At 42.4% G+C, this 72089-nt stretch overlaps 1 protein-coding gene across 1 annotated transcript; it reads right to left on the minus strand.

Annotated features, from left to right (window-relative positions):
* Positions 1–6349: 6349 nt before the first annotated feature.
* thop1 (thimet oligopeptidase 1) lies at positions 6350–33812 on the minus strand. Its single transcript, XM_023805195.2, has 13 exons — positions 33713–33812; positions 29886–30092; positions 22142–22290; positions 21712–21819; positions 21520–21622; positions 20530–20690; positions 17643–17778; positions 17166–17532; positions 16593–16794; positions 14124–14310; positions 13845–13973; positions 13604–13740; positions 6350–6678 (listed from the first exon to the last, which is right to left on the minus strand). The coding sequence occupies exons 1-13, from the start codon at positions 33723–33725 to the stop codon at positions 6517–6519; spliced, it is 2061 nt and encodes a 686-aa protein (XP_023660963.1). The 5' UTR covers positions 33726–33812; the 3' UTR covers positions 6350–6516.
* Between the last annotated feature and the right edge of the window lie 38277 nt (positions 33813–72089).

The raw sequence follows: 72089 nt of genomic DNA on the forward strand, positions 1-72089 counted from the left end.
TCCGATCCTCGGCTGCAGAAGCTAGGTCTTGGGACATGGAATGTCACCTCTCTGATGGGGAAGGAGCCTGAGCTGGTGCGCGAGGTTGAGAAATTCCGGCTAGACATAGTCGGGCTCACCTCGACGCACGGCTTGGGCTCTGGAACCAGTCTCCTTGAAGGTGGTTGGACCCTATTCCACTCTGGAGTTGCCTGCGGGGAGAGGCGCCGAGCGGGGGTGGCCATACTTATTGCCCCCTGGCTGGGCGCCTGTACATTGGGGTTTACCGCGGTGGACAAGAGGGTAGCCTCCCTTCGCCTTCGGGTGGGGGGACGGGTTCTGACTGTTGTTTGCGCTTATGCGCCGAGCGGCAGTTCAGAGTACCCACCCTTTTTAGAGTCTCTGGAAGGGGTGTTGGAGAGCATTCCTTCCGGGGACTCTCTTGTTCTACTGGGGGACTTCAATGCTCACGTGGGCAATGACAGTGAGACCTGGAGTGGCGTGATTGGGAGGAACGGCCCCCCCGATCTGAACCCTAGTGGTGTTCTGTTGTTGGACTTCTGTGCTCGCCACGGATTGTCTATAATGAACACCATGTTCAGGCATAAGGGTGTTCATATGTGCACTTGGCACCAGGACACCCTAGGTCGCAGTTCGATGATCGACTTTGTAGTCGTGTCGTCGGACTTGCGGCCGCATGTCTTGGACACTCGGGTGAAGAGAGGGGCGGAGCTGTCAACTGATCACTACCTGGTGGTGGGTTGGCTTCGCTGGTGGGGGAGGAAGCCGGCCAGGCCTGGCAGGCCCAAACGTATAGTGAGGGTCTGCTGGGAACGTCTGGCTGAATCCCCTGTCAGGAGGAGTTTCAACTCCTACCTCCGGCAGAACTTTTCCCATGTCCCGGGGGAGGCGGGGGACATTGAGTCCAAATGGGCCATGTTCCGCGCCTCCATTGTGGAGGCGGCTGACCGGAGCTGTGGCCGTAAGGTAGTTGGTGCCTGTCGTGGCGGCAATCCGCGAACCCGCTGGTGGACACCAGTGGTGAGGGATGCCGTCAAGCTGAAGAAGGAGTCCTATCGGGCCTATTTAGCCTGTGGGACTCCAGAGGCAGCTTACGGGTACCGGCAGGCCAAGCGGGATGCGGCTTCGGCGGTCGCCGAGGCAAAAACTCGGGTTTGGGAGGAGTTTGGCGAGGCCATGGAAAACGACTTCTGGACGGCTTCGAGGCGTTTCTGGTCCACCATCCGGCGGCTCTGGGTGGGAAAGCGGTGCAACATCAACACTGTTTATGGTGGGGATGGGGTGCTGCTGACCTCAACCCGGGACGTTTTGGGTCGGTGGAGGGAGTACTTCGAAGACCTCCTCAATCCCACCAACACGCCTTCCGATGTGGAAGCAGAGTATGGGGACTTGGGTGTGGACTCCCCTATCTCGGGGGCGGAGGTCGCTGAGGTGGTTAAAAAGCTCCTCGGTGGTCGAGCCCCAGGGGTGGATGAGATCCGCCCAGAGTTCCTGAAGGCTCTGGATGCTGTGGGGCTGTCTTGGTTAACACGCATCTGCAGCATCGCGTGGACATCGGGGGCAGTGCCTCTGGACTGGCAGACCGGGGTGGTGGTCCCCCTCTTCAAGAAAGGGGACCAGAGGGTGTGCTCCAACTATAGGGGGATCACACTCCTCAGCCTCCCTGGTAAGGTCTATTCGGGGGTTCTGGAGAGGAGGGTCCGCCGGATTGTCGAACCGCGGATTCAGGAGGAGCAGTGTGGTTTTCGCCCCGGCCGTGGAACAGTGGACCAGCTCTATACTCTCCGCAGGGTTCTGGAGGGTTCATGGGAGTTTGCCCAACCAGTCTACATGTGTTTTGTGGACTTGGAAAAGGCATTCGACCGTGTCCCTCGGGGAGTCCTGTGGGGGGTGCTCCGGGAGTATGGGGTACCGGGCTTCCTTTTAAGGGCTGTTCGGTCCCTGTATGACCGGTGCCAGAGTCTGGTCCGCATGAGCGGCAATAAGTCGGACTTGTTTCCGGTGAGGGTTGGACTCCGTCAGGGCTGTCCTTTGTCACCGATTCTGTTCATAACTTTTATGGACAGAATTTCTAGGCGCAGCCAGGGCGTTGAGGGTGTCCGGTTTGGTGACCTCAGGATTAGGTCTCTGCTTTTTGCAGCCGAGTGTGAAGCGGCTGGGATGAGAATCAGCACCTCCAAATCCGAGACCATGGTCCTCAGCCGGAAAAGGGTAGAATGCTCTCTCCGGGTCGGGGATGGGATCCTTCCGCAAGTGGAGGAGTTTAAGTATCTCGGGGTCTTGTTCACGAGTGGGGGGACGATGGAGCGGGAGGTCGACAGGCGGATCGGTGCGGCGTCCGCAGTGATGTGGGCGCTGCATCGGTCTGTCATGGTGAAGAAGGAGCTGAGCCAAAAAGCGAAGCTCTCGATTTACCAGTCAATCTACGTTCCTACCCTCACCTACAATATGGTCACGAGCTATGGGTAGTGACCGAAAGAACGAGATCGCGAGTGCAAGCGGCCGAAATGAGTTTCCTCCGCAGGGTGGCTGGGCTCTCCCTTAGAGATAGGGTGAGGAGCTCGGTCATTCGGGAGGGACTCAGAGTAGAGCCGCTGCTCCTCCGCATTGAGAGGAGTCAGATGAGGTGGCTCGGGCATCTGATTAGGATGCCTCCTGGACACCTCCCTGGTGAGGTATTCCGGGCATGTCCCACTGGGAGGAGGCCCCGGGGAAGACCCAGGACACGCTGGAGGGACTATGTCTCTCGGCTGGCCTGGGAACGCCTCGGGATTCCCCCAGAGGAGCTGGATGAAGTGGCCGGGGAGAGGGAAGTCTGGGATTCCCTGCTGAGACTGCTGCCTCCGCGACCCGACCTCGGATAAGCGGGAGAAAATGGATGGATGGATGGATATTATTATTTACAGGGAGCAGCTATCAAGCTAGTTAGCATATTAAAGAGTTGGTGATAATAGACAACAGTCAGAATTAGGCTGAAAAGACTGTTAGGCCTACTATAAAATGGAAAATCCATGGTCACTTTCAAATTTAACATATTTATTTTCTTTTATGAGCAACAATTGTTAGGCTACTTACAATGTGGAGTTCATTTAAATTTATGACTTTGCTACCAAGAAGCCTCGGTGTCTAGACTTAGGCATCTAAATCAAGAGACAAAAGTGTTGAGTTGAGAAAAAAAACAAGTACTGTAAATGTTTTACCATTGTTCATGTTTGGATTTGTTGATACTGTTTGTAAGTATCTATGTTAAATATTTGAACATTTGTTGTGCCTTTTAATAAGTGAGTGTACTTCAGGTGAAAGAAAACACCTTTTTCATAGGTACCTTTACTATGTCAGTACTAGTGTAAATGTTTTACCATCTGAAGTATAAACAATGTGTATCTGTTATAAGTCCATACTGATACAGTGATGCATGCAAGATGTTTCAACACATTAAGAACTTAGAATGGACTCTATACCAAGTAACAATATGTATTTGCTTATGATGTTATCACCTAAACAGATGATCACATGCAGCATACCTTTTCGCAAAAAGGGGGGGGGGGGCAAATTCTAATCTTTCATGGGGCCCAAGATTTCTGGCGGCGCCCCTGTGTATGGGACGGCATTATCCGCTTAAACTGTCACCCAGATATATAAAATTTCCTTACATTGTGGTTGAACAGGCAAACATTAAAGCGCAATTTGCAGCGATGTCCGGTTTTCCCAATGTAATCGGAGCCATCGACTGCGCGCACATTGCTATATAGGCACCTTCAGAGAACGAATTTGCTTATGCTTATGTAAATAGAAAGCACTTTCACTCTATTAATGTACAAATTATGTGCGATTCGATCATGCGTCTCATTGATGCGTCCCCCTCACATTTAATAATTATTCGTTTGGATCCCCCCACATTTTAACATAAAACATTAGTTTTATGCCGGCACTGGGGGTACTTCCTGTACCATTGTCTGTAAGAATAAACAAACAGAATAAACGAAAGTAACACCGTATCTGCGGCCAACATGTTATTCATAAACATGCAAGTAATTCAAACAAGTATGGTACGAGAAAAACTCACCCGCGCTGACATCGGCGTCCCCCTCACCCGATAAAAGTGTCCGCGATCATTGCAGCATCTCGTTGCTCAAAGAGTGTGAGACCGGGAATTCTGCTACCTCCGCCTGTGGTGTTAAGACTCTTACGGTGACAGTGTTAATTTTGACAGCAGATTTCAATTTAGTTTTAGTCATAGTCTTTTGACTAAAATGCAATTTTAGTTTTAGTCATATTTTAGTCATCTGTTTTGTTTTAGTTTTAGTCTAGTTTTAGTCGACTAAAAAGCATAAGATTTTAGTCGACTAAATCTACTGTAGATTTAGTTGACTAAAATATATTGGGTTTAATTTAAATGTAATTTAGTTAAACCGTGGTAATATACAAAATATTCTAACTTAAAATTAAATAAAGCCAAGTTTCATTAAATATGTGGAATATCGTCTTTCCATAAAAACCAAAAATTAGATATGCATCGTTTAGAACTTGCATATGACATTCTTCATTCTGTAAAGCAAAAGTGCAACTCCAAATTATTTAAAAGAAAAACTGTATTTGGCAGTAATGCCATTGCAAATACTGCATGACCTGAAAAAATTACCTTGCAGATGTCGCTTTAGATTTGTTGTATTTTTACCAGCGATTTCCGCTCCACACGGTTTACACAAGGTCTTGTTTGTCTTGACATCAAACGTGAAATTATTCCATATATCTTCTCTTCTTTTTCTCCCAGCCATTGCCATGTCATTTTAGTTTAAGTCAGACACCCACCAATGTATGCAAGATGTACTGTCGCATCTCGCGTCGCAAGGTGAATCAGTATCTTAATTTTCCAAATGTGCGTGTGCGTCTCACCGCGCCACGCACCAAGATTAATTCTGATTGGATCATTTCCAAAAACGTCCCTCACTCACATTTTCGTCTCGTTTTTATTAGTTAACGAAAATGTCAATATATTTTTATTATAGTTTTCGTCATCATCACTTAATTTTTATTTAGTTATCGTCTTGTTTTCGTCAGTGAAAATTTGTCGTTGACGAAAATTATAACGAAAATATTTCGTCAACGAAATTATCACTGTACGGTGAGCGGCTCGTTTTTTCACGTCGATTTTAATGTCCGACCACTTCTTTTTAATTTCGGCCACAGTGTGTTTCGCACTTGCTGAAATACTTTTTTCCCACGTGGTTTATCCATTGTTGTGTAAGAAAAACTAAGAACAAAGCTGGTATTTATACAGATTTACAGATGCAAATATACATAATTATGGGCGGGTCGGGGGGCGGCTGTGGGCTCGTTCACGTAAGTAAAATTTCACGCTCATTGGGATTTATCAAGGGAATGTGCATAGATCTGTGCTTACAGTTTTATGCATCTGGATTTTTTCTTGCTTACGCACATTCCTAGTTTTGTCCGTTTTAGTGTGAATTCCACGCACGTCATTATACATGAGTACCCAGGTCACCAGAATGTCCTGAATATTTAATTTAAAATTTCAGGTTGAAAAAGATGGGACATTTTTTTTTGTTGTGTGATTTCTCACACAGCCCCCTTTGGGGAACACCACATAGCCAGTGGCCCCAGCTAATTTGAGTTTGAGAGACCACTGATCTAGTACCTTGCCACCAGCACCATCAGCATTTCATACGGATAGCTTCAAAACCTTTACCAAAATAAGGATAAAACATGGCAATATCAGATATGTATATGGATAACTATACAAATCTACAAAAAATACCTTTGCTAACTTCTGTTAGGTTACAATTTCTGAGTCCTCTTTAGGATAGATATGTTGTGTGTCAAATCAGTGGCAAAGCCATGATTTTCTGGAAGTACCTACCTTTTATTTGCTTTGCACTTCAGGGATTCTGTAGTTTTCTGACCCATAGTTTCCTGCTCTCATCAAATTCTAACATTGTGAATGCCTTTTTTCCCCCATTTCAGGCCCATACCCATAATTTTACTAGCCGTTTATGTGCCTCTGCAGACAGCAAACAGACATAAACCCTCGGTACCTGTATCCAGTGGCAGTGTTCACACCACCCAAACATCACTCCTGCGTGGGGCCCTGGAGGTATGAGAGCCCCAAACTTTCCGAGTGGGACCCCAGAAACAAGAAACCTGCCCTTGATTGCATCCTGTCTGATTTGCTAACATCCAGGCAAAATTACCATTCATTATTATGGAATGCAAGTAATGTAAAATTTTGCTAATTGACTACTTTCTGCATGAAAAGTAGAAAATTCATTAGTTATCCAGGAAAATGTACTTGCAAAAAACACACAAAAAAAAATCATTAAAAAAAAAATCAGGTACAAGTTTTTATTGATGTCAACAGAACTCTGTATCAATACAACTGATCATTTAAAAATCTTCAATTAAAAACCAACCACTGCATTACCTGGAGAGAGTAAACCTGGAGAATATCTACTAACTTTCCAGAACGAGCTCTGAGGACATAAGTGGGGATGAGGTTCAACACGCACAAGGGGTACCACCTTCCAGTTCAACAGTTAGCCCTTTGCTTAACAGGAAGGCTTCTTGCTTTGGCTCACGGCCTAGAAAGTTCTTCAACATCTCCTCGGCATCCAGTGAACCACCGGGCTTCAGGATGCAGTTTCTGTAATCTAAGCCCACCTGAAGAGAGAGAGAAACATGTTACAAGAGAACGAATGTGCTTGGTTTGTACAAGGACGTGCAGCACACTTCAAACAATAAGGTCAAGGCAAGATTTTTGTGTTAGTCTGCAAGATATTTGTTCAGGGATGTTAAAGGAGGGAGGCAGTATGTGGCTCAGCAGGTTAGACCTCTGTGTCCATCATCGCAAATCTGCTTTTTCAAGCCCTGACATTAGTAGAATAATCACATCTCTGTTGAGCCCTTGAGCAAGACCATTAACCTCCGAAAAGCTCAAGGCGGTCTGGACAAATGACCTGACCCATGCTTGGACACCCAAACTTTGCTCTTGACTGTATATACACACACCACTGAGGCAAAGCATTATGACCACCCCCATGTGAAGCAAATAATGTTGACTAGGGCTGTGTGATATGACAATATATATCAGATGATGAAATAAAAACGTCTATCGTTTCATATAATATACACTGTATAAGGCAAGATTTGGATGACAATTCAGCAAGGTTACTGCAACCACATGAGATGTGGCACTTGTATGGAAGTTTTTATTGGACGTTATTTGTAACCCAAAGCAGACAATCCACAAATATGTGCCATGATCCACAAATTTAATTATCCACAAATATGCAATTTTTTTTTTAAATTTGTGTTGTGTAACATCACATCCATAAAAAGAGAAAGCGAGTGTGTTTTGCATATTAGTGGATTACGTCCTGTATTTTTTGATCGTTATATTTGTTATATTACTTCCCTCCTATTGATTTGTGGATTGTCCAGTTCGAACTCCTAAGAAGTCTGGGTGGGAAGATATTTTTTGAAATAGCTTTTGTAATAGTTTTGCGATCCCACTACACTTGCCCACTTGTGATTTGCTGCAATGTGAAGGCATAAGCAAGCCTAAATAATACAGATTACGTCCTGTAAAGTGTTAAACTATTGAATATGAAGTGCATACATACAAACATAAATATACCAAACATTGAAAGATATTACAGCAGTAAAACTGCATATGAAGCTAACTGAAATTAAGGTTTAAACTTGAATCCACTTCCTGGACACTGAAGTAAAGTTTTCATGAATAAAACAGTAACCAGTTACTGTAAAATATCACCATATTGCCCACCATTACTCAAAATGCAAGCAACACCCCTTGGTTTTCCAGATTTCTTTATGGGCAAATTTTTATTAATATTTCAATGTTTGTATGTGCCCTTCAATAGCCGAGTTGCCTTTTTTACAATCACTGATAGTGAATGACATTGCGGCCTTAGAAAAGGTGCAGCGTGGGGCCACAAGAGTGATTCCTGGTCTTAGAGGAATGTCATACGAGGAAAGGTTAGTTGAGCTAAATCTGTTCAGCCTCAAGCAAAGGAGACTGATGGGGGACATGATCCAGGTCTATAAGATTCTAACAGGTTTGGATGCTGTTCAACCGAATAGTTACTTTAGCATTAGTTCAAATACAAGAACTCGTGGCCATAGGTGGAAATTAGCGGGAGAACATTTCAAACTGGATTTAAGGAAGCACTTCTTTACACAGCATGTAGTCAGAGTATGGAATAGTCTTCCTGATAATGTAGTGCAAGCTGAATCCTTGGGTTCCTTTAAATCAGAGCTAGATAAGATTTTAACAACTCTGAGCTATTAGTTAAGTTCTCCCCAAGCGAGCTCAATGGGCCGAATGGCTTCCTCTCGTTTGTATAGTTCTTATGTTCTTATGAAAGGACAGTGCAATTTATTAATATGTTTAAAAACACTTTAAAACTACATAGTGTGCATTGTCTCATATAGTTTAATGCTTAAAGCTCACACAGATAGTCAAACCTCGGATTGCGAGTAACTTGGTTTGCGAGTGTTTTGCAAGACTAGCAAAAATTTTAAATAAATTTTAACTTGAAAACGAGTGAGGTCTTGCAATACGAGAATTATATATACTCTGTCTGCCTAGCGTCACGTAATCACAACTGAGCCGATGGTTCTTCTCTCTCGCTGCGGGATTGTGGGTAATCGTTTTCCATGCTTGGTCTCCGTTGGCGTGTCTCATTCATATAGTCAAAATTTAGTAGAAAAGCACCACCCGAATAAGGGCGTAGCAGTGCAAGCGACGAGTCTGTTTAATGACAAAGCAATGTGCACATTTCCGCGAAATCGAAAAGGAGGTATAAGCGGCTATCATTGGATAGGTTCCTTGTTAAAGTCGCACAAAAAGAAAAAGATTCCAGTGAGCCAACAGATAGCAGTGATAGTCATCCTACAAAATAACCCTCCTCTTCTCGTCTCTCTCGTCTCCCTCACACCATCCACGATTCTTTGGTAAAGTGCAAATTAATTTGTTTTATGTATTTTTACTTTATATTTTGTATTAATCATTTTTATATGAATATTTTTGGGTTATGGAACGAATCATCTGAGTTTCCATTATCTCTAATGGGAAAATTTGCTTTGATATATGAATGCTTTGGATTATGAGCACGTTTCTGGAAGGAATTATGCTCACATTCCGAGGTTGTACTGTAAATCTGTATCGTTTAGGTTTATACTTAGTCCATTAATTCTCTCTTTTGTACTTGAAACGGACACAGTAAAGTTATTTTATCAGCTCCTATCAGATTCCAATACACAACTGCCGATACCGAAACAAATACCTATACGAGCTCTTTTTACTTCAATATGTTAATATATAATACAGACGCTCCTCTACTTACGAACGAGTTATGTTCCGAACAGCCGTTCATAACTTGAAATGTTCATACGTCGTTATTCAACATCATTTTAAGCGTATACGTAAAATAACTAGGATTACACACGCTACGCTGCTGAGCGGCGGGAGTAGTGTGTAACTCCCCTCAATTATGAACACAAGCTGATATCTGTTCACGGGCATTTATTCACATATCCATCCGATCGAGCATGCCATGACAACTAGATAAAATAAAGCACATAAATCATAAACTGAATATTGACAGTATAACTTAAAACACTTTCTCAGCCGCATAACAAGTGCTGTGCTTAACTAAGCAAAACGAAAATGTTACAAAACTGACCAGACCCCAACCCAAACCCAAGATTAGTTCTGCTATAGGAATACTACAAAGGTCCTTACAAACATATGCCTTTAATTATAATTATGTAAATGAATAAATTCTTCATTTAAATCAAATAATGCTGGGATTTGAGTCATGTTAATTCTTACATGAAAATTAATTAATTAATTCAACTTAAAACAGCATAACTGACCCTAATGGTAGTTACATAGTAGCCAGAAGTCATACTAGGCGGAATTGGTGCGCAGAGAAAAAATTTGCTTTTGCAGACAGGAAACCGGAGCCCAACGAACACAAATTGGACTTACAGTCCTCTTCATTCGTATGTCTGAAAGATCATAAGTAGAGGAGCGTCTATATATTTATACTTCATATATAAATAAACTAGTAAATACAGATGGAAAAATGTAAGCCAAAAAAATCCTTAATTAGGCTACTAGAAACATACATAATGTAGTGTTCCACCTCGTTTGCACATAAGCATTTTTGAGCCATTTTACAGTTCAACCTGAATATATTCCAAGCTAGAATACGCAAGTGGTGAATGTTTAAAATACCCCACCAATGGGTTTCCAGATTTCTTTATGGGCAAATTCTAATTAATATTTCAATGTTAATTGACAGCAGCCCCTCGTATATCACAAACTGTAGATTGTGTGCAAAGCTGCCCATGTTAGTGACTCCCAAATCATACATTGCTTTTTTCATATTACTCGCGTTGTCTTACACAATTGCATGCACTTTGTTTAGTGGGATTTCCACTAAATGCTACTCCCACCTCTCAAAACTTTTTCACGAAGCTTGCAAATCGCTGTGCTACTAGTTGTTAAAAGCGTAAAATACTTCCAGACTGTTATCTGCAGTATGAGGAGCCTAAGAACATCAAAGAGTATGCATATGACGTACAGCAGGCAGTCACTGTGCTCACATCCACTGAGTAGCAAAAAACTGAGTGGCAGCGTTCGCATTCAGCTTGAAAACAACATCTAAAATGGGAAAGACCTGTGCTTCAACTAATTGTACAGATTTAACACAAAATAGAAGACTGTCGGATTTAAGATACCTCAGTTTAAATGGTCTTTATCTTCGTTCACTTACAATTAGCCCGAACTACCATAAATCCGACAAATAATCCAACTAATCATGAAATCCAATTCTAGCCCGGATAATTGCCATTGTTAGTAATTGAAACACATTACACGCGGTGCTTTACGTATAGAACTCCGTAGCAACACGTCCACAGATAAGTTGGACGGTATAGTGTGTGCGACTGATTTAATGAGCCACAAATGAGAAGTAGTACTTAAGCAGTATAAAACTACAACTTTCCCTTCTGTTGATAAATGGCGCAGCCATCTTGGATTCTGAACTCAGGATCCTCTGTGCTGCTCCGAGATATTTCTCGGATCTCCGAGAAACGGGACCGTGCATGCCGTCACTTCCAGCTTCAAAACTCGGAATACGAGTTCCCAGGGCAAATGGAACGCACCAAAACTGCCCGAAATGGGTTGACAGACATTTCATGGATTTTGAGTCATTCTGCGCTGCAGATGAGTTAATTGCGTTAAAAATTTTAATCAGATTAATCATGATGATGGATTAATCCGCGTTAACCCCTTAATTTTGACAGCCCTAAAATATACACATATATACATATACACACACACATGTACATACATACATACATACATACATGCATACATATACATACACACATATATACACTGCTCAAAAAAATTAAAGGAACACATCAGGTCTCAATGGGAAAAAAAGTCATGTTAGATACCTATACTGATATGGACTGAGTAATGCGTTAGGAACAAAAAGGTGCCACATCGTTTGATGGAAATGAAAATGATCAACCTACAGAGGGCTGAATTCAAAGACACCCCGAAAATCTAAGTGAAAAAAATGATGCAGCAGGCTAGTCCTTTTTGCTGAAAATTCATTACAGCAACTCAAAATTGTACTCAGTAGTTTGTATGGCCCTCACATGCTTGTATGCATGCCTAACAATGTCAGGGCATCCTCCTAATGAGATGATGGATGGTGTCCTGGGGGATCTCCTCCCAGATCTGGACCAGGGCATCACTGAGCTCCTGGACAGTCTGAGGTGCAACCTGGTGGCGTCGGATGGACCGAAACATAATGTCCCAGAGGTGTTCTATTGGATTTAGGTCATGCAAACGTGTGGGCCTGTCAATGGTATCAATTCCTTCATGTTCCAGGAAATGCCTGCATACTCTTGCCACATGAGCCTGGGCATTGTCGTGCACCAGGAGGAACCCAGGACCCACTGCACCAGCATATGGTCTGACAATGGGTCCAATGATTTCATCCTGATACCTAATGGCAGTCAAGGTGCTGTTGTCTAGCCAGTAGGCGTCTGTGTTTCCCTCCATGGATATGCCTCCCAAGACCATCATTGACCCCCCACCAGACCGGTCATGCTGAACAATGTTACAGGCAGCATAATGTTCTCCGCAGCTTCTCCAGACCTTTTCACTTCTGTCACATGTGCTCAGGGTGAACCTGCTGTCATCTGTGAAAGGCACAGGGTGCCAGTGACGGACCTGCCAATTCTGGTATTCTATGGCAAATGCCAGTCGAGCTCCACGGTGCCAGGCAGTGAGCACAGGGCCCACTAGAGGATGTCGGGCCCTCAGGCCACCCTCATGAAGTCTGTTTCTGATTGTTTGGTCAGAGACATGCACACCAGTGGCCTGCTGGAGGTCATTTTGTAGGGCTCTGGCAATGTTCATCCTGTTCCTCCTTGCACAAAGGAGCAGATACCAATCCTGCAGATGGGTTAAGGACCTTCTATGGCCCTGTCCATCTCTCCTAGAGTAACTGCCTGTCTCATGGAATCTCCTCCATGCCCTTGAGACTGTGCTGGGAGACACAGCAAAACTTTTGGCAATGACACATCAAAATGCGCCATCCTGCAGGAGTCGGACTACCTGTGCAACCTCTGTAGGGTCCAGGTATCGGCAGATGCTACCAGTAGTGACACTGACCGTAGCCAAATGCAATACTAGTGAAAAAACAGTCAGAAGAGATTAGGACAGAAAAATGTCAGTGGCCCCCACCTGTTAAACCATTCCTGGTTTGGGGGTCGTCTCATTGTTGCCCCTCTAGTACACCTGTTGTTAATTTCATTAACACCAAAGCAGCTGAAACTGATTAACAACCCCCTCTGCTACTTAACTGACCAGATGAATATCCAAGAAGTTTAGTTTACTTGATGCTATACTCTGATTAATAAGTGTTCCTTTATTTTTTTTGAGCAGTGTACATTATATTGTGCGTATATTATATATTGATATATATATCATTATTAGTTCAAAATCTAGTCACAAAGTTGGGATTCACTGAGATATGTAATTTACAAAGAAATTAGATATACAGACAGTGCTATCATGTTACACAGGCTGAAACTGTTTTGTTGCACATGTCTTTGTAATGTAAAATGCTATTTGCCTTACTTGGATGTTGCTTTGAACAAAACCATCTGCTAGTTCTATCATGAATACAACAGTAACCAGTTACGATAAAATATCACCATTTTGCCCACCATTACTCAGATCTATATCTCTGGATATTTCTTCTGCACTGAACATGCTGTCCTTCTGTCCATCCCTCTCTCTCACTCTCCCTCAAAAGGAGAGCAAACGGCAAATAAAGCATGTATCATTTAACTGCTCCTGTAGCTCAACAACTACAACATTGTGGTAACAAGGTCATGGGCTCAAATCCCAATCCCATAAATTGTATGCCGCTCCCTCTGTTGTAAGTCACTTTTAATAAAAGTATAAGATGAATGAAATGTTAGTTCAATAAATTAAAAATAGCAAACAAGAAAAAAAAAAAAAAAAAACCTTTGAGTCCATGATTCCTTCTTTCTTGAAACGGCCATAGAACATGTCCATAGAGAAGACTTCACTCCACAAGTAACCATAATATTGCGCATCATAACCGCCCGCAAGGTGTCCGAATGTTGCCGGCATATTGGTGCCTATAGGGAAAACCCAAATAAATAAATAAAATTCTGGTTATCTGACACATTTCATGCAAGATTTGTACACCACAACAAGATAGGCAAAGAATCACAACTACAACCTTCAGATGCAGGAACTCCCAGGATCTCCAGGCAAAGTCTGGCATACTCTTCTGCTGGGTCTACACCAATTCTGGTATGCAACACCTGATCTACCCTAGCCAACACAATCTGCCTTAGGTTGAAGAGGCCTGGGAAGAAAGAGAAAGGAAAGACAGTCAACCTGTATACAATGAATGAATGAATGAATGAATGAATGAATGAATGAAAGAAAAGCAGGATTGGCACTCTGCTTATAATGAGCAAAGGTTTCACAATAACCAATAATTGAAGAAGGATACCTGTATTAGCCAGACGAGACTTAATGAGCTTGTCCAGAAGTTCCTCTGGAATGGGATTACCAGTCTTGTAGTGCTTGGACATGCGGAGCAGTGGCTCTTTCTCCCATACCCAATTCTCAAGCATTTGGGAGGGAGCCTCAACAAAGTCTCTTTCAACATGGGTCCCGCTAAACATAGCAAAATTTGCCTAACAAAATGAAACACATAATGGAATTAATTGCAAACCTTTTAAGTTTTTATTCTCACACAGAAGTTCTATAATATCATGAAAAATGAGCTGGAGTACACAAATCCTATACTTTTCAAGACAAATGTGCAGATTTCTCTACAAATAAAATAAGGACAATATTTGACATTTAACAATTTTTAAATTTTTTCATGTTATAGGCATGTTCACAATGGTGATTTCAAGAAAAACTTTAATAAGTAAACTGAAATATGTATTTTAGAATACACAGTGGGGCAATTTGACACCATAGTCCAGAAACACTGAAATATTCCAATCCTTTTGATTCTTTATTCCATACTTATCCTGATTTGGAAAACACCATAATCAAATTCCATACTCTTCCATAAGGCATAGGAACCCAGGAAGTATTAAATGTGTAACAAAATGAGTAGAGAGCTTTTTTTGATCAAACGTAGTCCCAGTGCTCAGAAGAACCATGGCTCAGAACATAATGAAATGAGGGAAACACAACACTTAAGATTAAATAAATAAATAGGCTATGAATTGACTACGAAAATTAAATTGCAGTTTTCTGTGATTAATCATATTAAAACGAATACTTATACAGAGGTACCTCGGACTTCGAACTTAATTCGTTCAGAACTTGGTTCGAATCCTAAAAAGTTCAAGTTCTGATCGAATTTTTCCCCATAAGAAATAATGGAAAACCAATGAATTGGTTCTCGGCCTCAAAAAATGACATCTAAATGTGTTTTTTTTTTTTTGCATTTAAACACAAAATGAACAGGATAAAACAAGAGCACATACTATACTAAACACATCTAAGCACATTTATCAAAACAGTAATTTGTAAAGTAAGAAAATAAATGTATCCAAAGTTAAAAAAAAACCACAATGTGTCCTGCCCCGATCATCCGTTCCTTCCGTGTGTCACGCCCCCTCATTAACCTCGTGTGGAATCCCCATGTGATCAGCTGTTTCTGGTTGTTGTCATTAGCCCCTCTGTATTTACTCTGCGTTTCAGTTTGTTTCCCCAGTCTGGTCATTGTATTGTCCTTCTGCATTTTGCCTGCCTTACCTGTATTTAAACCCCGTATTCCCCGATACCCTGACGTCTGCGCCTTTCTCTCCATTCTGTCCTTAATTAAATCTATTAATGGTTTATTATTAATGATATTAAAATAATTTATAAGAAATCTTTATTTTTAAATGTATATTATATAATAGTTACTGTTACTGTCTATCATTGTCTAAATGTATTTTTACTGTCTAAATATATGTATTCAGCTAATGTAAACATGTACGATGCTATCAAAGCGAATGCGAGGCTGAGACTGAAGCGTTTCCCTTTGTTTCCGCAGAGAGAAATGCCGCGTGACTCATTTCCCCCGTGCATACAAGTTCTCTTGGGTCGTTGTTCACGGTTCGACTTATGATATTCAGATCGAGTTCAAGGTCATTTTTGTTTCCAAACTGGTTGGTTCGACTTTTAAGAAATTCGAGTTCTAATGAGTTTGAGTACTGAGGTACCACTGTACACTGAATTTCCAAATGAATCTAAAACAAAAATGAGAATATATGGCTCATTGTTATGAACTTAACAAAACATTAAATTTGCTATTTTTTTTTTTATTCTCAAATTCATGAGAATGACCCATGTCTTAATATTTGTTTGACAGTTTAACTTAAACCTGTGATACACAGACTCTTAATTTCCAACAAAAACACAACTTTCAAACAATTACAAGCTAAATATCAATGCTTTCAAAAGGCTCAAACAGATAGCAATAAGAAAAACGAGGGTATTATAAGCAGGGATGTTAAAATGACCAGATCCTCAAAATTACAAGTCTGAAAAGGTTAAAAAGATCTGTTAAATATTTGAGTTATTGTGCTAAGAGGATCAAATGTCTGAAACTACTTTCTTAGATATCACCATGTAGCACTGCTTCAGTTTTGGGACGATCAGTCTCAAAATTAAAAATTGAATCAGTTCTAGTTCCTCACCCATACAATGCTGGTGCAAATTTTGAATGTCAAACGTTTCAGCTATTGGCTTGCATACCAAAGCAGTACCGTAGACTGTGGACCAGTGCTAAACCATATGTATTGCCCAAAGTCTGGGGAATACAATTATAGTTGTCTTGTAGACAAGCAATTTGCAAGAAAACATCTGTATCAAAAAAAGTTCATATCAGCCTTTAATACACTCAGGAGAAAATGATCAGAAAGAAATGAAGGAAAGCATTCACACCATCATGAAATGCATGTGCTCTCACCTGAGCACACAGCTGGTGCATGACGTGGCCAAACTCGTGGAAGTATGTTTCCACCTCGTCGTGCTGCAGCAGCGAGGGTGCGTCCGCTGTAGGTTTGCTGAAGTTGGCAACCATGGCGGCCACGGCGATCTGTCGCATTCCATCAGGCAGCAAGCATCCAGGCTGCAGACCGAAGCATGCAGCGTGGCCGTACTTTCCCTCTCTGCAGAAACACGGCGTTCAATGCTGATACTTCACAGCAGTAATGAAAAAATATTGCTGATATCACTAAATCGTGTGTGAGCTATTTCTTGTTGGTGTAGAACTTACTGCAGTGCTTTTAGAAAGTACTCAGAACCTTGTAAATATTCAGTTGCTTTTTATTTTTAATAAATTTGCAAAAATGTTTAAAATCCCGTTTTCGCTTGGTCAATATGAAGTTTTGAGTGTAGACTTTTTTTTTGCGATTTTAGCATAAGGCAACATCATAAAACATCAAACAATAAAAGAGGTATGTATAGTTTCTGAATACATATAAATATCACAATTAACTAAGAAAAGCACATATATATAAAACCATTTTATACAGCTTACCTTGGAAAGAGGTCGAGATAAAACTGCCCAATTTCATGAGTTGTTGAGCGATCTTTGACGCTGTACAGCACAACATCCTCATGCCAGACTGGGGCATCCTCCACCAACTCAAACGAAAGGCCTAGTAGCTCCTGGTAGATATCTAGGAGCCCATGTGTTACCACATCCATTGGGAAGTACTCCTTCAGTTGATTTTGATCCACAGCATATTGCGTTTCCTCCACCTGTGTCATAAAATACCTAGTATCCCAAGCATGAATCTGCCCGCCAAAGGGGAAACCCCTCTTCTGACATTCCTTGTCTTTTAACTTGAGAATCACAGAACGCTCCTCTTCACCCAGTGTCTTCAGTCTGCGTGCCAGTTCCTCTGATTTGGAGGAAGAAAGAACAGACTAGAGGCCCAGTGCTATAAGGAAAGAAGTTAATATTTAAAGCTATAGTTCTAAGTGTTCAAGCTGCATATGAAGACTAACATACCGAGAAAGGCAGACACCTTCTTGCTGGACTTCGCCATGTTCATCTCCAGCACAAAGTCACCGTGGGTGTTAAAGCCAAGCAGAGCACTCTTCTTGGCTCGAAGTTCTATTAACTCCTTTAGGACACTTGAGTTCTCCTACAGGTGAAAGAATGAAAAGGGAAGCTGATTCAGTTGCTGTGCAAAGCATTTCTAAGCACAAAAGTGAGTGTCTTGATGTTTAATTTGACCCATACAGTAAATAAGCAGAATTACTGTAGCCTGCAGATGTACATGGGGGGGGGGGTTAAAAAAAAATCAGCATTCAGTTTTTCAAAACATTACTGCCAAATTTCTGGCTTTATCAGCCGACACTGAAAAAACTGCATTATATCCTTGAAAAACAGTGGCTTGCAAAAAGTATTCAACCCCCTTGAAAGTCACGACAGTAGTCTAGAGTATAATATATATGCACAATTTTCTCAAATATTTGTCTTGAAAATTCTTTTGCTCCAATATATTTCCAAATGCAAAAATAGGTAAGTTGTCCAACAGTAAAAAGATAAAAATAAGAACCTGATGTGTGATGTTTGCATAAGTATTCAACCCCCCAGTGCTTTGGAAGCTCCAAGTTTGCACAGATGACAAAGTAATCACAAAGGGCACAATGATGGCAGTTATCACACCGTAATTAAACATAATTAGGTACTACTTAGTCCTGATGTTTCTCCCTGGATGTAAAAAGTATCCTTTGGAAGGGCCATGGTCTTTCCTGGACAATCACTACAAAAATAAAGATAAAGAAACATTCTGCTGATTTGAGAAACAATGAAATGCACAAGGCAGGAGAAATACTGAAGAGTCTGAATGTCCCATTAAGCACTGTTGGATCCATCATCTGGGAGGGTAGCAAGAAGTCATGCCTTAAGAAGATCCACATAAAAGCATTTATGGCATTTGCTACAAAGCATGACAAAGACCCAGTTAAGATGTGGAAGGTGGTTAGATGAGACCAAAATAGAACTTTTTGTATGTGTGGTGTAAGACTAACACTGACCATGCCTCAAGAAACATCATACCTATGGTGAAATACGGTGGTGGCAGCATCTTGCAATGGTGATGCTTTTCATATGCTGGGACAGGGAATCTTGCCAGAGTTAAAGGAACAATGGATGAGCACAAATACCGCACAATATTGCATGAGAACATGTTCCAGAATGCTATGAACCTATGGCTGGGGAGAAGATCCTTCTTTCAACCTGACAATAACCCTAAGGACAAGGCCAAAGAGACACTGGAATGGCTCAATAATGGAAAGATGAATGTTCTGGAATGGCTGAGTCACAGCCCTGATCTTTACCCTATTGAGAAACTGTGGTACTATTTGAAAGCTGCTATAAGAACATAAGAACTATACAAACGAGAGGAGGCCATTCGGCCCATCGAGCTCGCTTGGGGAGAACTTAACTAATAGCTCAGAGTTGTTAAAATCTTATCTAGCTCTGATTTAAAGGAACCCAAGGATTCAGCTTGCACTACGTTATCAGGAAGACTATTCCATACTCTGACTACACGCTGTGTAAAGAAGTGCTTCCTTAAATCCAGTTTGAAATGTTCTCCCGCTAATTTCCACCTATGGCCACGAGTTCTTGTATTTGAACTAATGCTGAAGTAACCAAACCTGTTAGAATCTTATAGACCTGGATCATGTCCCCCCTCAGTCTCCTTTGCTTGAGGCTGAACAGATTTAGCTCAACTAACCTGTCCTCGTATGACATCCTCTAAGACCAGGAATCAATCTTGTGGCCCTACGCTGCACCTCTTCTAAGGCCGCAATGTCCTTTTTATGATATGGTGACCAAACCTGCACACAATATTCTAGGTGAGGTCTCACCAATGAATTGTATAATCTTAGCATTACCTCCCTTGACTTAAACTCCACACACCTGGAGATATACCCCAACATCCTATTGGCCTTTTTTATTGCTGCAGAGAATTGCTGGCGAGAATGAGACATGGAAGCATCAACATACACACCAAAGTCTTTCTCATAATCAGCTACCTTTATTTCAGTAGGTCCCATAAAATACCTGTATTTTATATTTCTGCTCCCTACATGGAGTACCTTACATTTGTCTATGTTAAATTTCATCTGCCAGGTATCGGCCCAGTCACTAATTAAATCAAGATTCCGCTGTAGCTGCTGAGCCGCTAGTTCAGTATCTGCTACACCACCCACCTTGCTGCAAATTTCACCAGTTTACTGTATATATTGGTGTCTATATCATTTATGTAAATTAGGAACAATAGTGGTCCTAAAATTGAACCCTGCGGTACCCCACTATGAACACAGGCCCACTGTGACATTGTGCCTCTTATAACTACTCGCTGCTTCCTATCTGTTAACCAGTTATCAACCCAGGTTGCTACAGTTCCTAAAATACCTGTCGCTTTGAGTTTAAGTAAGAGCCTCTTGTGGGGGACAACATCAAAAGCCTTTTGGAAATCTAAGCAGATCTAAGTAGTAAAGGTGCTGTCCCAGCAACCTACAGGATTTCCATAAATACTGCCAAGAACAGAGAACAATCAGTCTTGCACAGTGTGCAAAACTGGTACATACCCCAAAATAATTAAGGCTGTTCTCAGTTTCTTCAGTTAAATATCTACAGAAAAATTGTTTATTTTGACTTTGGTACTGTTACAGAATTTGAGTTCACATAAAAAATTGAATGGACAAATACGTGTATAAATCTTTTGTCATCCAGAAAATGACTTTCAAGGGGGTTGAATACTTTTGCAAGCCACTGTATGCTGGAATATACAACCAAAAACATATGTTTAGTAAAGAACAAGCCTTGGGGAGTGTTCATTATATGGCATGAGTGTTCATGAACACAATCTGCTGCATACCTCCTTGCAGCGGGAATTAAAGGCTACTTCCAACTTTTTGCGTGTCTCAGGGACGTAACACTTCTTCATGGTGGGGAAGTAATGTGGATACTTCAGGGTGATCTTTAATTTTCCATCCTCATCCTTCTCAAGAGAGTTCAGAAAATCATCAGGAAGACCACCTGAAGCATACCAAATAAATGCACAATACCTCTGAAATAATAGGGCAATAATGGTACACATACGCATTTTGTACGATTCAGTCCATAATTTTCGATTTGTTACACACAAGGAAACAAATGAACATTCAATGACATGGGCGGAACCTAAAATTTAGAAGTAGATGTTCAATACAAAAAACATTTTACTAATTGATGTGAATTGGTTACGAATAATGCTGGTTACAGTCAGTCATAATTGGTGGCATGCAAACATTTTAGCTTCCCTATAAATTACACAAACACTGGAGAGAGAGTGGTTGATAAGACCAAGAGTATCTGTTGGCTCTGTTATACCAAACTCACATATAAAATATTGGTTTTCGGCCTTGTATCTTGCATGCAGAGATTTCTCTGGATTCTCTTAATGTTTTAATATCATGTACAGATGATGAAATTCACAAATTATGTGCAATATTACATTGAGGAACATTATTCTTAAATTGTTGCACTAATTGCTTAAGCAGTCTTTTACAAGGTGGTGAACCACTCCCTACCGCTCTGGGCAGCTCTTTTGATACCAAATCATCTTACTAATTTGTTGCCAATTAACCTAATTGTTTTGTTTTAGCATCTTTTCCACTATTTTGTTGCCCCTGTCCCAACTTTTTTGAAACATGTTGCTGGCATCAAATTGAAATTGAGCATATATGTCATAAAACAAAAACATTTTAACATCTGATATGTCCTATTTTCAAGTAAATATGGGTTTATATATGATTTGCAAACCAATGCATTCTGTTTTAATTCACATTTTAGTGTCCAAACTTCACAAAAAAATCCAAGTTCTCACCAAGCTGGTCTCTGCTAAAGGACAAAGTTGTTGTGTCTTCATTCAGGTGTTTATTGAAGTCAATGCATAAGTTGCTTAGTTTTTTCTTGATATTTTTGATTTCCTACATAGGGGAAAAATCTTCATGATCATTTTAAAAGCATTTATAAAGACATGATAAAAGTTGATCCATTTTGAATACTGGTCTCTTACATCCTGAGCTTCCTTCGGGAGGTGCAAACCGTTCCTCTTGCCAAGCTTTATCAGTCTTTCCATGTACCTCTTACTCTCGGGACTTAAAGTTTGTGCTTCCTGCTTTTGCTGTAAGAATATAAAATGCAGTATGTGCCCCTTAATTTATTTCTGCATACAAGCTCACTCTAACAGGTTGTAACAGAAGTGATACCTCTGAGCTATACAAATGATATACATTTTACTATTAAATTTTAATAACAATATTTCACTTCATAACTATGATAAAGTTTAAGCATAGGTAATATTACTCTGGATTTTACATATAATATAATGCTCGAGTGCAGTTTCAGTTTTTAAATCTATCAGCACTGGCAGCCTTAGTGTAAGTGGATTTCTATTTGATATATTTTAAGGTCATTTTTAGGATGAAAAGCCAAGAAAATTTCACCTGGAAGGCAACAATCCTTTGATAAACATCCTCCCTCATGCTCATCTCAACATCGAACTCTGAAAGCTTCTTGTCTGCATCAGTGCTTGACATGCGCACATCTTTCAATGGTGAGACATGCTGAGGAAAGTCAAGCATATTACGCTGAACTGCAAATTGAAAGGAAGACAAATAGTTAACATTCTAGAGGGTTAAAAGCACCTTCTATTAGTGTAGACTTCATTCAGAATAAACACATTCTACAGAATTTGTATACAGAAAGTTTCACTGACAGCCAGAACCAGAAAACAGATAATATGAAGCTACTGGAGGAACTCAGCTGTAATATGGTACCAGAATAGCACCAGTAAAACACTGAAGCAAAACCAACAACAAAACACCTTAAGTAATTTGCTGTGCACCCTCACTGTTAATTGCATCTTGTCATTAGCTAATTGCTGTTTCAACAACTTTCAATTCTGTAGTGTTACCCAAGCAACAACTAGCATGCATTTAGAAAGCTATGAGCCTTAGGTTCCAAATTCAGTTATTCGCCATTTACTTTCCATCTTCAGTGCAACTAAAGTATGCCGCTGCCCTCTTACATTATTATTATAGATTTCATCATAACATTATCACAATGCTTTTAGATTCTTTTCTTAGTATCATTTCTCATCACCCTTATCGTTCTTATGTTTTTGTTAAATTCCTCAAGAGATGTGTTAAGGAAATAAGCTTTACATTCTTTTTCCTGGTAATTAACATACATTAACAAACCTTGCTTAACTCCCTGGGGTCGACGGCATCATCGGTGATGCCGCGTATATTTCTCATGTATTTCAGTTCATAACTCGCTGAAATCTTATTGGAGAAACATGAAAAAACACTGACTAAATCCGTAATCTGTCTTCTTTTCAAAACGTCCATTGTTGGAAGTATTAAAGTTTTTTAAATTAGGTTAAAATCGGCAAAGAAGTAAACCATGTCATCTTACTTTGTTTTATCTGCATCGGGGGCATGTAGATATCTGGCATCAAAACAAACTGGCACCATTGCTATGTACTTTTATAATGTTTCTACAAGTGTTCCAAACTGCATTTTGCAATGTCTATACAGGGCTCGAAATTGCGACCATTTTGGTCGCATATGCTACCGAAATTTTCTCTATGCGACCTCAAAATATATTTGGGAGCATTGGTGCGAGTGCATGTAAATGTTGTCGTGCGACCTGTTTTAATTTCTCTAAAAAACGTTAACAGTATATGTGTGTTCTGGGTGCTGAATGCTGATATGGTGACCGTTCTGCTGTTGAGATTTTAGATTAGTTAATAATAGCTGTCAATCACTCAGTCAGGTGACAGCGCTAACTACAGCGGAGAAATGTAAATGTAAAGAGGTGAAGAAGAGGGAAAATGAAAAGAACACTGACAGATTTCTTTTGCAAACCACCTAAAGTTACAAATAATGGCGCTGGTGATAGTGATCATGTGGTTCATGTTGATTCACCAGCCGAAAAGAAGGAGTACAGTTTTCGGAGAGAATGGTTGAAAGACTTCGAGTGGCTCCGCTATGAAAATGGCTCTATGCACTGCATTCACTGTAAAACCTGTGGGACGGAGTTTGCAGGCAACACAGCGTTCGCCACCGAATCTACGCACTTTAAGCGCGAGAGCTTGGTCAAACACGGTGAGAGTGCCAAATACAAGACATGCAGAGACAAGTGTGTGGCAAAAAGTTCAGTATCATCAGGTTCGATTGTTAAGGCTTTTAATAGTCAGGATACTGCCAGCCGTTCCGCGCAGTTGGCAGAACTGAACGTAAAATTTAACACCGCATACACTATCACCAAAGAAGAGCTCACCTTCACTAAATTTAAACTCATGTTGCAGCTAATGAAAAAGAATGGTATTGCAATTAAAATGACATATGCAAATGACAAGTCATGTGCCAATATCATCGGCGTAATAGCAGATACCATCCGTGAGAACACTGCAGTTAAAGTATCATCAGCCCAGTACCCTGTCTGTCAAGGAGTGCATGATTGTGTATGTCCACATCCTGCTTAACGGACTGCCCACAACCATCCTCGTCGGGCATGTTGAGGTGGAACATGCTAATGCTGATGTTTCTTCTTTTTTTTTATAATTAATTAATTGCCTATTTGGTATTGCATAGTTATTGTGCGTGTATGTATGTATGTATGTATGTGTATATATATGAAACTGTGTGGAAATTTACCTGCCCTGTCATACCTGTATAAATAATTACCTGCACAGTGCTATGTCTTACATGTATAGATATTGCTCATGTAAAGTGAGGAAAGGGAAGGTATAAATTTATTGTTTTCTTTGTAGATCAAGGAGACAATGGAGGATGGCTCATTTCTGGCTTTCTGCCATTTCTTGGCTGATTTGTTTTCTGCCACCAGTAAATACAGCTTGTTACTGCAAAGAAATGATGTGATCCTCCCCCAGGTAAGCTTTACCTTGTGATGAAACAATCAATTATACCATTATTTGGGATCTCAGTTCTTTGCCATGTTAAGACTACAACAAAGTTATGTTTAGATGGAATCACATTAACAGGCAGTCAGCAGCTTGAGGAACCTAATCCTCAACATTGAGGCAATGGCTGTGAGGCCATGTCCAGGTGGAAAGCTGGCTTCCTTTCATGCAGCCATGAAAAGGCAGAGAGATGTTAGGGAGCAAGAGCAGGAGCAGGAAATGCAGCCTCAGTTTATGTTTCAGGTACAACCTTTATAAAAGTTTTTCAAGCGTTCAATTGAACATTCAGTTGATGGTCATACAGGAAAGTGTTACTGATCATTTTAATTTGTGTCGTAGGTAGGCGTCTTGTGCAAACAGGATATTACATGAACTGTAATGTTTTTAGTGTAGTGTAGTGAAATTATATATGAAATTAACAGCATTTAGAATCATTTGATTAATTTGGAATGTATACTCATTTTAATTTGTCAAGGGGGTTCCTTTGAGGAAAGGAGAGGCAGAGAATATGGCTAAGGATGGACCAATCAGTCAGACTGCTCCCAGACTTCAGAAGCAGATAGAGACCACCGTTGCTGCAATAGTTAAACAGCCTTGTCTTCGATTTAGCAGCCTGCTTTGTATGTTATTAATCAGGATGTGTAATAGAATATGTAAATGACATACTTTTGATAACCTACACTAAAATAATTAAATTATTCATCATAAAACAATTTTTTTTTAAAAACATTAAAACGTGATTTAAAAATATGTGACCCTGGACCATAAATAAGCTTTCCGTTGATGTATGGTTTGTTAGGACAGGAAAATATTTGGAGATACAGCTATTTGATATCTGGAATCTGAGGATGCAATAAAAAAAAATCAAAACTTTGAGGAAAATTACCTTTAAAGTTGTCCAAATAAAGTTCTTAACAGTGCATATGACTAATCAAAAATTAAGTTTTGATATATTTACAGTAGGAATTTTACAATATATATTCATGGAACATGATCTTTACTTAATATCCTAATGATTTTTGGCATAAAACAAGAATCAATAATTTTGACCCAAACAATGTATTTTTGGCTGTTGCTACAAATATACCCCAGCGACATAAGACTGGTTTTGTGGTCCAGAGTCACATTTTATTACAAAAATGTCTTTTTATTGCTTTTTTTTTTAGGTCAGGAGGAACATGGAATGGACACTGCAGCAACCAAAGCGGTCAAATGTTTTCACGTGTTCAACCATGATGTTTGGCCAGAGACAGCAGAGGAGTTGGTTGATTATGGAATAGAGGTCGTCACTTTCCTGTTGGACCATTTTCAAGATGTACTGGAAAGGTAATTCATTGTTAATATTCAAAATACAGACTTCTGATTGTTTGTGTTAAAAGCTTTAACATTAAAAAACAGTTACAGTTGGATTGTATTTCATTAAGGAACGGCTGTGACTTTGCCCTTGCCATGGAGGAGTTCCAGATCTTGAAAACCCTAGTGTTCATGTCTTTTAAAGACAAGAGCTACCACGAGTTATGGGAAGTCCTTCTGACCAAGGAACCCTATTCCTCAGATTTACAGGTTGGCTAAGTAAATTAATGTCACAGTAGTTAGATTATCAATGTATTTTAGGCTAAATACTTCTACCCTGACAATGAAATTTTTATTATTTTTATTTCAGAACATCCTTCATCTAGAAACGATCATGTTAGTCCTTCCTGAGTCCTCAGCGCAGTGTGAGAGGGGGTTCTCTATCCAAAAGCGCATAAAGTCAGACATTAGATCTTCATTACACCCCAACATGGGAGAAGATCTAATTCGAATCGGCGCTGAGGGACCTCCTTTGGAAGCCTTTGATGCCTCAGCCTCAGTCAAAAGATGGATGTCAGAGGGACAGCGAGCCAGAAGACCAAATTTCAAATCCTGGCCACAGGATATGTAAAGCTGCAGTGATTTGTTGTAGCTGGTTGTTGTTAGTGTTGATTGGTGTTGTTTTCAAATTAAAGAAATCTGTTAATATACAATTTGTAGTTGTGGTGCTCCTAAATTTTTGCTGGTGCTCCTAACTTTTTGAAGTTGGGAGCACCAGTGCTACCAAGTAAAAAAGTTAATTTCGAGCCCTGCTATATTTTGATGTCAAATTACAAACTTAATAAAAATCTGACATATTTACAATATACATTAAAATAAAGATGAGTGCAATGGCAAAATAAATATAAGAAATAATTTGCCATGAATTAAGTTTATGATATTTGAAGAAATGTGTTATCATGCCCCAGTCAGTGATTGTGTGTTCCCTACCCCTAGACCCCAGAGGGCTAATTTACTGCAGTTCTTGCTTTTCTCCTGTTACTGTCCTTTAATCATTGTGCCACATCCCTTGGTAGTTTGTATAACTTCTCTTTTGCTTTGGATGCAGTCAGCCAAGTGCACATCCCTATCACCTGCAGTGCTACTCTGTTTCACTTCTCCCCAGCTCAGAATCACTCAGCATATTTACATGCACAGTTAAGGGGAGCTATGGTTATAGCTCAACTAGGACATTTAACCAGAGTACTGTCCTTGTCCCAGTATACAAGCTCAGGAGGAAAATTAATTTATTGACCCAAGTATGTCTGAATCCACTAAAATAGGTGGCAATATGGCTCCTTTCAGCTTGTTAGTATTGGGCTTTTTCCAGCTGACCTATTACATCACAAACCAAAACAACTGACATTTTAGCTGGCGGCAAATAAGCAAAATGTTGAGTGGTGAATACAGCTTTACAGAGATGTACATTGCATCCATGGCATAAGGTGTTATCTGAAGGCAGACACCACCATATGGACCTGGAGTGTGTCAACAATGCGACCTCTGTTATGCTCCACTTTGTGTCCTCCCTACTACCCAGGGCTTCCACTGTGGAGCATCCACAGAGCACCTAGGCCAGTTTGGGTCCAATTGAACGCATAAATGTAGGAATAAATCAACTCAAAAGAAAGTTGATTTACTAAAGATTTCAGTAGGAAAAACATTAGCATGTATTTTAAAAGTCCGGTTTTAGTCAGACTAACACAATACAGTGGTACCTTGGAACACAAACTTAATTCGTTCCAGAAGGCTGGTTGAGCGAATTGGTTAAGTCGAATTTCCCCCCAAAAAATTATGCAAATAAATTTAATCCATTATGATTTTCATTGGCGAATCATGGCCACCATTTTATGACTTATGACTGCCATAGTAACGGTATGACCTCAGGCTTGGCCATAGTAGACGTGTGCCAAATTTCACTTGGATAGGCCAAGCAGTTCAGGAGATATTGAAAGTAGGTATTTTTAGCACCCCCTATTGACGAAATGCAGTCAGCCTTGTACAGTGTCCCCAGAATGGTGCAGGGAGGTTGGATTTCAAATTTGGTTAATGTAGGCCAAGGCACGACCAAGTTATAGCATTCAGACTAAAACAGGCCTAATTTGGGCAGGATTTTGGCATGGCTAGTGGCCGTACAATAGACAAGTGTCAGAATTTTTTCAGTAACTCTTGATCAGCTCAGAGGACTGATCGGTTTGACACTTCATTTGCCTGATTTGGTTGGACTGAGTAGGACTTCAAGGCAGAAATAGGATTTGCAAATTATGTAAATTAGCAAAAAAATCTAAGTAGGCAGAGCTTAATAGTTTAAATTTGAAAGTTGTAGGTAATGGCTGGCTGTATCAGTAGAATTCTTTTTTTTGACTGTAGGACCAACAGGACAGGAGATATTGGCCAAAAGGTATGAGGGGGGTGCTACGGTGCTCCCATCTGACTGACTTGGGTCGGATGGTCTGAGTAGTGGGTAGGAATTGACATTGTCCTACCAAGTCTGGTCGGTCTAGCTCTTACGGTTTAGGCTGCACATTCAGTTTTAGGGAAGAAAAATAATAAAAGAGAAAAATCCTAAGAAAAACAATAATGGTCCATAACACTATGTGCTAAAATCATTGTAGAGGGGTTTCTAAGCAGTCAGCTGATCCAGTTGGGGAAAAAATGCTGAATTGCTTGTACTATTTCCAGGGAACTCAGGACTTTTGTTATTATTGACAATGGAAACAATTGAGGTAGGTGTGGGATATTATTCCTACAGATGTATCTAGAACAATATGCATATTCAATGAAGAATTACCACTTCTAAATCAGCCCTCTGTATACTGCCACCCATCTAAAATCCTTAACGTCATATAGGAAAAAACTGACTCATACAGATTTCCACTTTAAACTTTTACCATGTCTGAAAGAATAATCACACCCTGAAAATGACATTAAGGGATGCCACTTTAGTTTGTGTTCTACTTGCTCAGTTTGCACTTCAGATTACGATAAAAATGTGCCTTTTGCTTCTCCGTTGGCTTTATTCTCAATGTATCCGTTATTTATTTAAAAGTTAAAGAATCAAGTCATTGAAAATGTAACAAAAAGTACATGTGCCACCCAGTGGAGCCAGTAGGGTGCATGCCTAGCCATTTTTTTTAAGTTTCTAGATAAGCACTGATTATTTCTGTTTTTCTGCCAATGGTTAAGAATGAGCTAATATTTACCACAAAATTCCCTTTAAAATAGTGACCCATATTGCTTTGCACACCTACATACTAAACAGTTAGAAAAATGTCAGCTGTGTGGAATTATTTTAATATTAGCGAAAACAACATCAGAAATGCATTTTGCAAACATTGCTGAAATTTCACAAGGGGGATCGACTAACAAACATTTCAAGAAAACAAAAACGTGATTGGTCATCTTATGGCAAGACAGTGACAAATTTCTGAAAAACAAATTCATTCCAATAAAGGCTGCAGTACTACCAAATAATGTGTAGTCCATCAGTAACACAAGAGTTTGATAGCAGAAGAAAATTCAATGCAGACAATATGGAATTAAAATATTACCTGGAAAATTACACAGTTGATGATCAGCCCTTCCCTACTATAAATGCTATAAATATGTAATATTTACACAGTTATAAAATACTGTGCCTGTGCATGGGACTGTAGTATGCCAGAGTTAGTTTCTTGCCAAAAATAAATACTTTTCTATATTGATTTTTTAATTTGGGGGTCCCTTTAAACTTATTTAAGCAGAGTCTCTCAAACAATCAATATCGATATCAGTGTTATTTTTCAAAATAATCAGCTATTGGTATCAGCCAGAAACTTCCATCACTAGTTTTTGTCAAATACATCTTGGGTAGAATGAGATGGCACTAACAGGATGGAGTTAGTTCACTAAAGAATGTGCCCTCCAGATCCATAAATATATCATCTTACCTGTATATTCCACCTCCACATCAGCCAGGGCCTTTAGGGTGTTTTCATAGGTGACACTAGCCAGGTCCAGGGAGCCAACTGCATCATACACTTTCTTTGCACTGGCAATAAGTTCATCAGAGAGATGCTGGACCTGGTCCGGCGTCAGGTCCCAGCGCAGTCGGTTTCCATTACTCATTCTTGCTGCACTGCCAATTACCACTTCTCCTAATGGAGTGTGGATTTTAATCCAAGATTAGGCATTATACAAGAATGTACATGCACTGAAGCTACGACATATATTGTCTTTCATTATACATCTGAAGACCACTTACATGCTTTTATATGTGTAACCAAAACATTTAAAAACCTCTTCTCCACACAATTACCTATTCTGTTGTCATGCAAATGCACATGGATTAACATGAATAAATAAAACAATAATTACACTGGGTAAATATGCTAAATGATGCAACAAAAGCAACTTTCAGCAAAGAAACTTTATGCATCCATAAAAAAACAAAACTACACCTGTCAACAATTCAAAAATTGTTGACAGGTGAAGCAATTGAAGCAAAAAAAAAAAAAAAAAACCCACACACACCTACCTGTATAGGGTTTGCCAAGTTGGACAAAGACCCAATTCAAAAACTATCTGAGGGATAATTCCATGTCAAATTGTCACACTTTTGACCTTGATGTCACAGATTTTAATGAAACTTGGCATGCTGATTTGGTCATACGAGTAACCCATGGAACTTACTGGGGGGTGCTGGTGGGGGGCTATGATTTTGACTAGCTACATCTCCCTTAATACAGGTTGCACAGAAATGGATCTCAATTCATTTTAAAGTTCTTACACAAAATACAGAGCTGGAAAATGAATTTTCCCACCACGACTCTATTTTTGCTATGCCAGTTCAATCACGACCCGATATCAAGTACTGGGGGTCCTCGGGTTGACACAGTTCCATGACGTGTGATTTTTTAAAGTTTTATTAAGGGAGTGAGCATCATAAACTCGAAACATCATATGTCAAGACATCGTAACCTGAGCATCCACTATATAGGTTCAAATTAATGCTATGATCAAGCAAGCACTCTGCAACTTGCGCCAATAAATGCCTATCACACAAATAAGAACATAAGAAATTTACAAACAAGAGGAGGCCATTCAGCCCATCAACCTTGTTTGGGAAGAACTTTACTAATAGCTCAGAATTCTTATAATCTTATCTAGCTCTAATTTAAAGGACCCCAGGGCTTTAGCTTGCACTACACTAACAGGAAGACTACTCCATACTCTAACTACACGCTGTGTAAAGAAGTACTTTCTCAAATTCATTTTAAAATGTTCTCCCACCAATTTCCATTTATGACCACGAGTTCTAGTATTTAAACTAATACTGAAAACAGCCATTTGGCTGAACAGCATCCAGACCCGTTAGACTCTTACATACCTAGGTCATGTCCCCCCCTTTAATCTCCTTTGCTCAAAGCTAAACAGATTCAGTTCAGCTAACCTCTCCTCATAAGACATTTCTCTAAGACCAGAAATCACTCTTGTAGCCCTACGTTGCACCCTTTCCAAGGCAGCAATGTCTTTTTGAAGGTATGGTGACCAATATTCTAGATGGGGTCTTACCAAGGAATTGTATAATCGTAGCATCACTTAAACTCCACACACCTAGAGATATAACCCAACATCCTGTTGGCCTTTTTTATTGCTTCCCCACACTGGCGAGAATGGGACATGGAAGCATCAACATACACACCAAGGACTTTCTCATAAAAATCTGAATGGATGTGCCAGTGAATTTTAAAATAAATATTTGTGATTTGGCTTCTTTGATTGGCTGAGTGTTCACTAGTTTTGCGCTAAGTATTTGCAGACCCAAGACCCATTAATATAGGTTAATTCTAGGATTGGGGCTGAGAAATCTGATTGTGGATCAGCATAGGAGCTTGCTGGTTTTAAAATTATTTTTTTCCAACTCTGCCTCGTGACCCTTTCAGAACTTGCTGTGACCCAGGGGTTGAGAATCACTTATGTAAATAGAATGCTATCCCAAAGATGAAAAAACTACCATGTTATGAGTGATTATAATATTTAAAATTGAACAGCAAAAAACCTATATTTTAAAACTGGTCTCTAAAGTTACTAAAATTAGTTACTAAAGCTAGCTGATAATGTCATGAATGTTTCAAGAAAACGTGGTCTTTGGTTTTTGAGTCGTTTCCGAGATTTCATGGCTTATAGGTGGGATAACATGGTTTCATATTACTAATGGGCCTTTTTCATAGCACCATATTGAAATGAAATGCAATGAAATGGTACAGCAAGCATAGGTATAGCCCTCGTAAATTCAAGCACTGTTAGCTTAAATCTCCTTTAATATTGATCCAAGACATGCTCAATTTTAGTTCTTGGATTATTCATATGATCAAATCAGCATACCAAGTTTTGTTAAAATCTGTGATGAGGCCAAAAGTGTGATTTGATACAGGACTAGTTTGGGGAATACGAAGATGATCAGAAAAGTATCTGAAACTTTTTCGATGGACATTACATTTACTATCAAGTTCTGAAAACGGTTCCCACATGTTTTGTCTGATGATCCCCAAAAATCTTTGGACAAGTCTCATGACCACTTACAATACCACAAAATTCCCTGAGCAGAGGTCTACCATGTTAAAAAATTTAAAAAAAAAACAGTTTATCAGAATCACTAATCAAGTAACTGCTCTGTTAAGGTGACATCATAAGCACTAGTAGAAAGATACAATAGCAAATTTGTCCCGAGAACCTACAATACTCATTACGAAGTTGGCAAAGGGGCAGAGAGTATCAAAATAGGATTAACATGAATAAATAGTGGGGCTAACATATTTCGTAAACATAAAACGTATCACTGTTAAATGACAAAAAATGTTTCAGGAGATGTAAATACCGCTACATTTGTAGTATTGTCACTAGGGCTGCCACTAACGACCATGATCCTATGGATTAATCTATCGACTATTTTACCGATTGTTCGATTCATTTTCCTCCAGAAAATCAGATAGACCGTTTATGTCATGTATGTTATTGCAGAGCTTTAGATAATGGACGCTTCGGCACTATACGGACATTATTTTCGCCCACAATTCGATAAGCAAATTAGTAGCATGCCTAAAATATTGAGATTCGTATTTCGACGGCCAGAAATTAGTAATCTGTATAAATTCGGCGTGTCCTTATGCTTATTAAATTCGGTCAGCGGAGTGCCCTATGCTTCTGTTTTGGTAAATCGTGGAATCGATAAGCACTGAAGTTAGCAGCCACAACTTCTTTTCAAGATATTGTGGATAAACAAGGTAAAAAGACGTTGTTGTGGCGCTACTTTTGCTGATTAAATTGCAACACGTTTTTTTGTAAACATAATTTTCATTTTATTCTAGACAGTACAAAGCCAACGATGTTACGTCAAAAGCATACATTTAATAGTAATTCGAAATACCCGGATTAACAGTAAAATATAAGGCCGAAACATTTTCATAGTCATATTGAAAATAACTACAGCATATAGGTACTTCAAACTCCATGGACGATGTTTAGAGTATTCGTTGGAGTTCATGAAGCAGTGATTATACTGGGCAAATATGGCTTAATTTTCAAACTTGAGTGAAAACTAAGGTAAGCAAACAAGCCCTGCAATGTACCTTTGCCGCACGCCGAGTAGTTAGCTATCACACACGAGGAAAGCAACTTTCAGCAATCAAGCTTTATTTATCCATTAAAAATAATAATACTACACCCGTCAACAATTTTTAATTTAAGTAAATAATAAAAATAATAAATAACCTACCTGTCGGGGGCATTTTTCCAAGAAATTAAGCGGACGAACACCACTCGAGCCTTAAGGGATTGTCGTTACTACCTTCACGCATGCGTACATTATATTACACTTTACGGCGCTGCCTGATCTACAGTGGCGTGTACGAGATTTCCAACCCAGTTTCAGTAACCACGCCCTTTGTTGTGATCCAATTGGCCTTTCCAACCCAGTTCCACTGAACCTTGTGATACCGTAGGCCAGAGGAACAAGTTCACATAATAACTGCGTGTAGAGAACAAAACAGACAGTGAGAACTGATTGAATGATCATGAACTGTCTGGCTCTGTCCTGTTATGCAGTTTAGCTACATCAACAAGGATGTTTTGTTAATTTGACCACAATATATTTTTGACCAGTTTATAGTTTATATACAGCATCTGAGTTATGACTGATGCACAGAGATGATACTGTCAACTTCAAAATGACAAAGGCAATAGCGAAAAATAGTAAAAGTATTGAAAGAAATAGGCTAGTTGACTAACTGATGGTTGTTTTTCAGTCTGTAATTCCAATGACAAAGTTGTGTTTTATTACTTGTGCATTTTATTATAATGTTTACTTGTCATAACTTGATTTCTATTGGTAGAAATAACGTAATTTTTATTAGTCAGAATGTGAATTCAATATATTTATAGTTCTATTTGGACTTGAATCATGATTTTCACTAATAAGAACTGTATTTTTACTAGTAAAAAGCTATATAATTAAAGTTTTACTAGTCCTATATTCCAAAAGACAATGCAGTGCCCCTGGAGCTTATGGAAAGCCAAATTGTCTTTTATTAGTATAAGGGTTACTCGTCATAACTTAATTCTTACCAGTAAAAATAACATTCTTACTAGTAAAAATTGTTTTGTTTTTTTTTACCTGTAAGAATATGAATTCAAGATATCTACAGTTAGGGGTGGCATGGTGGTAAGCACTCTCCTCTCACACCTCTGGGACCTGGGTTCCAGTTTCGGTGGGATTCCATGTGTGTGGAGTTTATCCCTGTATCAATTCCTCCGGGTACTCCAGTTTCCCCCCACAGTCCAAAAACATGCTGAGGCTGATTGGAGTTACCAAATTGCACATAGGTGTGCATGTGTGAGTAAATGGTGTTTAAACGTGCCCTGCGATGGGTTGGTGCCCTATTGTGGGTTGTTCCCTGTCTTGCGCCCATAGCCTTCAGAATAGGCTCTGGACCCTCCTGTGACCTTGAATAAGTGGTTTCAGAAAATGTATGGATATCTACAATGCAATTCTTACTATTAAGGACCCCACTATGAACGCAGGCCCACTGCAACATTGTGCCTCTAATAACTACCCACTGCTTCCTGTCTGTTAACCAGTTTTCGATCCAAGCTGCTACAGTTCCTAAAATCCCTGCAGCTTTGAGCTTAAGCAAGAGCCGTTTGTGGGGAACAACATTAAAGGCCTTCTGGAAATCTAAGTAGATCAATTTCATAGACCTTTTTGTGATCAATTTCTCTTGTAGCTTCCTCAAAGAACTCAAGTAGATTAGTTAAACAGGACCTACCTCTCCTAAATCCATGTTGGCTATCCCTCAGAATGTTATTTGAAGATCAGGATATCGTCAGTGTAGACAATAACAAAGCGGTTTAGCATTCCCTGAAACAGCTCATACATGAAAGATTGGAAGATTGACAGGCTGTTAGCCAGCCCATAAGGCATGACCCAGTATTCGTATTGCCCAGTGCTGGTCACGAACAAGGTCTTCCATTCACCCCCCTTCTTGATACAGACAAGGTTATAGGTGCTCCGGTGGTCCAGCTTGGTGGAGATGGTGCCCGTACGAAGCTGTTCTAGGGCGGAGGGAATCAGGGGTCCATGGCCTCTTCCTCTGTCCGGGACAGGGCAAACAGCCGGGTCTTGGGTATGGTGCCCACTCAAGGAGGTCTATGGTGCAATCACAGGATCGGTGTGGGGGAAGCTGGAAGGATCGAGATTTGCTAAACACATCCATGAAGTCTCCATACTCGGGCAGCACTGCGGTGAGGTCCTCAGGTTCCGGGGTCTCCACAGAGGTTACCTTACAGATCAGGGCAAGATAGTCAGAGAAACACATATTGGACCAGGTGGTGAGTTCACCTGTATGCCAGTTGACTTTGGGATTGTGGAGTCTGAGCCAGGGTCGTCCTAAAATCAGGGGATCACGGGAATAAGGAAGGATTAGAAAGGAGATTGTCTCTTGATGCAATACTCCCACCCGCAGAGTGACTGGGCAGCGTAAGATGCATTATCTATTCAGCATGTATTGGCTTTCCGTGGACCCCTAAAACTGTTACCGGAGTGGATGTGAAGCCTTTGGGAAAAAGATAGGTCAATAAAGTTCCCCACGGCTTCAGAATCCAACAGCGCATACGCTGCCTCCTTCTCCAAACCTCACTGCAGAACAAAAGGGACCATCACCTGCTTTTAAGTCACTTCTAACAAGATGGATGTACCCACCTTAGTCAAATCTATGGGTTGTGGAGTATGGACGGGGTAGTTCTGGATGACGTGCTGGGGTTCTCCACATTACAGACACAGGCGCTGCTGGTATCGACGTTGTCTCTCTATGGCTGTCAGAGGCAGATGACCCAGTTGCATAGGCTTGACGGGGGGTGGACAACTAGGAGGAACTTCCGATTTGGTTCTATGCCGGCTTTGCTCTCACAGTGTTCTCCAGCGCCAAGGAGAGCCTGACGGAGTCCTCGAAGGATTGTGCTCCCCCTCTTGTGGTGAGTTTGTCTCGCAGATCAGGATTCAGGGCTGTTCCATACAGGATCTTAAGGCAGTCGTTAGGCCACCGCAGACCTGCTACGATTGTTCGGAACTCTAGGGAGAAGTCAGCTACTGTCTTGTTCCCCTGCTGCAGGTCGCAAAGTGTCTCACCCAGACTTCACCCTACTGCTGGATGATCAAACACCTCTCGGGAGGCATCTTGGAAGCCATGGGTTGAGGAGAGGAGCGGGCTGTCGTTTGTCCAAAGCGCAGTGGCCCACTCTCGTGCTCTCCTGGTTAACAGGTAGATGACAAAGTGCACTCGAGCTGAATCAGCCTGGAACTTCCCCAGGTGTTCATAAATGTAGAGCTCGCATTGCATCAGAAAAGAGTGGCAGTGATCTGGGTTACCATCATGGATGGGCGAGGCAGTGGTTGTGACTCGTGGAGGTGATGCGGGCAGAGCACTCTGGGCGGCTTGACCCTTGAGCAGCTGTGACACCAACATGGTCAGCTGGTTCACCTGCTGCTGGAGCTGTGGCTGGTCCATTTTACACACAGGAGATAGGACGCAGTTTGAACGAGACCTCCGGTTTATTCCAATAACCAAAACAACCAGAACCAAGACATGAGGCAGAAGACATAGTCGGGGACAGAGCGGATGAGTCAAAAGCCGGGGTGGTCAGTCTTACGTAATTACACTAAACAGGGGAACAGGAAGGACGAGAGGCAGGAACAGGCGGGAGCCAGGAAGATGAGGGATCCGGGACAGGCGGGCGAGGTAGACAGGGCAGGCGGGGCAGGCAGGGAAGGCGAGAGAGACAATAGAGTGCTCAGCAAGGCTCATTAGAAATAATGGTAACAATACTTCGCACCGCCCTCTTGGGCTCAACCACTTTTATGCTGTGGGGAAAGAACATCTGAATGGGTTACAGCCGTGTTCCATCTAGGGGGACGTGGTCACCTGTCTGTGCGTGACAGCATGTGGGTCTTTTTAATGAAGGAGACTATGGTTCTTTTTAAAATGAAATTCTCTTTAACCTCCTGAGACCCAAGGAAAAAAGTGTCCTTCAATTATAGGTTATTTGTCTTTGGAGGAAATAAGACATCTTACAATTTAGATTTTTTCAAATTTATTTTTATTTTTAATTTCACAGCATGTCCTCTTTAGTGTACAACAGGCATAAATATGTTTCCTTACATCAGTGAAAAGATAGATGCAAAAACAACATGTCCACTACAATGGACATAAATGCGTGGGGTCTCAGGAGGTTACTGACAGCTTACCAAGGAAAATGTCAACAACAGGGAAAGAACCTTTGAAAGCAGCTGTTCTATATCCACCATGTTGAAATACTGTTTACTTCAATGTAGAGAGACCAGGGGCCTCATGTATAAAAGGTGCGTAAGCACGAAAATGTTGTGTACATCTGTTTCCACGCTCACGTTGAGATGTATAAAAACGAAACTTGGCGTACCGCTATGTACATTCTCACAGCAGCTCCAGACATGTTGTACACATGTTTCTGTTCGGTTTTGTAAACGGACGGCACACAGTAGCAAATCATTGCTACTGTGGGTTCTCTTTTTAAACTCACAATCACAAAATTTCCTTACACTGCGGTTGAATAGGCAAAGATTTAAGTGCCCAATGTATTCGGAGACATCGACTGCACGCACATTGCTATAAAGGCACCTTCAGAGAACGAATTTGCTTATGTAAATAGAAAGCACTTTCACTCTATTAATGTAAAAATTATGTGCGATTCGAACATGCATCTCATTAATGTTGTGGCTAGATGGCCTGCCTCACCCCATGATTCGTTTATTCTCAGAAATAGTAGTGTTGGTAACAAACTTGAAAATGGGGTGGTACATGATGGCTGGCTGCTTGGTAAGAAGATTTTTCCCATTTTATAATTTGGCCCAATATTGTAAGCTTGTTTGATTTAACCATTTGACAAGTCCTTAGGGGACAATGGGTACCCACTGAAGTCGTAGCTTCTAACGTCGCTTGCAAACCCACAGAATGAACAAGAGCAGCGTTATAATGATGCCCATTCTCAGGCTTGGGCGGTGGTAAAGCTCACTATAGGTCAGCTTAAAGGCCATTGGCGCTGCCTGGGTGCTGATATACAGTCCTCAGAAAGTGTGTCGCATTGTACACGCATGTAGAGTGTTGCATAATCTGGCACAAAATCGTGGCTTGCCGGTATCTGAAGAGCTTAGGCAAGATGAACCTGACCATGAGCCACCAAATTTTCTGCCAAATGGAACAGCGTTACAACGTCATTTGAATGTAATAGGAAGAATGTAAAACAGATAACCAAACACCGCATTTATTTTTTTAACTAATTGTTTTAGTGTGTTCATATCACACAGGCTCTCCTTGGATTGCCACCTTATCTTGGTGGAAGGGTTTGCGTGCCTCAGTGACCCTGGGGGCTATGTTGTTGGGGGCAATAGCCCCTGGTAGGGTCTCCCAAGGCAAAAAGATTCCAGGGGACGGGCCAGACAAAGAACAATCCGAAAAGAACCCTATGATAAGGTATTATAACAGTCTCGTTTCCCTAGGGTCACCGGGGCCCCACCGAAAGAGGCACGCCGGACTGTCCCCAGGTGGGCCCACCACCCACAAGGGGAATGTCAGGGGTTCGGTGCATTGTGGATCTGGTGGCGGCCAAGGGAGGCCCTGGCGGTCCGATCCCCGGCTCACAAAACTGGCCTATCGGGATAAGGAATGTCACCTCTCTGGTGGGGAAGGAGCCTAAGCTTGTGAGATATCGACTAGATATAGTCGGGTTCACCTCAACGCATAGCGTGGGTTCTGGAACCAATCTCCTGGAGAGGGGCTGGATGCTCTTTTCTTCTGAAGTTGCAGCAGGTGAGCGACGCCGGGCTGGGGTTGGGCTACTGGTGGCCCCACAGCTCGGTGCATTAACAATGGAGTTTACCCCGGTGAACGAGAGGGCTGTTTCCCTGCGCCTTCGGGTCGGGGATTGGTGTCTGACTGTCATCTGCGCTTATGCGCCGAATGATGGTTCAGAATACCCAGCCTTCTTGGATTCCCTTAGTGGTATGCTAGTTAGCGCGCCACGAGGGGATTCCGTCGTTTTGCTGGGGGACTTCAATGCTCACGTGGGCAATGACAGTGTGATCTGGAGGGGGGTGATTGGGAGGAACGGCCTCCCTGATCTGAACCCGAGTGGTGTTCTGTTATTGGACTTCTGTTCAATGCATGGTTTGTCCATAACGAACACCATGTTCGAACATAAGGGTGTCCATAAGTGGACATGGTACGAACACACCCGGGGCTACAGGTCAATGATTGATTTTATAATCATATCATCTGATCTGCGGCCGTCTGTCTTTGACACGCAGGTAAAGAGAGGGGCAGAGCTGTCAACTGATCACCACCTGGTGGTGAGTTGACTCAGGTGGCGGGGGAGGAAACCAGTCGGACCTGGTAGGCTCAAGCGTACAGTGAGGGTCTGCTGGGAATGTCTGGCAGAGGCTCCTGTTCGCTGGAGCTTTAACTCAAACCTCCAGCAGAATTCTAACTGCATACCAGGGGAGGTTGGGGACATTGAGTCTGAATGGACACTGTTCCGGACCTCCATTGTGGAAGCGGCCGTACAGAGTTGTGGCTGCAGGGTGGTTGGTGCCAGTCATGGTGGTAACCCCCGTACCCGATGGTGGACACCAGAGGTGAGGGGGGCTATCAAGCTGAAGAAGGAGGCTTACCGGGAATTATTAGCCTGGGGGTCTCCGGAGGTACCGGCAGGCTAGGCGGAACGCGGCTCGGGCGGTCGCAGAAGCAAAAACCTGGGCGTGGGAGGAGTTCAGTGAGGCCATGGAAAATGACTTTCGGTCGGCCTCAAAAAGGTTCTGGCAAACCATCCGGAATATCAGGAGGGGGAAGCAGCTCCTGGTTCCTACTATTTATAGTGGGGAGGGGGTGCTGTTGACCTCACCTGGGGAAGGAATACTTTGAGGACCTCCTCAACCCTGCCTCAGATACACCTACGCACACTGCCTTTGAGACATCTGAGGGCACAGAGCCCATGGGTGCTGGGGGGGGGCTTGCCCATCACTGGGGCTGAGGTGGCCCGGGTGGTTAAAGAGCTACGTGGTGGCCAGGCCCCGGGGGTGGACAAGATCCACCCCAAGTACCTGAAGGCTCTGGATATTGTGGGGCTGTCATGGCTGACACGCCTTCTCAACAGCGCGTGGAGGTCAGAGAAGGTGCCGTTCGATTGGCAGACCGGGGTGGTGGTCCCCTTATTTAAGAAAGGGGACCGGAGGGTGTGTTCCAACTACAGGGGGATCACACTTCTCAGCCTCCCTGGGAAAGTCTATTCCTGGGAACTGGAGAGGAGGGTGAGATCGAAAGTCGAATCTCGGATTCAGGAGGAACAATGCAGTATTCGTCCTGCCCGTGGAACTCCGGACAAGCTTTATACTCTTGCAAGGGTACTGGAGGGGGCCTGGGAGTTTGCTTATCCAGTCTACATGTGTTTTGTGGATTTGGAGAAGGCTTACGACCGGGTTCCCCGAGGTGCTCTGTGGGGGGTGCTTCGGGAGTATGGGGTCCGGGGTCCACTGTTGTGGGCGATTCGGTCCCTGTATGAACAGAGCAGAAGCTTGGTCCGCATTGCCGGTAATAAGTCAGACGTGTTCCCAGTGCGGGATGGGCTCCGCCAGGGCTGCCCTTTGTCATCGGTCCTGTTTATAATATTTATGGACAGGATTTCTAGGCGCACCCAGGGTGTTGAGGGTGTCCAGTTTGGTGGCCTCAGGATTCTCTCACTGCTTTTTGCAGACGATATCGTCCTGTTGGCTTCATCTGCTGGGGATCTCCAATCTGCTCTGGGGCGGTTCGCAGCCGAGTGCGAAGGGATAGGGTGAGAAGTTCGGATATCCGGGAGGGTCTCAGAGTAGAACCGCTGCTTCTCCACGTTGAAAGGAGCCAGTTGAGGTAGTTTGGACATCTGGTGCGGATGCCTCCTGGGCGGCTACCCGGAGAGGTTTTCCGTGCATGTCCATGCATGTCAGGAGGCCCTGGGGCAGACCCAGAACAGGCTGGAGGGATTATATCTCTCGGCTGGCGTAGGAACGCCTCGGCGTCCTCCCCCAGGAGCTGATGGAGGTAGCTGGGGAGAGGGAGGTCTGGGTATCTCTCCTGACGCTGCTACCCCCGCGACCCGAACCCCAGACAAGCAGTAGGTAATGAATGGATGGATGGATATCACACAGCGTATCATTTAGATGTTTTAATTCATTGGCAACATCTCTTACAACATTCATGATTTCCTTTTGTGACTGCAGCACAGCTTCCATCAGCGCACGGCTGGATGGTCGCCCCCCGGTTTCTGAGGCACGAGAATGTGTGCAGCCAGCGCCCAAAGATGTGCTCGGCATAGCACCTGTTTCGTCCTCGGCAATGGGGGCATCTCTTGTCTGTAAGAATAGACAAACAGAATAAACAAAAGGATCACCGCATCTGCACCCTACTTGTGATTCATAAATATGCAAGTAATTCAAACAAGTATGGTATGAGAAAAACTCACCGTGCTGACATCAGAGTCCCCCTCACCCGCAGGCAAAATTCCTGATAAAAGTGTGTCCCTGTTACGTTCGGCGGGCTGGCGAGCGGAGAAGCAGGCGAGCAGAGCCGTAAATACGGACAAACGGGGTTTATTGGCACACACGAGGATCGGATGAGCCGTGCGTGACAGTCCCCTATCATTGCAGCAATTCTCACCGCTGCACTCCGCTCACATGCTCTGATGTATATTGTGAATATGTCAGGTTTTTGTTAAGTTTGTAATTTGACATCAAAGTATAGACATTGCAAAATGCAGTTTGGAACACTTGCAGAAACATAATACAGTAAAAGTTGTTACGGCCCCCAGTCTAGTGCTGTCTTATGCGCTGGGCTCTGATTGTTCAGTCTTTCAACCTGGAAATTAAGCACAAAAAAGGGGTTGCTAATCTCGTGGCCGACGCTCTCTCCCGTGCTTGACTTTTATCTTTGTTTGCCGAAAGTGGGGTGTCTTGCTTTTTTGAATTTTGTGATTGCGAACACCTGCCGGGTTCGCTCTTGTGTGGGGGGGTGTTACGTGCCGTAAGTTCTAGGAGGAGCCCTGCCGACTCTCCGGACCTCCCGCCTCAGTCACCATTCGCCGGATACATCTTGGCTCCGCCTCCTCGGCTGGACCCCGCCCCATCGTTACGTGTCACTTCCTGGTTCCCGGAGTGAAAAGCCGGACAACAAGTTACCTCGGGAGCTCTGCTCATTGATTGATTGTTGGATTGTTTTTGGTTTGTTGGATTATTCTGTGTATGACTGCTTTCTTTCTTGACTACGGCTTTCGCTTTTTCCCCTTCTCGGTACTGTCGCTTTGGTTTGTTTGCTTTACTGGTTTTGATCTCTCGCCCGGCTCTCGACTATTCTCCTTTGCTTGCCCCCTCGGATACAGTGATTTCTTGTCCTTGTGTACTGGCTGTTTGTTTGTCTCATTTTGGTGCGTAAGGAGTGATTGCCTTTTGGTTTTGCGGATCGTGGTTATTGTGTGTTTTTGGTTAGGGAGTCAGGCGTAGTATTTGTCGTTTGTTTACTTGTTTTCACTTAGGTATTAGCTTAGTTGGGACGTGTTCGTTTAGCTGTTTTTGTTTGTTGTTTTGGCATAGATCACTCCCGAAGTTCGTTGCACCTCGTGTTTGTGAACGTGTTTGTGAAAAATAAAAAAAACCATAAAAAAAGAACCTCTTGTGTCCCTTGTTCCCGTTCCCTTATTCCCTGGTTGTCTTGTCTTCCCCTTTCCCTATCCCTTACCTTTCTGGCGGTCCCTGACCCTAGACTGGGGGCCGTAACAAAGTACATAGTAAGCAATGCTGGGAGTTTGTTTTGATCCCAGATATCTGATCACCAAAGTCTTGGCTACATGACGATGACTAAATAGTGTAGTTGCAACATTCAGTTGGATAAATAAATAAGAACCCAGATAGCAAAATTAAGCTGGCTCTGATGTGGGCCACATACTGTAGTTTCTTCTGGCCCACTACCCGCCTGGGTCTTCAGCCCAGAATTGGCGTTTGTACAGCATCCCGACTTATTTTCAAAAGCTGGCCCAAATCTGGCCCACATACTGCACAACAATCAGAATGAGAGTCTGGCCCAAGTGTGGCACAGGCACTACAAAATGACTTATTCTTTAAGGTACGGCCCAGGTCTGGCCCACATACTGCACGCCAGTTAGAATGGGGGTGTGGCCCAAGTGTGGTCCAGACACTACAAAATTGACTTTTTCTTAAAGGTACAGTACAGATCTGGGCCTTATGTAAGATATCATATTGTAAAGTAGCTTGGCCCAGGTCTGATCCACATATTATGTAAAGGTACAGCTATTTAATTGCTAGAGCTCAGAGCTGACTGAATTAATGATCAAACTACAAATTGCAGTACTTCAAATTACATAGAAATACACTTAGCATTACAGTGAAGAAAAAAACAAAACAATATGTTTCCAATTGGTTTTATTTTTGAAACATCAGGCAAATTCAGAAAACAATTCAGAACAGCAAAGCACATGGTATGAAAAATATTTCACAAAACTGAAAAATTTGCATTTGTTTATCATAAATTTTAATGAATATTAGTGAAAAAATGAAGGACTAGTGTGTGAATATTTGTATACAGTAGACATAGTATGTGGCACATACTGGGGAGCGAAAGCAGGGGCGCCGCCAGGGGGGGGAAGGTTAGAACGATTCTAGGGGCCCAGGACTGACATGGGGCCCTGTTAGGGGCTAATAATATTATCTTAATAATGTTGCCCTGTTTAGGCTTTTGAAATAAAATATAAAATTTTATCTGTTACAATAAGCAAATTGAACATGGTTGTCGTTTTCTTGAATTCTTTATCATATTGTCATTTACCCCTCTCTCTTATTGAGGAATGGTACGGTCTGATTCTCGCAGAGCGGGACATGTGAAATGCGTATGCTCAGAGAATGATCAGCTGTTCTATTCTATATAATGTGAGCGTAACCGCTGCACGCAGGTGTAGGCTACACATGAACAGTCGCTACTGATGGTGATAGTGACAGTAAATATGAAGTCTGGCTACCAAAAACGTAAAGAGAAGCTGCAGAAAGCTGAGAGGGAGAAAAAGGGCAGACAACTGGGGCCTCATGTATAAACGGTGCTTACGCACAAAAATGTTGCGCACGCCCATTTCCACGCTCAGGTCGAGATGTATAAAAACTAAACTTGGCATACCGCCACGCACATTCTCACGGCAACCCCTGACAAGGCGTACGCAAGTTTCTGCTCGATTTGGCAAAATGGAGGCACCTACTGGCAAAAGAGTGCTACTGCAGTTTCACTGTGTCAGACTCACAATCATGACGCTGACTTTATCAAATACACCGACATTAATTGTATGTTGTGTACAAATGTACGGCAGCTGATTTTTTTTTATTAATTTGTAACAATAAAACGGTGCAGAAAATGACCGAACTATTACAACTACCATGGCAGCTCTTGCGTTATTGGAAGACATAGCTTATAATGATGATGATAACTGGCTTCTAAGTCGATTAAGATTTCCAAGAGCAATCCTTTTGGAGCTGTGTGCTAAACATTACAGTATTACAAAAGCAGACGATGAGGAATTACGCTATCGGCTACCTGTTCCTTTACAAGTTCTGTCCACTCGCGGGTTCTTAGCCACAGGTGCTTTTCAGCGAGAACTTGCGGATCGATCAGGTATTTCTCAGTCAATTCTGAGTCACGCCATGCCGGCTGTATGGGACGGCATAATTCGCTTGTCACCCAGATATATAAAATTTCCTTACACTGTGGTTGAACAGGCAAATATTAAAGCGCAATTTGCAGCGATGTCCGGTTTTCCCAACGTAGTCGAAGCTATCGACTGCGTGCACATTGCTATAACCTTCAGTGAACGAATTTGCTTATGTAAATGGAAAGCACTTTCACTCTATTAATGTACTCTATTAATGTATTGGGGCACCTCTTGTACTGTTGTCTGTAAGAATAAACAAACAGAATAAACGAAAGTAACACCGCATCTGCGCCCTACGCGTTATTCATAAACATGCAAGTAATTCAAACAAGTATGGTACGAGAAAAAATCACCCGCGATGACATCGGCGTCCCCCTCACCCGATAAAAGTGTGTCCCCAATCATCGCAGCAACTAGTTGCTCAAAGGGTGTGAGACCGGGAATTCCGCTACCTCCGCCTGTGCTGTTAACACTCTTAAGGTGAGCGGCCGCTCGTTTTTCCCGCCGTCGATTTTAATGTCCTACCACTCCTTTTTAATTTCGGCCACCGTGCGAATTTCGGAACCAACACTTTAAACTGACTCTGCCACGCTGTGCCACTCCGTAAACTTTCGTTTATTGCTGATGCCACTTATACCACCAAATAATATCACTTTTCTTTTCTCGATTTCTGTTAACATGACCTCCACTTCGCACTCGCTGAAATACTTCTTTTTCCCTCGTGGTTTATCCATTGTTGTTTAAGAACAACATGGAACAAAGCAGGCGTTTATATAGATTTACATATGCAAATATACATAATTATGGGCGGGTCGGGGGGGTTGGCTGTGGGCTCGTTCACGTACGTAAAATTTCACGCTCATTCAGATTTATAAAGGGAATGTGCGTAGATCTGTGCTTACGCACAGTTTTATGCATCTGGATTTTTTCTTGCTTACGCACATTCCTAGTTTTGTCCGTACGCCATGTTTTAGTGTGAATTCTACGCACGTCGTTATACATGAGGCCCCTGGTGACTCAGTTTTTCCCAAAGAAAGGTAGGCTATTAGCAGGCATTAGTCACTGACCTTGGTGTTTATAATATGCTAGCGAGTGATAGATAGCAGTGATGCGCGGGTCAATGTATAAACAACCCGAACCCGACCGACGTTTTCAACTAACCCGCCCGCAACTCGGACCGGAAAAAAAAAAATAAAAAAAAAAATTTTGTACCCGACCCGCTTCCTGTCTAGTACCATATAAATTACAATGGTTTAATTGGCATCTTTATTTCAAATGACCCAACCGACTGCGACCCGAATATCATTAAAAATATTTTTGGATGACTCGTAACCGCGGGTGACCGCGGGCACCCGCTCATTTTGGATCAACCCCCGCATCACTGATAGATAGACCTACAGATTTCGTATTAAAGTGGTTGGATTAGCCTAACAAGAGAACAATTTACCGTACAGTTAGCAATGCAGTGCCATTTTATTTTAATTCTCAACCTTTATTGCAATTGGAGATCAGATGAATGTACAAAACTGGATGAACATGTGTGATAAACTAGGCTAATATACAAGATAAAAACATTACATTATGCTGGTGCTAGCCAGTTTCATAACTAATGAAGTGCCCTCAACATGCACAGATTCACCCTCAGGGGGACACTTGCCCTCAGCACCAAACCCACTTCAAGGAGAGGGAGGTGAGCAATACAATGCATAGATAAAAGCTTTAGGATTTTTTATTATTATTATTATTTACAGGGAGCAGCTATCAAGCTAGTTAGCATATTAAAGAGTTGGTGATAATAGATAACAGTCAGAATTAGGCTGAAAAGACTGTTAGGCCTACTATAAAATGGAAAATCCATGGTCACTTTCAAATTTAACATATTTATTTTCTTTTATGAACAACAATTGTTAGGCTACTTACAATGTGGAGTTAATTTAAATTTATGACTTTGCTACCAAGAAGCCTCGGCGTCTAGACTTAGGCATCTAAATCAAGAGACAAAAGTGTTGAGTTGAGAAAAAAAACAAGTACTGTAAATGTTTTACCATTGTTCATGTTTGGATTTGTTGATACTGTTTGTAAATATCTATGTTGAATATTTGAACATTTGTTGTGCCTTTTAATAAGTGAGTGTACTTCAGGTGAAAGAAAACACCTTTTTCATAGGTACCTTTACTATGTCAGTACTAGTGTAAATGTTTTACCATCTGAAGTATAAACAATGTGTATCTGTTATAAGTCCATACTGATACAGTGATGCATGCAAGATGTTTCAACACATTAAGAACTTAGAATGGACTCTATACCAAGTAACAATATGTATTTGCTTATGATGTTATCACCTAAACAGATGATCACATGCAGCATACCTTTTTGCAAAAAGGGGGGGGGAGGCAAAATTCTAATCTTTCATGGGGCCCAAGATTTCTGGCGGCGCCCCTGAGCGAAAGAGGGTGGGTGGTTGAGTGAACAAGAGAAAAATCTTATGAGTCTGTTTTTTGCCGCCGTTTTCTGCCTCCCTCTCAATCTAAAGCAAGCTGGAGCCATCTTTTCATGACAGATTCCACATCATGATCTGTCGCTTTGGACATCAGTGGATTTTTTCGAACTGCAGCTAAAATGCCAGACAGTAACAGATATGTCTCAAAATACATACAATATTGAGATTTTAAAACAAATTTATACCAGTTTAATTTATTTAAAGAAAATATTAAAGAAAAATTATTTTTCCAGTAGTCAGTAGCCATACCAGGTGATATTTGCCAGTGTCAGCTGGCTGCTAATGTACACCCTGTGATGTGATATTTAGTCAATCATAAACCCTACTCTTTACTTTATAAAGAAAGTAACATTAAATGTCCCGACCAAGTTTTGAAGGTATTCTCATGTATCTGAATTCTTTGCAAAGATACAGACAGCAACCGGTAAGAGAGTCAACAGGGTGCTAACAAATGAAATATTTATAGACACATGAAATCCACATTGGAAACACAAGAAATGAATGAGCAATCAGTATGTATACTGTTGTGCATGTATAACTGGGGTTGTGCAAAGGAAAGTAGTATTTGACTAATTGACTATTTAGCTGGTTGTGTGTATGCATGTTGAAAATAACATGCACGCACACACACACACACACACACAGAATAAATTCACCCGGAGGTGTGAAAACTATTTCCATTGAACAAAATTTATATATAAATTATTAAATTACACATTTATGGAACTTGCCTTCAGATGAAATTTGATTGCTCTGAACTCTAGGTGGCTGTTATAAAAATTATTGCTGGGTAAATGAATTAGCACTACCTTGAGGAAATTGGGGTACTAGAGAGAAGAGGAAAAAAGACCAGAAGACATTTTTAACGTAATTTATTTTTGATTCATCTGCATCAGTCAACTGCATCCAAGGTCAACTGCATTGCTAATGTTTAATTATTAGAAAGCTGCTACATTCAATTATTGTAGAAGACCAATTGATTAGCTTGTATAACAATGCTTGCAATCCAATCAATGTACCTGAACCTCAGAAACCCAATATACAATTTGCCATCAATGACAACCATGATGTAAATGTTACTAAAACACAATTATTTCAGGTACCACAGCAACTCTCAAACACGTTTACCACGTCCACAACGCAAATTTTGTGATTTCTATACTTTCAGAATTAAAACCAGCACTTAGAAAAGTGTGTACTGCAGTGTGTTATATTTATACTTAGAACAAGGTTCAGGAATGAGTACCAAAGTGTAGAAATGGCAACCAATGTAGAAATACTAATATACACTCACCTAAAGGATTATTAGGAACACCATACTAATACGGTGTTTGACCCCCTTTTGCCTTCAGAACTGCCTTAATTCTACGTGGCATTGATTCAACAAGGTGCTGAAAGCATTCTTTAGAAATGTTGGGCCATATTGATAGGATAGCATCTTGTAGTTGATGGAGATTTGTGGGATGCACATCCAAGGCACGAAGCTCCCGTTCCACCACATCCCAAAGATGCTCTATTGGGTTGAGATCTGGTGACTGTGGGGGCCATTGTAGTACAGTGAACTCATTTTCATGTTCAAGAAACCAATTTGAAATGATTCGAGCTTTGTGACATGGTGCATTATCCTGCTGGAAGTAGCCATCAGAGGATGGGTACAGTACATGGTGGTCATAAAGGGATGGACATGGTCAGAAACAATGCTCAGGTAGGCCGTGGCATTTAAACGATGCCCAATTGGCACTAAGGGGCCTAAAGTGTGCCAAGAAAACATCTCCCACACCATTACACCACCACCACCAGCCTGTACAGTGGTAACAAGGCATTATGGATCCATGTTCTCATTCTGTTTACGCCAAATTCTGACTCATCAGACCAGGCAACATTTTTCCAGTCTTTAACTGTCCAATTTTGGTGAGCTCGTGCAAATTGTAGCCTCTTTTTCCTATTTGTAGTGGAGATGAGTGGTACCCGGTGGGGTCTTCTGCTGTTGTAGCCCATCCGCCTCAAGGTTGTGCGTGTTGTGGCTTCACAAATGCTTTGCTGCATACCTCGGTTGTAACGAGTGGTTATTTCAGTCAAAGTTGCTCTTCTATCAGCTTGAATCAGTCGGCCCATTCTCCTCTGACCTCTAGCATCAACAAGGCATTTTCGCCCACAGGACTGCCGCATACTGGATGTTTTTCCCTTTGCACACCATTATTTGTAAACTCAAGAAATGGTTGTGCGTGAAAATCCCAGTAACTGAGCAGATTGTGAAATACTCAGACCGGCCCGTCTGGCACCAACAACGATGCCACGCTCAAAATTGCTTAAATCACCTTTCTTTCCCATTCTGACATTCAGTTTGGAGTTCAGGAGATTGTCTTGACCAGGACCACACCCCTAAATGCATTGAAGCAACTGCCATGTGATTGGTTGATTAGATAATTGCATTAATGAGAAATTGAACAGGTGTTCCTAATAATCCTTTAGGTGAGTGTACATAGATTTTTCGCCTTTTCTTTTTCCCAGGCTCTTCAGCTTCTGAACACTGTTCAGCTTCCCGTAATTTTCGTCTCCCTTCCTCATAACTCTATGTTATAAACATCACTCTGACTTCCCACTGTATCCAGCTGTGGTCTGGAGTCACCTGATGCTTAATTGCTGAATCCAACTGCTTTCCTTTATAGGGGGCCCAGTGGCAGACACCATCTCTCACCCACACCCCAGGGACCAATTCTACCTCATTTGTCTCCTTAAACTCCACGATATTGAACATAGCTGTTGATAATAAACAAAATATACTCAGTGACAAAAAAAGTTAAGCACCCAGACGGAGTGGTGGAAATGAATCTGGACGTGGTGAAAGGTCATGTGACTGTGTTGCAATATAATATCAGACACTGCTGGTCCCATGGCTGATCTGCACGTGTACCAAATTACATCCAAATCCATTACTTCTGGGTGCTTAACTTTTTTTTTCACTGAGTGTACAATAAATAAAACAAAAAGCACAAAAGCTATTAGCCTAACAGCAAATATCAATGCACTACAAATCTTAACAAACCAGCATCAACTCTGCATAATTTGGAGTGTCTTCAAACTATAAACCCCAAATCTTAGTTTGTCATTAACTACACACATTCATATGGATGTCTTGTAGATGGAACCTTAGTTGTTGCCAGAATTCCACCTGCTCAAATGCAGGAGGGGCACTGCAACAAATTTGCCTTTGTATGGCAATCTGACATATTTATCTACATTAAGTTCAGCTGTTTTGAGAGTCAATGATAGATTGTCTACCACATAGATCCCAAGTTCACACGAATTTATAGGATACTCATAAAATGATTTCTTCTCCTGATATTCCTTAAAGACAACATAAACTTCGCCTTGTGACTGCAGAATGTTCACAACCAACGCAATGCAATTATCAATCTTAACAAAGTTATCTCCGTGTTTAGACACATTTAATGTTGTATTATCTAGGACTACTTCTTTAAACTGACGAACTTGGTGAAACTGAAAAGAAGACGGAATAGGGCCATCTTTGTGTTCTTTTTTCAACATTTGTTTTCCATATACTAATTCATCATCTGTTGGGCAATTGTTTATTTCTGAAATTCTGCGTATGACCTGTGACAATGGATGATGTGGGGTTCTAATAATTTTCTTGATCTGCCCGAAGTAGTTCTCGTAAGGAAATCCTGATATTAAATCCAGATTTCCATGCAATTTCACATCTTCACTTAGATGAGTCAGGCCATGAACATTATAAGCTACATGTTCAGGACCATACAACTGACTGATGTGCTCCACGAACGACACCAGGAGATGGTGGGCAAAATCTGATTCTCGTCACCTGTTCCCTATTCCGTTTGCCTTGTCTTATGTATTTAGTCCTAGTCTCAGTCAGTCTTGCCAGATTCGTCATTGATGTAGTGTCATGTTTGATGTCTTGCCCACGTGTTCCTGTCTGCCTGTTGTGGAATAAACCCTGTCTGTCCTGAGTCACGGCTGTGCGTGCCTACTTGACCGCCAGTTCGCTTACCGAACGTGACAATAACACTGGACTTGAAAGTATAAAAATGGCAACTGATAACAACATAAAATTTTTGTACACTGGCAAGGAGAGCACATCAGAAAGAACCACAGGACCAGTATACAACAAGAATGGTCTTAATTCTGTTGCCTTCCATCTTAGCCTCTCTGACAATCTCCTATGTTTCCGAGCAAAGTCTACAGGGGGCCTGTGTGGGTTTACTGTGGGCCAGCCCAACTGTGGGCTTGCCCACAGAAATCCCACATTGGGCCCCCAAAAGGCATAACTGGTGCGGGCCCAGCGTGGACTAACCCACATGGGCCCTATGTGGGATTAGTGTGGGTTTGCCCTGTCCACACTTGCCCACAGTAAACTCACACCTGGCCATGCGGGGCCCAAATGGGCATGTTTGCTGGGTGGGTGGGTGGGTAGATAGATAGATAGATAGATAGAAACTTTATTGTCATTGTCATAAACAACGAAATTGAAATGCCTCTTCTGTACAACATTCATCCATGATAACTTAAATACATAAATCCACATACATTCATTCTGGCCCCTCCTCCTTTGCCCCCACTCTCCTTTCTTCGATAACACCAGAAATTATATCATTTCATTTCAACATTCACTAGCATAATTGCCTTAGGGTAAAAACTGTTTTTTAACCGGTTTGTCCTTGTTTTTATTACTCTAAATCTCCTGCCTGAGGGCAGCAGCTGAAACAGACAGTGTCCTGGATGTGTTGGGTCTTTAAGGATTTTTTTTGCCTTTTCAGAGCAACGGGATACATACAATTCTTCTAGGGTGGGGAGAGTACAACCAGTAGTTTTCTGAGCTGTAGTGACGACTCTCTGGAGCGCCTTCTTCTCTGCAACTGTGCAGCTGTTATACCACACACACATGCAGTAAGTTAGTATGCTTTCAATGGAGCAGCGATAGAAAGTTACCAGCAGCTTCTGGGAGAGGTGGTTCTTCCTAAGAAGTCTCAGGAAGTAGAGTCTCTGCTGTGCCTTCTTTATGAACTCCGTAGTGTTGGCGCTCCAGGACAGCTCCTCCTCAATCTGGATGCCCAGAAACTGGAAATTTGAGACCCTCTCCACCCGGTCTCCGTTGATGTAGAGTGGTTGGATGTCTGTTTTGTTCCTTCTGAAGTCCACGATCAGCGCCTTGGTCTTTGCGGTGTTAAGGACCAGGCTGTTGTCCCTGCACCACCTGGACAGCTGCTCCACCTCATTCCTGTAAGCTGACTCCTCCCCCCTGGAGATAAGTCCAACCACCGTGGTATCATCTGCAAACTTTACTATAGTATTGCTGGGGTGGGCGGGGGTACAGTCATAGGTGTGCAGTGTACACTCACCTAAAGGATTATTAGGAACACCTGTTCAATTTCTCATTAATGCAATTATCTAATCAACCAATCACATGGCAGTTGCTTCAATGCATTTAGGGGTGTGGTCCTGGTCAAGACAATCTCCTGAACTCCAAACTGAATGTCAGAATGGGAAAGAAAGGTGATTTAAGCAATTTTGAGCATGGCATGGTTGTTGGTGCCAGACGGGCCAGGCTGAGTATTTCACAATCTGCTCAGTTACTGGGATTTTCACGCACAACCATTTCTAGGGTTTACAAAGAATGGTGTGCAAAGGGAAAAACATCCAGTATGTGGCAGTCCTGTGGGCGAAAATGCCTTGTTGATGCTAGAGGTCAGAGGAGAATGGGCCGACTGATTCAAGCTGATAGAAGAGCAACTTTGACTGAAATAACCACTCGTTATAACCGAGGTATGCAGCAAAGCATTTGTGAAGCCACAACACGCACAACCTTGAGGCGGATGGGCTACAACAGCAGAAGACCCCACCGGGTACCACTCATCTCCACTACAAATAGGAAAAAGAGGCTACAATTTGCACGAGCTCACCAAAATTGGACAGTTGAAGACTGGAAAAATGTTGCCTGGTCTGATGAGTCTCGATTTCTGTTGAGACATTCAAATGGTAGAGTCAGAATTTGGCGTAAACAGAATGAGAACATGGATCCATCATGCCTTGTTACCACTGTGCAGGCTGGTGGTGGTGGTGTAATGGTGTGGGGGATGTTTTCTTGGCACACTTTAGGCCCCTTAGTGCCAATTGGGCATCGTTTAAATGCCACGGCCTACCTGAGCATTGTTTCTGACCATGTCCATCCCCTTATATCCACCATGTACCCATCCTCTGATGGCTACTTCCAGCAGGATAATGCACCATGTCACAAAGCTCGAATCATTTCAAATTGGTTTCTTGAACATGACAATGAGTTCACTGTACTAAAATGGCCCCCACAGTCACCAGATCTCAACCCAATAGAGCATCTTTGGGATGTGGTGGTACGGGAGCTTCGTGCCCTGGATGTGCATCCCACAAATCTCCATCAACTGCAAGATGCTATCCTATCAATATGGGCCAACATTTCTAAAGAATGCTTTCAGCACCTTGTTGAATCAATGCCATGTAGAATTAAGGCAGTTCTGAAGGCGAAAGGGGGTCAAACACCATATTAGTGTGGTGTTCCTAATAATCCTTTAGGTGAGTGTATATAACAGGGGGCTCAGCACACAGCCTTGTGGGGAACCAGTGCTTAGGCTGAGAGCTGTGGAGGTGTGTGGGCCTACTCTGACCCTCTGGGAGCGACCTGACAAGAAGTCCAGAATCCAATAGCACATGGATGGTGAAAGGCCCAGGACTGTCAGTTTGAACACCAATTTTTGGGGCAATATGGTGTTAAAAGCTGAACTAGAATCCACAAAGAGAAGCCTCACGTAGCTCCCGCACTGCTCTAGGTGGGTCAGGGTAGCATGGAGAGCTGTAGCAATCGCACCTACTGAAAATGTAACTTCTGCTACTATGCATGCGCACATTCATCACGCATGCATCCACGAAACCACATTTTCCGGCACTTCTTTATTACACATGCATAATGTACACTTCCGCAGGTTTGATACTACGCATGTATTCACATTTTGCGGCAGACCGTGATTGCGTGATTCAGGGCGTGGACAGTTTCAAGAAGGAAGTCATTTTCCTTTGCCTGCTGGGCTAAAATTAAGGGAAAGGAAGCTAACAAAATGTTCCCCTTAGTTTTGGACATTGGCATTATTTACCTTAATTCCTGTACATCTGGTTAATGGTTTTTATTATACTTTAGGTCATTTTACATCTTACTTTGCTTATTAAAGGGTTGTGATATTTGTACAGCATTCTCTAAAAAAAATCACACCAAAATAACAGTGAAGAACTTTTATTTGCACAACATAAAACATGTAACACAATGCAAATTTATCTAAAATTACAAAACCAGAAATAAAAGGCCAGAAGACAACAGAGGACAGGAACCAAAAACTCCTCAGCAAGGAAAAGCAAACCTCTGGGGGTCCAAGGTCAACTGTCCACCCAACCCCCCTGGGCATGACTACATTCTCGGCTACTCACAAACAATATATTTACAATTGTGTACAAGGTATTTTCCTCCTCATGTAAAACAACCAAACATATGGATGTGCGGTTTTGCCAAAGATAAAACAATCAGTCGTCTGTCAGAAACAAATATAATTCACTTCATTTAGCACAGGGGTGCCAAACTCCAGTCCTGGGGGGCTGGAGCCCTGTGTAGCTTAGCTCTTTCCCTGTTCCACCACAAGTGATTTAGCTTATGAGCTCTGTGGTAATTAGCACAAGGAGTTGAATCAGGTGTGTTAAATGAAGGTAAACCAAAAACTGTGCAGGGCTCCGGCCCTCCAGGACTGGAGTTTGACACTAGAGGTCGACCGATATGGGTTTTTCAATAGCCAATATTGAGGAGTCAGGGTCAGCCGCTGGCCGATATATGCTGCCGATATTTTTTGGCCAAAAATTGGACGTTTTCCCCTCTATTTACATGATAAAATATCACACTAATAATAACAAATAATTAGCACCTCCAAGTCCGAGACCATGGTTCTCAGCCGGAAACGGGTGGTTTGCCCTCTTCGGGTTGGGGAAGACGTACTGCCTCAAGTGGAGGAGTTTAAGTATCTCGGGGTCTTGTTCACGAGTGAGGGTAGGTGAGATCGGGAGCTGGATAGATGGATCGGAGCGGCGTCTGCAGTTCACCATAGGTGCAGACCACACCTATGGTGATGAGCTATGGGTAATGACCGAAAGAACGAGATCGCGAATACAAGCGGCCGAAATGAGGTTTCTCCGCAGGGTGTCTGGGCTCTCCCTTAGGGATAGGGTGAGAAGTTCGGATATCCGGGAGGGCCTAAGAGTAGAACCGCTGCTTCTTCACGTCGAAAGGAGCCAGTTGAGGTGGTTTGGACATCTGGTGCGGATGCCTCCTGGGCGGCTACCCGGAGAGGTTTTCCGTGCCTGTCCTACAGGGAGGAGGCCCCGAGGCAGGCCCAGGACTCGCTGGAGGGATTATATCTCTCAGCTGGCCTGGGAACGCCTCGGTGTCCCCCCCGAGGAGCTGGTGGGGTTAGCTGGGGAGAGGGAGGTCTGGGTGCCTCTACTGAAGCTGCTACCCCCGCGACCCGAACCCCGGACAAGCGGCAGATGTTGGATGGATGGATGGATGGATAAACAATAAAAATAGCAGCATCAGAATCTCTTTTAGTGCACAATATAGCAGCAAATTCCTTCAGCTCCCAAGCTCACCAACCTGCTGCAGATATTGCACCTGGATTTTCCTGGGGGCTGTTCCACGAAGCGAGCTTATAAAACCGAGGATTATTTGTAATAGCCTCGCTTGAGTTAGCCTAACAGTTCACTTCAGGCTCATTGAGTTCCACAAACAAAATTCAGGTGTGTTTAATCTCCACTAATTCAAGCCAAGCTTGACAAGTGAGGCTCATGCGCGTCCACGCAATATAAAAGGCAGCCTTGTTAATCGATGCTGGATAAGTAAGAATGGAAGGAAAGGAAAGAGCTGCGTTTCCCCCCCAGGTGGAGCAAGAAATATTATTGCAAGCCTATGAGGACTACAAAGATATAATAACTAGAAAGGGGAACACGAGCTGTATTATCAAAGCTCGTGAGGCTGCATGGCAGAAAATAGCTGACAGGTTAAATGATTTAAGTAACCTTTGTGTTAAGGATGTAAAAATATTTAACAACTAAATGAGAACAGTTTCAAGCCTTCAAAATGTATAGTCATTAATATTTCCTTTTACATATGTATTTTGTTACCAGTTGTAAGATACTTTAAGGTTATTTTAACACATTGATAAACAGGACAGCATGTTAATTATATGGGTCCATCTTGGATAAAAAGTGATATATAATTGTAATTATTAATAGTGCTTGGCGGGGTGGGGGGGGGCTGGGGGCGTCTACCCGTGGGTGCGGGGGGGGCCTGGCGGCCTGGGCAGGGGGCGCCGGCCCTGGCCAGGTGGCTAGGGCCTCGTAGGTGCGGGGTGGGGCTCGGGGCTCCGGGGGGCCCGCTAGTGGGGTGGGGGCCTCGTCTGTGCTGGGGGGGGCGGTCTCCCCCTGGGCGCCCCTTCCCATGTGGGACTGACTAGGGTGTCGCTCTGGGAGCTTCTGGGCATGCTGGCCTCTGGGGGGAGGGCACCGGGGCAGGGCATGGAGGGTATAGGTCCCAGGTCAGTCTGTCTGGTGAGTGTAGGTGTTTGTGTGAGAGGCTCGTCAGCGAGGCCTTCGCAGATGAGGCTCCAGATACCCCCCTCGGGTTGGGGCGGGGGTGCTGCGGCGGGGGGGGTAGCGCCCCCGTGGGCGTTGGCGCCGCGCATCCGGGCGCGTCATGCTGGATGCCCGCTGCCCTGCTGCATTACCACCTATTCTCCCACAGCCCCCTACAGCCCACACCCACCTACACCACACTCCATATAGGTTCTGGGGGGTGATCAGCTAGTCACCCCCCATCTCTTTTAATTCCACTTTAGACACCACACCCACAACACCACACTGCATCACACAGAGGGAAGGGAGGGGTGACTAGCCACTCACCCACCTCTGTATTATTTTAATTGCACTTTAGACATACATTCATGTCACACCACTCTTTCACATAGGGCATTGGAGGGTAGGGGTAGCTGTGCAGGTCCTGGGTCGGCTGCTTTGGCAGCCCACAGCTGGACAGCGCGACTCCCTTCCCCTCTATTTTAACTCCACTTTAGACATTGAGGGCCTGTGGGGGCTGGGGGGGGAGAACCGCAGCTCTGGCTGGGGTATCCATCCCCCACTTGTGTCCCCCCCACATTTTAACTGCACCCTAGCTCCACACACACACCCATTCCCACTGATCAAGGGGGGTGGTGGGCGGACCGGGGCGGTTGGGGGATGGGGGGGACAGCGGGTGTTGGCTGGCGGGCCCGGGTGCGGGGCGGCGGCGTCCGTGGGGGGCTGCCGGCCTTCGGCGAGGGGCCGCTAGCCTGCGACCTGGGGGGTGGGGGAACAGCCTCTGGAGCCGACCACTGGACAATTCCAGGGCATCTGCTGTTGGGCCTCGAGATGAGTGTGTGCGCGTGTGGGCGTGCGTGTCGGTGCGTGTATCTGGTGAGTGTGTGCGTGTGGGCTTGCGTGTCTGTGTGTGTATCTGGTGAGTGTGTGCATGTGGGCGTACGTGCCTGTGTGTGTGTGTATCTGGTGAGTATGCATGCTCTGTTTGTCTGCATGTATGGCCTGGGACGGGGGAGCACGTCGGGGTTGAGGTGGTGCGGGTGTGGTGGGGCGCGAGTGTTTGGTGAATGTGGGTATCTGGGTATGAACGGCTCGTTGGCGATGCCGGCGCAGATGAGGCCCCAGACACCTCCTTGGGTTGGGGCGGGGGGGGCGCTGCGGCGGGGGGCGGGGGTGTCCCCCTGGGTGTTGGCGCTGTGCGTCCGGGCGTGCCTTGCCTGGCGCCCGCTACCCTGCGGCGCTGTCGACTATCGACAGGGCATCTGCTGCCGGACTTCAAAGACGAGCAGGTGTGACTGGGAGTGTGTGTCTGAGTGTGTGTATGAGTGCATGCATGGATCTGTGTGTCTGCAGGTTTGTCCTGGTACGGGGAGCACGTGGATGATGGGGCGTTGTGGGGGCGGTGTGGGGGCGGCAGTGAGGGGACTTGGGGGAGGGAGGGTTGGGATCTGGGCTTGGGGGAGGGGGAGTCGGGGTAGCCAGGGGCGGGTGTGCTTGGTGGCTCTCAGGGAATCCCCCTGATCCCCTGGGTGGGGGTTCTCGGGGGGGGGGCGGGTCTCCCCGGGGGGGGCCGGCGCGCTGCCGCCTGTGGCTGTGGGGTTCCTGCCTCGTGCTCGCTGGTGGGGGGCGCCCGGTGCCTCCTTCCCTGCCTGCCTTGGGTGGGCGCGCAGCCTTCCGGTGGCGGGGGGCCCGGGTACCTGGCCGCTGTGGGGCAGCTGGGTCCATGACCCGTCGGGGCTCTCCCGGCCGTCTGGGGGCCCCGGAGCGGCGTTGTTGTGGCCTCGCACACTCACTGGGAATCATTCCATGTTAACCTGCACACTCATACATGCACTCACAACACACAGGCATACACGCGTGCACATATGCGTACGCACACACGTACACGTATGCGTACACGCACACATGCACGTATGCGTACACACACACACATACACATACATATGCACACGCACACACATACACACACTTTCATATCAACACACATACACTTAGAACGCACACACACACACAGGAGAGCCTAGGGCTCTCATCCCCTACTGTATTTCACCCCTTTTTTCTCCTTGTATGGGTGTATGTGTGAGAGTATGTGTGAAAGTTGGTGTGTGGCTTCCACTCCCTCCTCTTAGATGCAGATACGGGTACGACAATATTTAGACAGTGTTCCTGGTGGTCTGCTTGTGCATATATACACTCACCTAAAGGATTATTAGGAACACCTGTTCAATTTCTCATTAATGCAATTATCTAATCAACCAATCACATGGCAGTTGCTTCAATGCATTTAGGGGTGTGGTCCTGGTCAAGACAATCTCCTGAACTCCAATCTGAATGTCAGAATGGGAAAGAAAGGTGATTTAAGCAATTTTGAGCGTGGCATGGTTGTTGGTGCCAGACGGGCTGGTCTGAGTATTTCACAATCTGCTCAGTTACTGGGATTTTCACGCACAACCATTTCTAGGGTTTACAAAGAATGGTGTGCAAAGGGAAAAACATCCAGTATGCGGCAGTCCTGTGGGCGAAAATGCCTTGTTGATGCTAGAGGTCAGAGGAGAATGGGCCGACTGATTCAAGCTGATAGAAGAGCAACTTTGACTGAAATAACCACTCGTTACAACCGAGGTATGCAGCAAAGCATTTGTGAAGCCACAACACGCACAACCTTGAGGCGGATGGGCTACAACAGCAGAAGACCCCACCGGGTACCACTCATCTCCACTACAAATAGGAAAAAGAGGCTACAATTTGCATGAGCTCACCAAAATTGGACAGTTGAAGACTGGAAAAATGTTGCCTGGTCTGATGAGTCTCGATTTCTGTTGAGACATTCAAATGGTAGAGTCAGAATTTGGCGTAAACAGAATGAGAACATGGATCCATCATGCCTTGTTACCACTGTGCAGGCTGCTGGTGGTGGTGTAATGGTGTGGGGGATGTTTTCTTGGCACACTTTAGGCCCCTTAGTGCCAATTGGGCATCGTTTAAATGCCACGGCCTACCTGAGCATTGTTTCTGACCATGTCCATCCCTTTATGACCACCATGTACCCATCCTCTGATGGCTACTTCCAGCAGGATAATGCACCATGTCACAAAGCTCGAATCATTTCAAATTGGTTTCTTGAACATGACAATGAGTTCACTGTACTACAATGGCCCCCACAGTCACCAGATCTCAACCCAATAAAGCATCTTTGGGATGTGGTGGAACGGGAGCTTCGTGCTCTGGATGTGCATCCCACAAATCTCCATCAACTGCAAGATGCTATCCTATCAATATGGGCCAACATTTCTAAAGAATGCTTTCAGCACCTTGTTGAATCAATGCCACGTAGAATTAAGGCAGTTCTGAAGGCAAAAGGGGGTCAAACACCGTATTAGTATGGTGTTCCTAATAATCCTTTAGGTGAGTGTATGTATGCATATATATATGTGTATGTGTGTGTGTATGTATGTGTGTATGTGTGTATATATATATATATATATATATATATTTTTTTTTTTTTTCCCGCTGGTATTAACGTATTTAATTCCAGGAGCAGATACTGACACAAGCATATTCCCATGTCATAATAGTACCACTGGTTTCTTTGTGTGTATACTGTTTGTGTGTGTCCCTGGATCTTATCTTTCAGATACAGCAGCTGGTGTGATGATAGTGTCCAGCAGTAAGATGCAGAAGCTGTCCTTTTATTACTCATTCTTTTTTGTTCTACTGTTTATGTATATTTCTCTTTCCCTGTCTCTCTCTCTGACCCCCCTCCTTATTTTATTTTTATTATGCATTTATTTATTTTTCTACTTCCTCTGTCTCTCACCCCTTTCTCTCCTTTCTCACTTTCTCTCTCTATCTCTTTCCCACTAACCCCCCCTGTCAGCTCCGGCTTTGTGGCGCAATGACATACAACCGATTAATAAAGAGTATACCTCAAGTAACAAGAGGAGCTTAAATCCGAAGCTCCACTTGGCAAAATAAAAGTGTTGGCACAATAAAGCACCCAGACTAACATCCTGCTTGCTAAACTGCCGGACACGACAAGGGGGAGAAAAAAAAAAAAAAAAAAAGAAATGTAAGGTTCCAATAACTGACACAAATATGCAATACTGCGTCTACTAAATCTATAGAGCTCGTATAAATAATCATCCGGAAAATGCAACGGATCTATCCTGGGTCGAAGTACTTGTGGAACCTGTTGCCTTAAAGCTCTACGAATGAGCCGCGCTCCCTCGTCAACTGGATTATGAATAAACGGGCACGCCATGGTTATTCATGTGAAAGCCTTCAATGCACTCCTTTTCATTTTATACTTTCTGAGTAATTGGAATTGCCTGCATGTAATCTGTAATAATTTTATATTGGAGGGTCGATGTGTGTGAGAGAGGGAGAGAACAGAAGCATAAGAACATAAGAACATAAGAACTATACAAACGAGAGGAGGCCATTCGGCCCATCGAGCTCGCTTGGGGAGAACTTAACTAATAGCTCAGAGTTGTTAAAATCTTATCTAGCTCTGATTTAAAGGAACCCAAGGATTCAGCTTGCACTACGTTATCAGGAAGACTATTCCATACTCTGACTACACGCTGTGTAAAGAAGTGCTTCCTTAAATCCAGTTTGAAATGTTCTCCCGCTAATTTCCACCTATGGCCACGAGTTCTTGTATTTGAACTAATGCTGAAGTAACTATTCGGTTGAACAGCATCCAAACCTGTTAGAATCTTATAGACCTGGATCATGTCCCCCCTCAGTCTCCTTTGCTTGAGGCTGAACAGATTTAGCTCAAATAACCTTTCCTCGTATGACATTCCTCTAAGACCAGGAATCATTCTTGTGGCCCTACGCTGCACCTTTTCTAAGGCCGCTATGTCCTTTTTAAGATATGGTGACCAAACCTGTACACAATATTCTAGGTGAGGTCTCACCAAGGAATTGTATAATCTTAGCATTACCTCCCTTGACTTAAACTCCACACACCTGGAGATGTACCCCAACATCCTATTGGCCTTTTTTATTGCTTCCCCACACTGGCGAGAATGAGACATGGAAGCATCAACATACACACCAAGGTCTTTCTCATAATCAGCTACCTTTATTTCAGTAGGTCCCATAAAATACCTGTACTTTATATTTCTGCTCCCTACATGGAGTACCTTACATTTGTCTATGTTAAATTTCATCTGCCAGGTGTCAGCCCAGTCACTAATTAAATTAAGATCCCGCTGTAGCTGCTGAGCCGCTAGTTCAGTATCTGCTACACCACCCACCTTGGTGTCATCTGCAAATTTCACCAGTTTACTGTATATATTGGTGTCTATATCATTTATGTAAATTAGGAACAAAAGTGGTCCTAAAATTGAACCCTGCGGTACCCCACTATGAACGCAGGCCCACTGTGACATCGAGCCTCTTATAACTACTCGCTGCTTCCTATCCGTTAACCAGTTATCAATCCAAGTCGCTACAGTTCCTAAAATACCTGTCGCTTTGAGTTTAAGTGAGAGCCTCTTGTGGGGAACAACATCAAAAGCCTTTTGGAAATCTAAATAGATGACATCATAGGCCTTCTTATCATCAACTTCCTGAGTAGCTTCCTCAAAAAACTCCAACAGATTTGTTAAACAGGATCTACCTCTCCTAAATCCATGCTGGCTATCCCTCAAAATGTTATTTGAGTCCAGGTAATCTACCATTTTCTCTTTGATTATAGCCTCCATAACTTTACCAGTTATACAAGTTAGACTGATTGGCCTATAGTTTGACAAATTACTTCTATCCCCTTTTTTGAAAATGGGCGTTATGTTGGCATGCTTCCAATCAGAAGGTACCACACCTTCAGATAAGGATTTTTGAAACAGTAATGTTAAGGGTCGGCAAATAATATCCCTCATCTCTTTTAACACTATAGGTAAGATGCCATCAGGGCCCTGTGATTTATTTATTTTGAGCTTAGCTAGGCTTTGCAAAACATCAGCTTCAGTTATATATATATTAGTTATAGACGATGTTGAATTAGTAATAAGAACTGGTAAGTTACTAGTGTCCTCGACAGTGAATACCCGTGCAAAACTATCATTGAACTCATTTACTATGTCAATGTCGTTTTCAATTATAAGACCCTTACTATCCTGCAGATTAGTAATTTCAGCTTTTAGAGCTCTTTTAGAGTTAAAATACTGGAAGAAACTTTTAACGTCATCCTTAGCCTCCAATGCGATCTTCCTTTCGACATTCCTTTTAGCTCGTCTAATGTCATTTTTTAATTCAGCCTGTAGATTTAGATACTCTTGCTTTATTATGTCATCATCAGTTATTTTCCATCTCTGGAACAAAGCCCTTTTCCTCCTTACTTTATACTTTATGTCCCTATTAAACCACCTAGGTTGCAATTTCCTAGATTTATTCTTGCTAGAAACAGGTATGAAGTCCTCTTGTACTTGCAATAATGTGCTTTTAAAAAATTTCCATGCCTCTTCAACAGTTTTGTTATTTAACTCCATCCAGTTCACGGTTTCTAGTTTTAATCTCATACAATTGAAGTTAGCCTTCCTAACATTATATATTTTTGATTTGGACTTTGCTCTTCGGGCACTAAACTTAACCTCAAATTTAACCATGTTATGATCGCTACTGTCAAGTGGTTCTAAAACATCTAATTTACCAATCCTGTCCTGGTTATTAGACAAAACAAGATCAAGAATGGCATCTCCCCTGGTAGGGGTGTTAACAAACTGAGTAAAAAAACAATCCTGTACTAATTCCACCATCTCAAGTTCATTTTCAGAAGAGCCAGCAACAATGTCCCACTGTATCCCCGGTAGATTAAAATCACCCATAACTACCACATCATTTTTATTGCTCATAATCCTAATATCACTGTATAACAATCTGCTTTCCTCAGCAGCTACATTGGGTGCTCTGTAACAAACACCGACAATTAGGCTATTTGAGTTTGTAGCATCTAATTTTACCCATATAGCTTCCGTACTTTTACTTATATCAGTAAGCTCCCTTGCCTGCAAGATTTCCTTTACATATACTGCAACACCACCTCCCTTCTTACCTATACGGTCTTTACGGAACAATGTGTAACCATCCATATTATATTCTTGTCCATCCTTATCACTCAACCACGTTTCAGTTATTGCTATAATATCATAAGAGTCCGATGAGATAAGAGCCTCTAAATCATGAATTTTATTCCTAATACTCCTGGCGTTTAAATACAGACAACAAAGGGTAGGCTTATTACAGTGCCTACTTATAATATGATTTTTTTGGGCTTTCCGTTTCCCCCCAGTTACATACTTAACTAACCTCCCTGCCCCCCCAGTCCCTAGTTTAAACATTCCTCAACTACTCTACAAATACGCCTTCCCAGTACACTGGTTCCCCTCCGGTTCAGATGCAACCCATCCGGCTTGAACAGGTCCCACCTGTTCCAGAAGGTCCTCCAGTGCCCCATAAACCTAAACCCCTCTTTCCTACACCATCCTTTTAGCCACGCATTTAATCTCCTTATCTCAGCTAACTTAGCCTCACTTGCGCGTGGCACGGGGAGTATTTCGGAAAATACCACCATGGACGTTCTGCTTCTAAGCTTATTGGCGACTTCTATAAATTTATCCTGCAGAACAGCCCTTCTACCCTTGCCTATGTCGTTGGTGCCAACATGCACCACGACAACTGGATCCACCCCAGCTGGGGCCAAAAGCTTGTCCACACGATCTGGAAGGTCTCCTACCTGGGCACCAGGCAGGCAAGACACCGTACGGGACCCTCTATCACGCGTGCACACATAACTGTCTACTCCCCTAATAATTGAATCCCCCACTACCACAACCTCCCTCTTTCTGGGGGGAGGGGGCTCCTCAGTGCCCAAGGGCCCACCTGCTTCCCCAGTCCCTTCCGGCTCTAAAGCTGGAAGCACCTGAAACCTGTTAGACACAGACACCTCAGGTGATGCCGCCTCTGTAACGTGTGTACGCCTTTTCCTGCGTCTACGACCTACGGTCACCCAGCTCTCTCGACCTCTCTGCTCTTCATTCTCCCTCCCCCCCGTTAGTGGCGTACACACCGTCTCCCTAAACGGCGTATCAACTAGCTCATCTAACTCACTGTTGCATTGGATGCGAGCCAGTTGCTCCTCAAGGTCGCGAACCTTGACCATGAGTGAGTCCACTAGCTTACATCGCTCGCAGATGAAGTCCGACTGGACACTAACGTCCAGAAGGGCAAACATCTTGCAAACGCAACACTGAGCTGGCCCCATAATTAACTAACTCACTATGACCCCGTACTCCCAGCCCAGTAAATTTATATAGTGTATTTAACTATAAAGATTCATTTGCGTAACAATAAATGCAGTAACGTGCGGAGTACACTAAAATAAGTTATTACTTGTTATTACTTGTTATTACGTGTGAGACTAATGCTCTCCAAATCAACGCCAGCAAGACGAAGGAGATGGTCATAGATTTTAGGAGGAAGGCACCCCCTCCAACAACGGTGAGCATCCAGGGAAAAGTCATTGAGGTAGTGGACTCTTACAAGTACCTGGGTGTTCACCTCACCAATAAACTGGACTGGACTACAAATACAGACGTCCTGTATAAGAAGGGCCAGAGTCGACTCTACCTGCTGAGGAGACTGAGGTCCCTCGGAGTATGCAGGACCCTGTAAGGACATTCTATGATTCTGTGGTAGCATCCGCCCTTTTCTATGCAGTGGCCTGCTGGGGGAGCGGATGCACGGAAAGGGACAGAAGCAGGATTGACAAATTGGTGCGGAAGTCTAGCTCTGTGCTGGGATGCCCTCTGGAGACTGTGGAGGTGGTGGGCGAGAGGAGGATGTTAGCTAAGCTGACATCCATCATGAACAACCCACATCACCCTCTGCATGAGACTGTGAGTGTGCTGAGCAGCTCCTTCAGTCAGAGACTGATACACCCTCGCTGCAGAAAGGAGCGCTTTCGCAGATCATTCATCCCGACAGCAGTTAGACTCTATAACACATCATGATGTCAGGAGTCACCCAGATACTTACCTCTACGGTCACCACTACTTACCACCACCACTACTTATATGCATACATAACGCACCTTATAGAGGTAAATGCAACTGTAGTAGTGAAATAGTTGTTATTTATTATTACTTGCACTTTTTCCCACAACCCACTATCCATATATTACATACTGTGTATGGGTGTACATAGGCACTACTGCTGTATTTAGTGTTTTATCTTATTTTATTTTTTATTCTGTATTGTACTCTTTCAGGCTATCTGTCTAGAGCTGTGGTAACGCACAAATTTCCCCACTGTGGGATCAATAAAGTCCTATCCTAATCCTAAAACAATTATACTCTAATACATTTTTAAAGAAAACAAAACACTATTAACTAAGTGCTTCATGGTATGATGAGTAGTGTAGAATGCCCAAAACCTTTCACTAACATATTGTTTCTGTTGTTAGCAAATAGCTTACAAGCCAAATTCACAATCAGAATCTAGCGATCGCAGAAAATAAAATAAAATAACTTTGGCATATTACACTGCCTTGTATGCAAGGACAACATAAGCACCTAGTGATTGTGACGTTGTCGACGTATAAACCCATATAAAGGATAGACATGTTTATTGAGGAAACTAACTGAGCAAAGTCGTGCACTTTTTATCTAAACGTCTGACAAATTGTTCTAATCTCCGCTCTCAAATGCAAACAAGTTGCACAGAAGGACCATTGTCAGCATCAGCTCAGGTGAATGGTAAACACGCTTTCGAACAAACAGTTTTTTCCGCCATGCATTGTTCTTAGCAGCACTGTGTCTCCGAGGACGGTGAGGTGTGATCGGGGCAGAGTAACGCAACTCACACACGCTGCAGTGTTTGAGTGCTGCCTGCTCTTCCCATCACACACACTAAGTGGAACTCTCCGACACAAGAAAAAAAAATAGAACTGATAACATCGGGCTGATATGATAATTAAAATGTTAATTAAAATGATTAACGATTAAAAAAACATCTGTGAGCCCACGAACAAGCGCACAAAATTAACTCTGTCAGAATCAATGATCCTTAACCTTACCTGTAAGCTACAGTTAGTTGAAGGCTCATTATCATTACCCCTGACAGCGTGGTAAAGTTAGTTTTATATTCGATATTCGTTTGATATTCGGATTTGCCTCCCCTATATCTTTGAAACGACACCACCAAAATCACAAAAGTCACACTCTCTGTTTCAGGAGAAAATGCAGATTGTACTACAACATTGCATAGTGAGTGATATGTTCATTAATTATTGTAGTGACGAGGCATTTTCTGCGAAACCCATAAGCCAGCATTGGAAGCGCAGCTCTTTGCTAGGGACCGTCTACAAAGTGTTCAGTGCATTCTAGAGAAACAAGCGTTGCTACTGGAGTTTTTCTGCTAAGATTTTTTAATACAAACATCTGTGAAACTGCAATAATTTCACATTCATACTAAACCAATTTCTGCCACTTCAGAGGTTGTAGTGGTTGTCAGGGGTGCTCCCTGACTTACTACAGGTGGAATTTCTCAGAAATATCCAACCATGAGTGTACAGTAATTTATTTATTTTTTTGAGAATTACTGTAAATCACACGAATGGATTTCTCTCATTTCAAAGGTTGTAGTAGTTGCCAGAGGTGCCCACTGACTTACTACAAGTGGAATTTTACAGAAATATCCAACCACGAGTTTATAGTAATTAAATATGTTTTTTGGAAAATTACTGTAAACCACACGAATGGATTTCTCCCATTTCAAAGGTTGTAGTAGTTGCCAGAGGTGCCCCCTGACTTACTACAAGTGGAATTTTACAGAAATATCCAACCATGAGTTTATAGTAATTAAATATGTTTTTTGGAAAATTACTGTAAACCACACGAATGGATTTCTCCCATTTCAAAGGTTGTAATAGTTGCCAGAGGTGCCCCCTGACTTACTACAAGTGGAATTTTACAGAAATATCTAACCATGAGTTTATAGTAATTAAATATGTTTTTTGGAAAATTACTGTAAACCACACGAATGGATTTCTCCCATTTCAAAGGTTGTAGTAGTTGCCAGAGGTGCCCCCTGACTTACTACAAGTGGAATTTTACAGAAATATCCAACCATGAGTTTATAGTAATTAAATGTTTTTTTGGAAAATTACTGTAAACCACACGAATGGATTTCTCCCATTTCAAAGGTTGTAGTAGTTGCCAGAGGTGCCCCCTGACTTACTACAAGTGGAATTTTACAGAAATATCCAACCACGATGGCACAGTAATTCAATAGTTTTTTGAAAAATTACTGTAAACTACTACAATGAATTAGCAGAAAAACTCCAGTAGCAATGCTTGTTTCTCTAGAATGCACTTTGTAGACGGTCCCTAGCAAAAAGCTGCGCTTCCAACGCTGGCTTATTAGTTTCGCAGGAAATGCTTCGTCACTACAATAATTAATGAACATATCACTCACTATGCAATGTTGTAGTACAATCTGCATTTTCTCCTGAAACAGAGAGTGTGACTTTTGTGATATTTGGTGGTATCGTTTCAAAGATATAGGGGAGGGAAATCCGAATATCAAACGAATATCGAATATAAAACCAACTTTACCACGCTGTTCCAGCGTGCGTAATTCGCGTTCTCTTTCAAAAGCGCTCGCGTTTTCTTTTAAAGCAACATTTCATAGCAAACCTATGGAAGCCCAATTCCGCCAGTAAAAGAAAAAAAAATGAAATAGACAGTCGAAATAACGAGATGTAAAGTCGTAATTACGAGATAAAAAAATCGAAATTACGAGATAGAAAGTCATAATTACGAGATAAAAGGTCGAAATTATGAGATGCAAAGTCATAATTACGAGATTAAAAAATCGAAATTATGAGATACGAAGTCATAATTACGAGATAAAAAGCCGAAATTATGAGATACAAAGTCATAATTACGAGATAAAAAGCCGAAATTATGAGATACAAATTCATAATTACGAGATAAAAAGCCAACTTTACCACGCTGTTCCAGCGTGCGTAATTCGCGTTCTCTTTCAAAAGCGCTCGCGTTTTCTTTTAAAGCAAAATTTCATAGCAAACCTATGGAAGCCCATTTCCGCCAGTAAAAGAAAAAAAAATGAAATAGAAAGTCGAAATAACGAGATACAAAGTCATAATTATGAGATACAAAGTCATAATTACGAGATAGAAAGTCATAATTACGAGATAAAAAAAATCGAAATTATGAGATAGAAAGTCATAATTACGAGATAGGAAGTACGCACGCGCTCCAGTCCAGGTGAAGACCTGTCTGCGCCTCATTGGCGTCAATGTGGAGAGACGCATTTCAAACGTAAGCCATTAGAAGTGGTGCTTTTAAATGTTAGATACAACTGCCAGACTGTAAATCCCTCGTTTCACTACATTATTGTTAGTTTTGCTGGACTGAGTGTCTTGATCTTATTCAAAGTTCAGCATCCCTTCCAATGTGAATGGGAACTGAATGATCCAAACCATGTGCAATTACAGTCCTCTCCACTGCTGCTACAATATTGCACACCTATTCAACATATCTGTACATATTTTATTATTGATTGTAGTTTTCCTTCTTCTGACTGCTGATACATTTTGCATAGATTATATTCATTGTAAATATTACTGAATAGTTTTCCTCCTATTGTCTGCTTCTAAAAGTATTTGCAGAAATCTGGACACTTTTTTATATACAACTTGCTGGAGCTTAAATGCTATCTTGATATGTACATATATTCTAAGCACATGTTATTTTTTGTCACCCAGCATGATTTCTTTTTTATATCTTTATTCTAGAGTTTTTAAAAATATAGTATGTTCATAAATGCTTTTTGTACGTGTCTTATTTGTTCTTTGTTTTGTAAATGCTGGAGCCAAGTCGTCTCGTCTTTCTCTCTGTATACCTGTTGTGCAATATTGTAGCAGCAGTGGAGAGGACTACAATTAATGCAATGACGGCAATTAGAGCAAAATTATATAGCAAAAGGTAATGTTAAGAATACCATTTGAATCATGGGATAATTCGGCTCCCATTCACATTGGAAGAGATGCTGAGGAGAGAGTCTGCAGCTTCAGGTTCCATGGGGTGACCCTTAGTGCCAGAGCCGTAAGTCAGCTGGGCATGCAGCAGCCGTCACTAAAAAGGCACAGCAACGACTGCACTTCCTCAGGCACCTAAAGAAAGCTGGGATGTAATTGCTCAGAAATGCATTGAGACCCATAGAGAATGGAGTGTTGGTGCCACATTTAGGAGGTGATTATGAGAAAATGCTACAGTAAAAATTCACCAAAATAAGTCTGCTTACACTCTGTTATACCTACTATAAGATGGCAATGGCAGATTTTTGGGACGTTTTGAAATGAAAGAGCAGGGGCCTGTAGAAATAGCTGAAAAAAAAGAAGCATTTAAGGTGGACCTGAAAAATCCGAATAAGTAGCTGCGAATAAGTAGCCGCGAATAAGTAGCCGCGAATAAGTAGCCAACTTCAGCCTCAACTCAACAGTATGTAAGGCTGAACTTTGAATAAGATCAAGACACTCAGTCCAGCAAAACTAACAATAATGTAGTGAAACGAGGGATTTACAGTCTGGCAGTTGTATCTAACATTTAAAAGCACCACTTCTAATGGCTTACGTTTGAACTGCGTCTCTCCACATTGACGCCAATGAGACGAAGACAGGTCTTCAGCTGGACTGGAGCGCATGCGTACTTCCTATCTCGTAATTATGACTTTCTATCTCATAATTTCGATTTTTTTTATCTCGTAATTATGACTTTCTATCTCGTAATTATGACTTTGTATCTCATAATTTCGACTTTCTATCTCGTAATTATGACTTTGTATCTCATAATTTCGGCTTTTTATCTCGTAATTATGAATTTGTATCTCATAATTTCGGCTTTTTATCTCGTAATTATGACTTTCTATCTCGTAATTATGACTTTGCATCTCATAATTTTGACTTTTTATCTCGTAATTATGACTTTCTATCTCGTAATTATGACTTCCTATCTCGTAATTTCGATTTTTTTTATCTCGTAATTACGACTTTACATCTCGTTATTTCGACTTTCTATTTCATTTGTTTTTCTTTTACTGGCGGAAATGGGCTTCCATACAAACCAGTTAAATAAATAGGTCTTTGAAAGATCAATTGAAGCCTTACTACTTTCTCCCAGGACTCTTCCAAAACTTCCAGCTGGGGTCCTGTACAAGGCAGCATGGGTCACGTGTTCCACAGCAACAATAACACTGGGCAAACGTGCCTGTCTGTAAATCGGCGTAGTGCACTCGCGGATATCGGCCGATGCTGATACATTAAAAAATGCCAAATATCAGCCGGCCGATTTATCAGTCAACCTCTATTTGACACCCCTGATTTAGCACCACAAGACACAGCTGCCATAACTGACATGAGTGTGTGGTAATTACACTGATACATTAAGAAAATTAATGACTAAGGGGAAAAAAAGCAGGCTTAGTTTAAGTAACTTCACAGCACATCGAACTGGGTGTAATACATAATGGTAATTTCATTTAGCACATAGAGAAAAACATTAAAGTAATGTCGCCTTTGACTGTAAAATTGACGGCCATACCCCATATTTTACGTCGCTCTTTCTGA

This window comes from Paramormyrops kingsleyae, chromosome 21, assembly GCF_048594095.1.
Source record: "Paramormyrops kingsleyae isolate MSU_618 chromosome 21, PKINGS_0.4, whole genome shotgun sequence".
Taxonomy (NCBI): Eukaryota; Metazoa; Chordata; class Actinopteri; order Osteoglossiformes; family Mormyridae; genus Paramormyrops; species Paramormyrops kingsleyae.

Bases quoted from the DNA above. Each gene is read 5' to 3' on its own strand.
- thop1 (XM_023805195.2), bottom strand. The intron at 21,623-21,711 runs GTAAGAGACCAG...TCCCCTATGTAG, and splicing joins TCCCGAAGGAAGCTCAGGAT to GAAATCAAAAATATCAAGAA. The intron at 17,533-17,642 runs GTATGTTAGTCT...CCTCCAAATCAG, and splicing joins GAAGGTGTCTGCCTTTCTCG to AGGAACTGGCACGCAGACTG.